Source organism: Phascolarctos cinereus, unplaced genomic scaffold, assembly GCF_003287225.1.
Source record: "Phascolarctos cinereus isolate Bilbo 61053 unplaced genomic scaffold, phaCin_HiC Scaffold_2;HRSCAF=192, whole genome shotgun sequence".
In the NCBI taxonomy this organism is placed as follows: Eukaryota; Metazoa; Chordata; class Mammalia; order Diprotodontia; family Phascolarctidae; genus Phascolarctos; species Phascolarctos cinereus.
The window spans coordinates 256,590,451-256,662,539 of NW_027555625.1; positions in this window are offsets into that span (position 1 = coordinate 256,590,451).

A 72,089-nucleotide genomic window follows, 5' to 3' on the forward strand; every position below is an offset into this window, starting at 1 on the left:
AAGATGAATTGGTCCCAGGCCATGGAAGAGCTCAAAAAGGATTTTCAGAAGCAAGTAAGAGAAGTAGAGGAAAAACTGGGAAGAGAAATGAGAATGATGCAAGAAAATCATTAAAAACAAGTCAATAGCTTGCTAAAGGAGACCCAAAAAAATACTGAAGAAAATAACACCTTAAAAAATAGCCTAACCCAAACGGCAAAAGAGGTCCAAAAAGCCAATGAGGAGAAAGATGCTTTAAAAAGCAAAATTAGCCAAATGGAAAAAGGAAGTCCAAAAGCTTACTGAAGAAAATATTACCTTAAAAATTATAATAGAGCAATTGGAAGCTAGTGACTTTATGAGACATCAAGACACTGTAAAATAAAACCAAAAGAATGAAAAAATAGAAAACAATGTGAAATATCTCATTGGAAAAACAACTCACCTGGAAAATAGATCCAGGAGAGAGAATTTAAAAATTATTGGACTATCTGAAAGCCATCATCAAAAAAAGAGCCTAGACATCATCTTTCAAGAAATTATTAAGGAAAATTGCCCTGATATTTTAGAACCAGAGGGCAAAATAGAAATGGAAAGAATCCGCCAATCTCCTCCTGAAAGAGATCCCCAAACAAAAACTGCTGGGAATATTGGAGTCAAATTCCAGAGTTCCCAGGTCAAGGAGAAAGCAAGCAGTCAGAAAGAAACAATTCAAGTATTGTGGAAACTCAATCAAGATAACACAAGAGTTAACAGCTTCTACTTTAAGGACCACAGGGCTTGGAATATAATATTCTGGAGGGCAAAGGAGATAGGATTACAACCAAGAATCACCTACCCAAAAAAACTGAGTATAAACTTTCAGGGGAAAAAATGGACATTCAGTGACATAGAGGACTTTCAAGCATCCTTGATGAAAAGACCAGAGCTGAATAGAAAATTTGACTTTCAAATACAGGACTTAAGTGGAATATGAAGAGGTAAACAGGAAAGAGAAATCATAAGAGACTTATTAAGGTTGAACTGTTTACATTCCTGCAGGGAAAAAATGATATTTGTAACTCATGAGTCCTTTGTCAGTACTAGGGTAGTGGGAGGGAAAAAAATTATATGTATGTATAGATAGATAGAAGGGACAGCATGAGTTGAAGATGAAAGGGTGATATCTAGAAAATAAAATTAAGGGGTGAGAAAGGACTATACTGGGAGAAGGAGAAAAGGAGAAGTAGAATGGGGTAAATTATTTCACATGAAACAGACAAGAAAAGGCTGTTACAGTGTAGGGGAAATGGGGGAAGATGAGAGGGAATGAGTGAATCTTATTCTCATAGGACTTGGCTTAAGGAGGGAATAACATACACAATGGGGTATGGAAATCTGTTTTACCCTACAGGAAAATGGGGGAGGGGAAGGGGACAAGAGAGCTGGGGGTTGTCAGAGGGAAGGGCAGATTGGGGGATGGGATAATCAAAAGCAAACACTTCTGAGGAGGGACAGGGTCAAAAGAGAAAATAGACTAAATGGGGAGTTGAATAGAATGAAGGGAAATGTACTTAGTTTTTCACAACATTTCTACTACGAAAGTGTTTTGCATGACTACACATCTATAACCTGTATCGAGATGCTCCCTTTTCAATGAGGGTGGGTAGGGAGGGAGGAATGGAGAAAATTTGGAACCCAAAGTTTTAAAAACACATGTCAAAATTTTTTTTAAAAATTACAAAAAAAAGAAAAAGAAATGATGAACAGGCAGATTTCAGAAAATCCTGGAAAGACTTGTACAAACTGATGCAAAGTTAAGTGAACAAACCAGGAGAACATTGTGCACAGCATCAGCAACATTGTTTAATGATCAACTATGAGTGACTCAGCTCTTCTCAGCCACACAATGATCCAAGACATTTACAAAGGACTCACGAAGGAAAATGCTATCCATATCCAGATAAAGAACTGATGATATCTGAATACAGGTCAAGGCATATTTTTTACTTACTTTATTCTTTCTCATGTTTTTTTTTTCCCTTTTGGTCTGCTTCTTCTTTCACAACTATGACTAATATGGAAATACTTTTTACATGATAGCACATGTATAAATTATATCTTACCATTTTCAGAAGAGGAGAGAGAAGGAAGGGAGGGAGGGAGAAGGGAGAAAATTTGGAACTCAAAATCTCATAAAAATGAATGTTAAAAATTTTCTTGATATGTAACTGGGAAAAAATACTATTAAACTTAAAAAAAGAACAAATCACACTCCCCAATCCCAGTTATCACCCACTAATAGAGACACTGAACAACTCTGAACCTTAGAGCTTAAGGACTCACTGTGGCATCCAGAACATTAACTCAGCTTCGAGATCATCCCTTTCAGTCATCAACAAGGGAAGTAATCAGTACTACCTGCTGAACAATTGCCAATGAAGTACAAGCTGGTCCAAAAGCATTATAAACATCAGCACCTCCAGACCACTGATCCTTCTTCCAGCTGGGTCCTCACAGTCATATTCTATGGAAGCAATCCTTTTGGAATTATGACCTAGCAACTTCCTCAATAGAATCTTCTACCCCCACCTCATCAGGAGCCACATTTGCAAAGACCCAGGAAAGAATATTTTTATCCTCAAAGTCCTTGACACCATCAAATAATTCAACATCAGAAACCAATACGGTTTTTATTAATGAATATTACATTAAAGAAGATGCATTACCATCTGATTTATAACTGCACTATAAGGACTATGGTATGGGGCTTTTCCATTTGATCTGCAGCTGAAACCACCTACCTGTATTGTCTCTCCCTTTCAGAAAGTGACTTCCTTGAGAAAAGGACTGTCTTCCTTTTCTATTTGTATTCCCAGACCTTAGTACAGTGTGTTTCATGCAGTATTTAATACATTTTCTTTAACTGTTTCATTCATTCATTTATATACGTGTTCCACTTCCATGTTCATGAACTCCAAAATTTCATTATGTGAGCGTAATCTTTTATCATTATATCTTTCCCTATGCCTTACAACCCCTAATCCTGTACTTCATCTTCACTATGACCTCAAAGTCATCCAGTCCTCAATATTTGGACAGGTCATTGCCCCTACATTGGCTACACTCTCCTCTATTTTCAACCTCAATCCATTGATGTATCAGTTCAACTCTACATTTCTCTCTATTCTTGAATCCCCAGCCCCCTCATCCTATGTCTTGCAAAACATCAGCTACTCACCATATGCTTGTTTTGCTACTACCGATGGGCTGAAGAGAGTGAGTCCACTACAAATTTGTTATCTCATTTCAATTTGCCTCTCACTGTAACAATGCAATCATCCTGTTCTTCCCTAATCCATTCTCTCTTCTGTTCACCATAGAAGCTGTTCACAACCTCTTTTCTCCTAAAATTTTCCTACATCAGCTCTTTCTAGAGTCATCTACATGGAGCTCCCTTTTCACCTTTCTCTTTATCTCAGGTCTCTGATATAATAACCCACTAACTTCTCCTTCACTTCAATCTATGATCAAGAGATTTCATCTTCTCTTTGCCAAAGTAAATGCCTCTCCATGCATCCTTAATGCCAATACCAAACCCTCAACTATTATCTCTACCCTCTCTGCAATCTTCAATTTATCTATTTATCTACTGGTTCTTTCCTTAATACACAGAAATGTACCCATGTTTCTCCCATCCTTTTTTTAAAATTCACTGAAACCTATTATCCTCACTAGCCCATTGTCGTACATCTCTATTTCCTTTCTTAGCTAAATTCCTCGAAAAACTCATCCATACTTGGTGCCTCCACTTCTCCACTTAATCTCTTCTAAACTATCTATAATTTGGATTCCAACCATATTTTCTTTTTTTTCCAATTAGACATAGTTAAATTTATTAAGACATTTAACACTACATTTTAGAGTTATGTAGAAAACAGATCTCTCCAAAGAGATCAGTTTGAGGAGAAGCAATTATTTGCTATGAGAATTTGAAATTTTTGCTCTAGGTTTAAGTTGATAGGTAGTTGTCAAAATGTGCAGAAAAGATAAAAAGAAAAACTGAACTGGAAAGGACCTTGCAAGTGGTGACTGACATGCCCTAGAACCCCACCCCTTACTCCAACACACACACTGACTGACTTATTATGACAGCATTCTTTTTTTTTGTCATTATCATTCCCATTTCTGCCTCTCTGCCCCACCATCCTCAGTGAGCCAGACATTTCTGATCCAATCCAGGATCCAAAGTATCGAACCCTGAGTCATACATTTCCTGGGTCCCTCTATTGGAAACTAAATTGCTGGGATCTCTCTAGTTCCATGCCTGCAGTCAGTCTAAATAGAAGAAGGATGCTTTCCTTCCCTGTGTGTTTTTGTTCCTACCTTGCATCTGGGGGCAAAGATAGAGGTATTAACATTCAGTCAGTAACCAGGGATGGCTCTGCCCTCTCCTTTCCTGCAAGTGATAGGTATAGTCAGCCCTTGGAATACAGAGCTTTTCTCCTCTTCACACACTGCAGTAAATAACATGGCAACTTTTTCTTCTTTGGAGCAATTTTAGTTATTCAGTTGGGTCCAATTACACATTTCTTTATACAACATCTCAATATAGGTCATTGAAAATATAGTAAAGTATTATATATACAAAGCATACAAGGATATACTGCACCAGTAGTCAAGGCCAGTACTTGAATTCCTCACTTACCAGAGTGGCTTCCTAAGGAGGTGATTTTTTTCTGATTATCAAAGTTCATAGACATATTTGTAGAGATGGGCATCAGAACTCATATTGGGCATCCTGTTTTTCAATTTTATGGCAGAATTTTTCACTTCAAGGGTCTAACTAAATGTGTCAATAAGATACTTGGGACACTTGATAAAAGTATTGATCTTCTCTAGCCAATCTAAGTGTATACAGGGTATTAAAATTAAAAGATCCTTCTTGGGGCCAAGAAGTTAATTCTGTCCAAATACGTGAACAAAGATTTTTAAATTGCATCTTGGGCAATTTGTACTCCTTGGAAGAAATTTTTTCCCTCCTCTCTGTCAATGCAAGATGAAAAGCACACTAGAATTAGACAATGAAAACCTGGGTTTAAGTCCTAGTTATATTTCATATTGATTGCGTAGCCATGGATAAGTTAGTAGGTATGTTGTGCCTCAGTTTTCTCATTTGTAAAATGGAGATAACAGTACTTATACTACCTGCCTCATAGGACTACTTAAAGAATGTGCTCTGTAAAGCTTAAAAGTTAATTATATAACCTCTCTTTGCTTCTGTGTTTCTGTATGATGCTTAATGATCACTCAAAAGCAGCAACAGTAATGCTATTGTTAAAGATTCAGCATCTGCAAGTGCCAGGATCACACTCACGAGTGAATCTTAGGTTCTGCTGTGTCAAATATAGTAGGCCCCAACCCAGGCAAGTAACCAACAAGGCAAATTGAAGGAAGGGAACAGACACAAAGGTTATAAACACATTCTCAGTTGTCTCTTTTCCTGATTGACAAGGTTTGTTTCACAATTGTGCAAAAGGAGTCCAGAACGGGAAGTAGATTCATCTAATGAAATCAGTTACTTTGCAATCTCCCTGACATTGCTTCTCTTAAACTTTGTGTATAATCCAAATACAGGCAGATATTTAAGAGTCTTCCATTGATAAATATGTCCAAATAAATATTCAAAATCATAGAGACTATTATCTTTGAGTTGGACTATTGTAACAAAGATAGAGTTGTTGGAAACCCAAGAATCTCCTGTTCTAGGATTAGGCCTTCAGGAATCCTTTCCACAAAAACAAGTTATTTCTGTTGGCTGGGGAGGGAGTCATCTTGGGAGAGAAGTGGAAAAGATGGAGAGGGGGAAAAGTACATAACAGAGAGTCCCCCCAGATCTTGGAAATTTATGTAGGGGTGAAGATTAGAAAAGGCCATCTATAAGGAATTCACTAGTATAGGTGAATGGACTCCCCCTGGTCCCAGATTATGCTCATGACTTGATCTTTTTACACTGATTGTGATTTTTCTGGAGCCTACTAGAGATTATTTTTTCTGGTAGTTGAAGCCAACAAATACGTTCTTTATAGTGAAAAGATCTTGGATGATAAACAAAAAGCTTAATTCTAGAATAGGAGGGGCCATCACACCAGGACATGTCCTTGTCCTCTATTCTTTTGTATATCTCTGGTTAGGCTACTGCTCCGCCCAAAAATGTTCAGGGTCTTCCTTTTGCCTGCTCAATAAAATTCAAACTTCTTTGTCATTCAAGGCCTCCCACAATGTGGTGTGATGACATTAAGTAATATTTCTGTCACAAAACTACTTATGCTCACTCAAGCCTGATGATCTAGATCCATATGTGTGTGTTTTCCCCTGTTCCTGCCCCCTGGCCCTGGATATCCTTTTTTCCTATAGGGAAACAACCTTGAGAAAAGAAATATGCTATCCAATTAAATAAATCTTTATTAAGTTGTACCATGTACAAGGTACTTTTCTAAGGAGGTGAAAATAAAAAGATCAAAATTCAACAGTCCTTACCCTCATGGAGCTTAAATTCTACTATAATGAATAGCTGTACAAAGATAAGGTAATAATAATAACTTAAGCTTGAATAGATGAATGAGAGAGATAAAGAGTTAGCTTTAGGCAGTATATTGTTCTACTAAGTCAAATCCTTCTTTATAGTCACCAAACAATAGCTATTCAAAAGATAATGACAATGATTTTTTTTAATACCAAAATTTCTATAATGCAGCTAAGGCGATCCTCAAAATAAAAAAAAAAGCATTTGTCCCTGAAAATATTTATTAACAAAAATTTTAAAAGAGAAATTTAACAAACAGAATAATAATTTAAAAAGCTCAACAAATAAATGCAAAATAAGCACAAAAGCAGACATTTTAAAATTAGAAGAAAAATTGATAAACTGGAAAATAATACCATTTTTTTAAATGTAAGGGCTGGTTCTTTGAAAACTCTAACAAACTGATAATCCTTTAGCTAAACTTATCAAAGACAAAAAGAAAAAATCAAATTACCAAAACAAAAAGAAATACATATGAGGCATAATAGTAAAAATAGAAAACAAAAATATTTGTAAGAACAGACACAGGGCAGCTATGTGGTGCAACTGATAGAGCACTGGCCCTGGAGTCAGGAGGACCTGAGTTCAAATCCGGCCTCAGACACATAACACTTACTGGCTGCGTGACTCTGGGCAAGTCACTTAACCCCAATTGCCTCACCAGAAAAAAAAATAGACTATATACAATTATATAGTGTCAAAAATGAGACCTTAAAGGACATGAAGATATGTATTAACATCTTAAATTATAACATTAACAAAATATAAAGCACTGTTATTTAAAAGATATACCTTTACTTCAAGGAGAAGTTTTTATTTTAAGCTCAGAAAATGAAATTGAACTAGTTATTAAGGAGATAGTAAAACTGAGGAGAAAACCAAACACTTGGTCCAAACAGATTTGCAAGTGAGTTCTATCAAATATTTAACGATAAATTAATATCCATGCTACACAAAGTATTTCCCCAAATAAAGAAAGCATGCTATCAAACTCCTTTAATGTGACAAATGTAGTCCCTCTATCTAAACTAATGATTACACAGGAAAAAAAAATTAACTATAGACATAATGAATATTGATTAAAAATATTAAATAAAATCATATCAAAGAAGCTACAGCATTTCTTGACCTACAGAGGCATCAGTTGACACTGTTGACCTTTAACACTGAATGCTCACTCTTCTCTGTTTTTATGACTCAGCTCTCTCTTGGTTTTCTTCCTAACTGTCTAATCTCTCTTCGTTCTCTACTGCCAGATCACCCATATCATAGCTACTAATTGAATGCTTTTCATGGCTCTGATTAGACCCTCTTTTCTTTCTACGCTCTCTAAATTTAAAATTTTATCAGCTCTCACTAATTCAATTGTCATTTCTACATAGATGATTCCAAGGTCTATTTTATTCCATCTTAGTCTCTTTCTTGAAATCCTGCCCCACATAAGCAACAGCCTAATGTATGTATATATATATACATATATATATACACATATATATATACATATATATATATACATATATATGTATATATATATGTATATATGTATATATATTTTTTTAATTCAAGTGAATATATAAGTAATTTATTGAACATTTAAACTTCATTAAGAGATGCATGATATGGTAATTCTACTGGGTTTAACCCTACTTATCTTATGATTGCTTGCTGGGGCTTAACAATAGGATGTAGTTCACATTTAACACTAATTAAATACTTTATTAAACAAATACAACATCAAACAAAATACATTGAAATCCTTTCTTAAAAAATTAATCCAGGAAGTGGATCTGAGATGACAGATTAGAGGTAGTCATCCAACTAAACTCTCCCAACATTCCCCTCCAAAAAACTTTAAAATAACACCTCGAATCAAATTTTGGAGAGGCACAGCCAACAAAAGGTCAAGGTGAGACATTTTTCCAGCATAAGAAAACTTAAGAGGTTGGCAGGAGAAGGCTGTGGAACTAGTGTGGGAGCATGTCCAAAGTCTACATATCTGATGGCAGTAACAACAGGCACAGCAGCAGCTGTGGAAGCTCTCAATCCCAAGATGGGAAGGGGATAAGACAACTGGATGGAACAAGATTAAAGGGAGGGGGAACCCTTTGCTGGCATTAGGTAGAGCTGGTGCTGATTGGCAACTGTATTGCCCATACACAGTTCTGGGTTGCAGTTCCACAGCAGAGAGAAACACTGGTGGTTGGTCACAAGGGAACAGGGAACCTGGTCACAGCACCAAAGCAAAGAGGAGCTCTAGTGCTTGAGGTTGCAGGGGATCAGGGGAACTTCCTAGTAAAAGACCTGAGTGCAGACCAGGAAAGCAGTGACCATACATCTCCTGGGATCATACCACCTTGGAAGCACCAAAAACTTGCAGACACCCCAGAACTAGCTCTGAAAACAGCAGCATGAAAAAGCCTGAAGTTTGGGATAATGCCTCCTTAGCCCCAGATGAGTAGAGCCCAACTTTAACATAAAGTTCAAGTAAAGAAATAGGTTGGGAAATGAGCAGACAACAACAACAACAACAACAACAACAACAACAAAAAGAATTTGAGTATAAAAAGCTGCTCTAGTGGCAGGAAAGATCAAGACATGAACGGAGAAGACAAAAATGTGAAAACAGCTACAAAAAAAGCCTCAAAGAAAAAATACTAATTAAACCCAAAGTCTTCAAGAATTCCTGGAAGATGAGAAAGAAAGGGAGAGAGAGAGAGAGAGAGAGAGAGAGAGAGAGAGAGAGAGAGAGAGAGAGAGAGAGAGAGAGAGAGAGAAGTAGAGGAAAAATTGGGAAAAGAAATGAGAATGATTAAAGAAAATTATAGAAAATTAACAGCTTGGTAAAAGAGGCACAAAAAAATACTAAAGAAAATAATACCTTAAAAAACAGAATTGGCTAAATGGAAAAGAAGATACTATGATCTGGCACTGTGCTAAGTACTTTACAATTATTATTTAATTTGATCCTCACAACAATGCTGGGAGGTAGGTGCTACTATTTTTCTCAAATTACAGTTGAGGAAACTGAGGCAAACAGTGATTAAGTGATTTACCAAAGATCACATAGCTAGTAAGTGTCTGAGGCCAGATTTGAACTCAGATCCTCGTGACTCTAGACTCAGCTCTCTATCCACAGTGCCATCTGGCTGCCTAATAATTACCAAATACTGTTTAAAGAAAAATGACAAGGAATTGGAGAGATGTTTACTGCTTATAGCTGGATGATGTCAATATAATAAAAAATTTATAACATGACAAAATTAATTTATAGATTTGGTCTATGCCAATCAATTTACCAAAGTGGTACTTTTTAGAGCTAAAAAATTAATCACAAAATAAATTTAGAAGAATGAAGGTCTGGAATCTAAAAGGAAATAATGTAAAAAAAGAAAAGAAAAGAAAAGAAAAGAAAAGAAAAGAAAAGAAAAGAAAAGAAAAAAGGAAAGGAAAAGGAAAGAAAAGAAAAGAAAAGAAAAGAAAAGAAAAGAAAAGAAAAGAAAAAGTAGTGGAATGAAAGAGCAATAAGTTTGTGACCTTAAATTTTAGTATAATGTAATCACTATAAAATTTATTTTATTATAATTTTAAAATAGTAAAGTAGATGAATGGAATAAACTAAAGAAGAACCAGACACAATCCAGCTTAATAACCCAGTATTTAATAAGCTTGATGATATAAATTAAGTGGGGAGAAAAACTCTCCATTTTGTAAGAATTTCTAGGAAACCTATAAATCAGTAGAAATTTGATTTAGACCAACATCATACAAAATATAAACACCATAAGTTCAAAACTGATACATGAACAAAATATTAAACATCATAACTTTTTTTAAAGTAGAAGACAACAAAATCATGCACCTTTCACATGGACAGGATGCATCAGATAGAGGAATTCACAGAAGATAAAATAGATCCTTTTGAGTATATAATCTTGAAAAAATATATATGTATGTATGTATGTATACACTAAATACTTTCAATAATCACTTTTTATAGTAGCAAAGAGCTGGAACAAAATAGATGCCCATTAACTGGAGAATAACTAAATGAATTATTGTACATGAATGTAATGTGATAATACTGTGCTGTAAGAAATGAGAAATGTGAATAATTCTGTAAAACACAGGAAGTTATATAAATGATCAAAGTGAAAAAAAAACCAGAGAAGCATTATATGATGGTTTCAATCAATTTAAATTGAGAGGCAACTATTTTGTAATTATATAGCTGAAGATTGATCCTGAAGAAGAGTTTAGAAATGTACCTCCTTCCATTGCTTGAAGTACTGGGCACCTATGGTTGTGGAATATTGCATATACTATCAGACTCCGTTGAGGAATTGATTGGTTTTGTTAAGCTGCTTTTAGTTTCTTTTTTTTTCTTTATTTCAAAGGATGGCTTGATGGTTGGAGAAAAGAGAGAGATAGGCTCAGAAATGAAGGTGATATGAAAAGAAATTATATGCAATTTTTAAAATTATCTCCTTTATCCCCTCCTGATTAAATAAGAATTTAATGCTTCTTTCCTTAACCAGATTTTTTCATGTTTTGTTCATTGTTCCTAGGAAGGAATATAATTTACTTTCTTATACCTAGCTTCCAAAGCACATTTAAACAATAGACTATCCATTTCCATGGACTGAGGCCATCCCACCAAGACATTAGGAGTTCCTCTTCAGACCAATCTTTAGTAGTTCACTCTTATCCCACATATTAGTAAGAGGATCCTAGCATTAAGAGCTTCTGCATAGTGTATCTAAAACTTGTCTCAGAGTTTCCCTCTACTAAGTTTGAGGCCAATGCCTTTGACTATGATTTGATACTAGTATTCTTGGACTCCTTTAGTGCTAATCGGGGTAAACATGAAATCTACAAACATGTGATAGACCAATGCCTAAATGGGCACCCAATTTATGGACTTATGTCTTTTCTTCTAAGTTGCGATTCTTAGCCTGGATTGATTTCATAGGGTCCATTAACTTGGACGGGAAAAAATTGAGGAGGATAAGCAAAGACCACAGAGAAGGAGCAAACAGTACAACCCAATCTCCATTCCTCACCTCTTCCACACTCACACATAGACAACCACTCAAAGATTTAAGAAGGATGACAGACAGAATAGTGATTGGGAACTCTAAGAAAAAAGCCACAGTGGATCATCTTTCCAGTCCAAGACCATAAATTCAATCCATGGACAAGTTACCAGAAGAGGAACTGTAAACTAGAAGTGAGCTAGAATATTTGACTTTGCCCCCAGTCTCCACGCTATTATGGTACTAGCGATACCTAGGACAAAAACCTAGAGAAGGATGATGATGAAGAGGAAAAGGAGGAGGATTTTATAAGGAAAAAGTATTTACATTCTAATGAGGAGGCAGGGTCTCCCTCAGGATCCTAATGTCATCAGGGATCATGGAAGGAATAAAATAATACAGAAACCTGAGAATGGTTTTCCTATGTTTTGAAGATCTTAGAAGAAAGGAAAGTGAAGGAAAAAGGAGAAAATCATATTTTTATTTTCAATAATCTCTAACTGAAATTTAGCATTCTTTTCAATTATTTTTAACATTATTCTGAGAAGAAGACCATAAGTTTCCCCAGGTTTCCAAAGGGGTTTATGACTCAAAACAGAAATCCCTGCTCTAAGGGATTGTGCCTCTTTTAAAAACAGACCAACCCCAGGACCCAACAAATTCAGGCATCTAAAAGGGGCTGGTGCAATAGCTTGGCTTTTGCTTTAAGTATTCAGGTAAAAACCATTGCTGGCCCTGGGAAATCTTGACCCCATCCTTTATATCTACCAACTGTTGGTTACAGTCATTTTACCAAAAACTATTTCTACTTAGACACACTGTTACGTAAAACTAGCAATAACAATTTTTGATTGAAATCATGTAATTATAAAACTGTTTCAAAGATGGAATTCCTATTTCCTAGTACTCATCATGTCACCAAGGAAAGCAAGCTAACCAAAAGAGCAATCACATATATGGGCATATATGAAGCCTAGCATTCCAGGAGTAGTTACATACATGCACAAACATATGCCCTACTTCTCTCTCTCTCTCTCTCTCTCTCTCTCTCTCTCTCTCTCTCTCTCTCTCTCTCTCTCTTTCACACACACACACACACACACACACACACACACACACACACACAACAGTCTTGCAGTAGGGAGCCTGTCACAGATAGAGGACCTTACCAAAGATAAGAATGAAATAAAACTTCAAATGCACAATAATTTTAAACAGTTAACAAGTAAACAAAAGCATTACATGAGCAATCTATATATGTATGTATATATGCTATCAAATATGAAAATCTTTTGTCCTTATTTAACATCTCCTATGCAGAGTTTATTACTCTTGAAATGATGTTATATATTTCTTATCAGATCTCACACTTGATTTATAGTCATTCATCTGGTCTATAGTTCTCTATGTTCTAACACAATGGGGTATGAATCCAAGTACAAAAGGCTCAGGAAAAGTTGTTGGGACATTAATCAAGTTATGTAGAGGTTGAAGGAACAGGCCAGTCTTTTGCCATTTTCCAGTTCAAATCCCTTGAAATTCTAGCACAATTTCCCATGCCTTTTTCAAGTTCTTCCAGGTAACAGATGTAGCAAAATTCAGCTCAGCCTCTTTGACCACTCCATTGGTACTATTTTTACATAAGGCTACTTTTCACTAGGATACTTTTTTTTCTTTTGCAAGGAAGAGCACTTATTCATGTACTGTCACCCAACAGCTTTACTTTATTTACTACAGTAAAGTGCATTGACCTAGAGAGGCTTTTGTCACTGTTCACATCTTCTACAACCGTTCTTTCTTTGACTAGCAGCCTATGAATCAATCTTTCTTTACATAATACTGTTAGGATATTCTCTCCCCCATTTTTAGAAATGGTGATTACCTGAAAATAAGGACCCTAAGCAGTCTCAGTGTTGACAAATTGACAATGGAAGCTCTTTATACACTCCAATACTTTTATCTGACCTTGTGATTTTGAGAGTAAAGGGAACTTCTCAGTGAATTGCCCCTCCCTCTCCCAATGTGCCTTCTCTGAAATTTATTGTTTTAGAAATTTGCATGGAACACCAAGAGGTAAAGTGACTTGACCAGAATTTCATAGCCAGTATGCGTCAGAGGCTGGACTTGAGAATCAATCTATCAATATACATTTATTAAGTGCCTACTATTTGCCAGGCACTGTGCTTAGCCAGCTCTATATCCATTATACCATACAAGGTCAAAAGGAGAACAAATTAGACTTTGCATTAACCAAACATGTTTCTCCACATCACTTCCCTGCCATTGTCTAACTTCAATAAACCATTACAGCCAGGATTGAAAAAAGTTTTCTTGCTTGGTGGAGAAGCCTGGGTGGGGTAACCTACATAATTGAGGCTTCAGTCACTAATATACTATGGAGACATCAACATATTGCCTTCTCCTGGGTATACCTCTGCTGACTGAGATGCTGATGTTCTCTGCTTCCATCAGCTATAATGAAGCTTTTCCATATAGAATCTACCAATTTCTTAGCTTTTATGCTCAGGTGATATATTTGGCCCTTTTGTGAAATAGGTCACAGCCAGCCATTCTAGGCAGCTAGTTAAAGAAGCTGCTTACATTTTAAGTCTATCTTTTGAATTGCCCTTTTCCCTTCTCCAAAGAAGTAGGGCACTCAGACTCTTTCAACACCAACTCTTACATGAGCCACGGACAAAAATTTCTTTCAAATGCCTGGGTTAGTATAATGCTCTTCGAAATTAACATTACAAAATTATATTGAAACTGGATGCAACCAGAGGGACAAAATTGCTTTTAACTCCCATAACGTCCATGGTTATGCAAAATAAATCATAAGCAAGACCAATAGGTCTAAATGGACCTAAGGAAGTTGTTGACCAAAACTGATGAAAATGCACATGTTTAAGCAATTAATTAAAAATTATATATAGGAATAACTGATTTCAGGAACTGAACACAGTGATAAAGATCAATGATAAGTAGCAGCATCATACAATGGAAAGAGCAATGGACACACACAACCTGATTTCAAATCTTGGCTCAAACACTGCTAACTATGTGACTAAAAAGTCTTTACTTAAGCTCTCTGGGTTTTAGTTTTTCTTACATAAAGGAGGCATTGTAATATTGATGCTACTTACCTCATAGGGCTATATAAATGGCTTTGTAAATGTTGAAATTATGGGGGCAGTAAGGTAGCATGGTGCCTGACCTGGAGACATGAAGACTCTATTGCCTGAGTTCAAATCTAGCTTCAGACGCTTCCTAACTGTGTGACCCTGGGCAAGTTACTTAACCCTTTTTGCCTCAGCTCCCTATTTATAGAATGAGCTGGAGAAGGCAATGGCAGACCACTCCAATATCTTTGCCAAGAGAACTCATATGGGGTCACAAAGAATCAAACACTACTGAACAAAACTAACCTTACAATTATCTCTATAACTGTCTTTGTTTTTCATAGATCATTTAAACTTTTACTCAAGGACCAAAGATTCTGCATCTCCCGGTTTTAGAATCAATTCAAGAGTGAAAGCCAAGCCTACCCTACTCTGGGCCTTGAGGATATGCAGCTGCTTCCTTCAGTACAAGAGCCTCCAAACTAAATAACAACTAAAAAAAGCAAATAAAAAGGGTAAAGGGGAAAGAGAGACTAGAAGGTTACAAATATAATTTACATTTCTCAGTTGTCTTATTCATGATTGATTTGGCTCACGTCATGGTTGTGTGGGTAATGCGGACAGAGATAAAATTCATCAGGAGGCAGATGCTTCTAAGTCTCCCTGACTGCCGTTTCCCTTAAGTCAAACATGAAAACAGATAAATGAAAGAGATCCTCATTTTGTGACACTTGCATTCTTGATGAAGATTGAAGAATAAGAGAGATTATTTTGTGTTGTAGGATTTTAAAAAGTGGAATCGTCGGAAACGCAAGGATATCCTGCTCCATGGTGAAGCCACTTGTTTGTGTTCCAATCATATTTTCATTAAAAATATCCAAATTCCTAAGTGACTCTGAGAGTGAGAAGAGACAGACAAGAGAAGGAAACAATGATGACTTTCATTGACAGATTAATCTGGGGTTCATGGTACTAAGAGGCAGTAGCAAATGAATTCAGTAGGATAAGAGGAAGGTGTTCTGCAACCTCTTATTATGCCATTAATGTTGATTTTATATGAACAGGAACTTCACTAGGACCTGATGATAGCTCTCTAAATGCTCCAGCCAGGTTGGAGCCACAATACTCCACGGTGCTTGTCCCTGCAATAACTCCTATGTTCCTTTTGCATGGATCTCATAAGATCACTCATAAGAATCTTCAGTGACCCCCATTACTTAATGAATAAAATTAGAAATTCTTTACTTGTCATTTAAAGTCTTACATAATTGAACAACACCCTATCTCCTTACTGTCACTGCCTCACTGATACTCACTAATGCCTTTAGATATGGGTTGACTTTAATGTTATATTTCTATACCACCCTTAAATCTCAACCCCAACCGTTCTCTTTTCCTTTGTACAAACAGCAGGAGCTCAGAATTTTGCCATCTTATTCAATTAAAAATCATTTATTGGGCATCCACTATATGGCAAGACACTGTGTTAGTGGAGGGAGGGTAAAAAGGCAAAAATTAAATAATTCCTATCTTTAAGGAGTTTATATTCTCCTGAGATAAGCAACATATAAACAGATAAGCAAATACAAGATAATATCAGGAAGGAAGTTAATAACAACTGAGGGAGTTCAGAACAAACTTCATGAAGAAGGTGGCACCTGAATTGAGGTTTGGTGGTAGATGAGGCTTTTAGAAGGCAATGATGAGGAGAATTCATTCCTGTCATCGGTGATTGCCTTGGTGAATGTCCAGACAAAGGAGATGGAATGCAGAGATCATCAGTCTAGCATTCCAGATGAAAATACCCATTACAGGGTTGTAAATTTCTTCATAATGAAGACCCTGCTTTATCCATGGCTCTTGTCCCATAGTGCCTCCAGCCCAGATCCTGGTGCCATGGTCTTTTAGTATCTGTCACTTGACAGACTGCTGCTATTACACAGAGGGCTCAGTAACGTGACAAAACAACCTGAGGCTAGACAGAGAACCGATTCCAGGAACTTGGCATATCATTACAATGGCAGTTGTTCTTGGGAATTCTCATTTCAGAAATGTAAAATCTTTGACTTCAAAAGACACATGACCTCTGGTGTCCTTGGGAAACATGACTAGTAGATAAACGTTGGCTGAACAAGTTGGGGATCAGGAAGAAGGACTGTAATGTCACATCAGCAGTAGCTCCACCTCAAAATGGTGCATAAGAGCAGCTGACTTGAAAGCCAAATACATTCATCAGCATTTCACTCCCTTAGTTTTTTCTAAAACCAAGATGAAGCTTCTGCTGCTGAGTGTTGGACTGCCCTTGCTCTGTGTCCTCTAGGCCTACCACGGCAATGCTGAGGAGACTGAATAAAATGTAAATGAGTGAGAGTGATCAGAAGCAAACAAAGTGGGGTGGGCTGGGATCATTTTCAGGGTAATGGGTAAGAAAAACAAAACTGCTCTCTGCAGAATCAAGAATAGACAGACTTTGGGGCAAGATGGAAAGGGCATATATGTTTGTCTCTTCTCACTGAAAACTGTCCTTCCCAAGGATTGTGCTAAGATAGTTACATGGAAATATTTAAAGCCAGCTCAACATCTGAAATGCCTATGTGCGTATTTCTGTGTGTATGTGTGTGTGTGTGTGTGTGTGTGTGTTTATGCAGGTGGCTCTGGTAGGGATAAGGATTGTATTTGTGATTTTATGGGTATAGAGAATTCCTCAGTGAGAAAATTCTATCTTCTAAAGTAGGTCTGCTCCTTAAATGCAACTTAGAGATTTAGGGAGTTGATTAGAGCACAGAGAGTTTAAGTGATCTGCCCAGGAACACACAGCCATCACCTTTCAGAGCTAGACTTGATCGTAGGTGTTCCTGGCTTTGATATCAAATCTATACATCATGCTGGCTTGCATGTGTATACTCTTTTTTAAGTGCATATGCACTTTAAAAATGACCAGAATGTGAAATAGAGCTATCTATGTTCTTTTAGAAAGTAAACCAATAAAACACCTTTCTTTTCTGCTGTCTGTAGAATTCAAGTGGTAAGTCTAAGGCTTTACAGCACCATATCTCTGGAATCATATGCTATTTGGAGACATCCATACTTGGAAGAAATATTTTATACACAGTCAAAAAGGAGAAGTATCTATAGAGTAGAGTTTATGAACAGAATAGGAGTTTAGCTCAGGGTCAAAGGTGTTGATGGAAGGGTCTTTCTCAGATATTCAACTACCTAAAAGTCTCAAGTCTTTCCCCCAATTTTCATGGTAACATAAAATTCGACCATTGTATAATGATGGCTTCCACAGATTCTGGATCAAATGTTGTCAGTCTTTCTGTGAAGAAGCATAACTATTTCATATTTGTTGCATATAACTCCAATCATAGGAAGAATGCTTTGATCATCTGCTTATTTGGTATGTATTCTATGCCCCTTTACCCAACCCAGCATCCTTTTCTTATTCCATGAGAAGTAATGAGTAATAAAAAAAACAGAATAAAGGTATCCTTAGCAGTGTTTATTACTGTGTCTGACTGAAGTGTGTATTGCCTCAAATCAAGGAAACTATTTCCAAGGACAGAAAATTGGCCTGCCTGAGATGATTTCAACATGGTGTGAAGACAGCCACGTCCCCATGGATCACATATACCTATTAGGAATCTTCTGGGATGCCTGAAGAAGAGCAGAGAGCAGAGAGACAGGCTATCAGGAACCTTCTTTTTTATTTGTTTTTTTTTTACCCTAAATTTGCTAGGCAATGGGGTTAAGTGACTTGCCCAGGGTCACACAGCTAGTAAGTGTTATGTGTCTGAGGCTGGATTTGAACTCAGATCCTCCTGAATCCAGAGCCAGTGCTCTATCCACTGTGCTGCCTAGCTGCCTCCAGGAACCTTCCTTTTTAACACAAGGTAAATTCATTCATACATTCAATAAACATTTTTGTGTTCCTGCTATGTGCATAATATTGTGCTATAAAATTCAGATAGGAAAAATGGTCAGGGATTGGAAGGTGCAGGTTCAGTTAATGTGTGGCCTCACTAAAACACCTACTCATTCTCAACATTAACAACAATAAGAATTTATTAAATGCCTACTATATGCCAGGCACTGTGATAAGAATTAGGTAACACCATTATTTACTGAGTCAGTCTCTCTCTCCTAATTAATTTCTCATGGGCCAAAGTTATGTTGAGCATTCCACTTTTTCACTAGGCTTCCAAGTCCCTCCTAAGCCATTCTGTAATTGTATCAAATAACCAGCTCCTCATCATTATCCCACAAGATTCAGCATCACAAATTTGTTGGAATTCCATCACAAAAAGGATTCTAAAAGGCCAATCAACACAGATAATAAAAATTTTTCTTCACTTTCCATCTCTCCTCCAACTTACAAGGGGATTCCATTTCTGACTCTCCTATGCTACTCAAATCAGATCTTTTCCTCTAAATGCCCAATAAATGATGAATCTTGTGTACTAAATGTCTAAAGTCTAATTGAGAAGTTATGAGAACAACAGGAAGAGGGGCAAAGTCTGCCTGAGAGAAATTCATTAAGTGACCCCAATTGATTTTTTTAAAAGAAATTTTAATTTTTATTGATATCTTTTGTTCTCATATTACCTTCATTTTTAAAACATCCTTGCCCACCCATCCTTTTTAACAAAGGAAAAAAGAAGAGGGAAAAAAGCAGTTTAGCTAAACTCACTAACATATCATCCTATTATGATGTTGTTTGCATTACTCCATGCCCATAGTCCACCACCTCTACTAAGAAGAGAAAGGGGATTATATGTTTTGTCTCTTCTTTGTGGCTACATTTGGTACTTTAATTGATAGTTTATGAAATTATGAAAAAGGAGCAAGCAAGCATGCATGCATGGTTCTTTGGATACTCACTGGGAAAGACCGCAACAGGCAGCAGGAAATGGGGCAGCAATCACACTTTGATAAGCACAGCATACGTAAGGGCAAACCTCAAAGGAAATACAAAGACAAGCAAAGAAAAGTGGAGATTCAGAAGGCTGGGAGTTTGAGGTCTCATTTTTATAGTTGGGGTTTAATGGGGGGGGGCACAGACTAACTCCTGTCTTTGCCACCTTGGAATTATTTTATTAACTTATCCAAATCGTCTCGGTATTATTGGTAAAAATTCAAAGTAATCATCTCAAAGTTTTCAGCACCTTTGTGATTTTCTGCTGGACTAGAGCTATAGAGGTCTGGATTTTGTCTGGAATGTACATATCATGGGACCAAAACTGTGACAAGTGGCCCTAGATAGCTTCCCCTGATTCAACATGTATTACCAAGATGTGAATTTTAGTTAATATGTGATACAGTTTGTAAATTCTGATTCTTGGATCTTTGGAATGGTTTGTACATGACTTCCAGGATCCCCTTTGCAATCTTATTTCCTGCTAAAACTTACTAGAAGGGAAAGGGGTGGTTGGCGGAACTATAACAAGGCATAATTTTAACATAGTACTTACACAATATTCAGCTTCAGAGGGTGTGTGTGTGTGAGAGAGAGAGAAACAGAGAGAGAGACAGAGAGAGGGAGAGAGAGAGAGAAAGAGAGAGTGAGTGAGTGTTTTTCATTCTTTCCCTTTACAATATTGTGGTCATTATGTATATTATTTTCTTTATCCTCCTTACCACACTCATCATCACTTTGTATATTTTTGACATTTCTCTGCATTCATATTCAGAATTATTTGTAATACAATAACCCCCCATTATTCCTGTGCCATAATTTATTTAGCTATTTCCCAATATGTGGACATTTATTTTCATTCCAGTTTTTTATTACTATAAAAAGTTCTATTTGAACTATTGGGATATAATACATGTAGAATTTTTCTTTCTTCTACCTTCTTGGGATATGTGTACAGGAGTAGAACTCAGAAGACTTAAAAAATTTCATGATTTTTTTTTGTTTATATGCCACCTTTATTTCCCAATATGTCTCTTTCCCATTCTAACCTTTCTAGGGAATTCTTGTAACAAAGAATAAAAAAAAGGGAGGAAAAGCAGTCCAGCAAAACTATTTAACACATCAACCAACTCTAATATACTACCAGTGTTTGAAACCTATAGTCCCCTATCTCTGAAAAGAAAGGAAAGAAATGCATTTTCATATACTGGTAATTATTAGCCACCACTTTCTTTTGTAAGACTTTACAGGTAAGTATATGTACTAATCCAGCAAACCCATTAGCAGTCATCTGTCTGTATTTTATCCACTCATGAAACAAAGGAAAAAAACTTCAAAAATCAACAAATATATTAAGACCAAATAAGAGCAAAAGGCAAATCATGAAAATTAGAAGAGAAATATATAAATTGGAAATCAAAAAGAATACAGAACTGAAAAAAAAATTATAAGATTGTTTTTTGAAATAACTAATATGATGGATAAAACTTTAGCCAATGTGATTAAAAAAAAGAGGGGAAAATCAAGTTGACAAAATAAAAAATGAAGCAAAATCATAATGGAAAAATAATAAGAATTATCATAACCTCCTGGATACAGTTATATGACAACAAATGTGCCAATAGAAAAGAAATGAAAATATCCAAATCCAAAAAACCTAAAATACCTATAGGCAGTGTCTGAGGCTAGAGTTGAACTCAGGGCTTCCTGGCTCCAGACATAGCAGTTTATCTACCAGACCATTTAGCTTTGTCTAATATTAATCCTTAAATAGGGGAAGATGAAGCAAAGAAAAAGAAATAGATATAGATATATGTACATAGAGTCAAAACTCAGGCCTGAGAGTCAAACGTTAAAGAGTCAAAATGTTGTTTATCTAAATTCTTCAGTAAAACTTAGGATGGTGAATAAAAATTCAGAACTAGAAGTCAAAATCTGAAAATCACAGTCAAGGATTCAAAATTTAGGTTTCAGAGTCAAATTTCAGGATTCAAAGTTCAGGATTGGGCATCTAAATGAGAGAGTCAATATTTAGGACAAGGTGTCTCAATCAGAATAAAACCATTCATTTTTAAGAATGAAAATTAAAGAGTCAAAATTCAGCACAGAGTCAAAAGTGGGACAATATTCAGGACTGAGAGTCAAGTATTGAAGAGTCAAAATCTTTCTGTCTAAATTCGACAGTCAAATTTAAAATGGTGAGTTAAAAAATCAGGAGTCAAAATTTAAGATTGGAAGTCAAAATCTGAGTATTAAAATCAAAGAGTCCAAATTCAGGATTGAGAGTAAAAGTTCAGAACTCAAAGTTCCAGATAGAGAGTCCAAATCAGAGAGTCAACATTCATCACAGAGAGTCAAAATCCAAGAGACAATATTCAAGCCAAAGAGTCAAAATTAGAGAGTCAAAATTTAGGACTGGGAGTCAAATGTTAGAGTTAATATTCAGGACCAAGGCTCAAACATTTAAGAGTTAAAATGTTTCTATCTAAATTTAGAATGACAAGTCAAAATTCAGGAATATAAGACAAAATATGAGAATCAAAATTGGGGAGTCAAAATTAAAAAGAATATAAAATTCAGGAGTCAAAGTTCCAGAATGGTTGACCAAATCAGAGGCAATATTCATAATAGGGAGTGAAAATCCAAAAGTCAACATCCAGGTCCAAGACTCAAAACTAGGGAGTCAAAATTCAGGACTAGGAATAAAAATGGGAGTCAATATTCAGGAGCGAGGGCCAAATGTTTAAGAGTCAAAATATTTCTGTCTAAATTTGGCAGGCAAATTCAGAATGGTGTATCAAAATTCTGGAATCAAAATAATGGAGTCAAAATTGAGGTGTCCAAATGAAGGATGTGTAGTATAATTCAAAAGTAATTATCGAAGAGTCAAAATTCTGGACAGGGAGGGAAATTGCTGGAGTTACAATGCTTGAAGTCAAAATTCAGGACTTGCTGAGAGAATGAGGAAGGGAGAGGGAATGACTTGGCAAAAAAGTTACAATGACACAGTGACATTGCTGTGGTGACAGTTACAAGGAGACAAAGTAAGGCTGACATTATGGCCATTGTTACAACAACAAAGAAACACAGTGAGAGGGACAAAGGGATTCAGTGGTAGTGACAAGGTGACAGAGAGAGTGACATTGTGACATAGCAAAAGTGACAAAGAGACATAATGACAGTGGCAAAGTGAAATAGGGCAGGGACATCATGACAGTGACAATGATCATGGTGACAATGACAAAGTGACATGGTTACAGTGACAAAATGACATGGGGATGGTGTCACAGGGCCATGGGGATGGTGACAAGGTGGCACTGACACACACACTTTGGATAGTGCATATGGACTTTTAAACCTTGTGATGATACCATCCATCAACAAGTCCTTGAGATGTTCTCTGAGGTGATTCATCCCATACAAAGGAATCTTACTAGATCTTTCCTAGAATTGTTGCAAGTTAGTGAGTTAGATCTTCCAAGTTGTTTCTTGGGTACATCCTACATCCCTTTCCATGTAGTGAAAACATGCCTGTCCTTTTGAGGAGCTTCTATCTCAACTGATGCTTATATTCCTTTGGAACAGGGAAATCCTTAAAGACTAATTTATCTGCATCCAATTCAGACTTTGATGAACTAGTGCTCTTATGCTATTCACTGTCATCACTTAATTCTTTCCTCTTGAACATCTTTGCCAAGCTGCATGGATAGCCAAAGCACATGGATATTGAGTTCCAGTTTGGTTTTTTGTAGTATTTTGCTAGTATTCTGCTACAGTGAAATGGTTTCCAATTAGAACTTCATTACACTGGCACATATTGAGTGTAAGCAAACCAGGACCAGAATTTCCATTGCTTTGTTGATAACAAGAATTTATTCAAGAAATTTTGAGCAGCTAAGTCATGCAGTGGATAGAGTGCTGGGCCTGAAGTTAGGAAGACTCATCTTCCTGAGTTCAAAGCTGGTCTTAGACACTTATTAGCTGTGTGACCCAGGGCAAGTCACTTAACCTTGTTTGTCTCACTTTTTCTTTTAATCTGTAAAATAAGCTAGAGAAGGAAGTGGCTAACCACTCCAGTATCTTTGCCTAGAAAACCTCAAATGGGGTTACAGAGAGTTGGACAGGGATGAAATGACTGAACGACAACAACAACAATTCAGGAAATTCCAAAGTAACTTCAATGTATTCCAAATATAGGTAGTTTTTCTCTTAGTCTCCCAAGACTAACTTACTAGAGCCTACAGGTATTTTCTTAAAATGCTTCTGGTACAATGAAAGGAACATGACAATCACTTACGCTCCACTGTCCAAGACAGCAATGCAGTCCATATTCTCAATTTTCACAAAAACTTCTAAATGCAGCCTTATGAGTCAAACTAAAAATGACCCATTAGAAACTGCATATGACATTTTAACCATTGCTTGACCTCATTTCCTGGCCCTTTCTCCTCTTCCCAGAGAAGATTCTCATCTTCTGCACCTCCAATTTTACTTTCTCCTCTTGAATTCATGTGACCTGTATGTGGAAAGCTTCTCCACAATTGCAATAAAAATGACTTCACTTTTCTCTTTTTTACACCCCAATGTCATTATATATGTCACTCATGGACTATCTTTCCTTATTGCAGTCATTTGACAATGAAACTGTTGCTATCTGTATTACTCTTTTTCAAAAATGTATAGGTTTTTCATTTAGGCTCTATATTTCTAGTCAAGTCATTAAGCCTTTATTAAGGACCTTTTAAGTTTCTGGCACTGTGCTAAGTTCTGAAGATACTTGGACATCTACCTGACAAGATCATTGGCCCTGGAATACATGCTTAGTAAAGATATTTCTGGGTCAAAAGGCATGGTTGCTTTAGTCACTTTCTTAGCATAACTCCAAATTGCATTTCATAATGATTGGACCAATTCATAACTCAACCAATAGTATATTAGTGGATCTGTTACTTTACAAGCTATTCAACATTGAGTCTTCTGATATTTTGTCATTTTTTTCCAATTTCCCAAATGTGAGATAATATTTAGAGGTTTTTAGACTGCATGTCTCTTATTACTGGAGGTTTATTCTTTTGGGTTTTTTTGGAGACAATCAGGATGAAGTGACTCTCATACAGGGTCACACAGCTAGTCAGTATCTGAGTCTGGATCTGAAAATCGGGTCCTTCTTACTCCAAGGCCAATGCTCTATCCAAGAAGCCACCCACATACCCCTATTACTAGTGTTTTAGTGCTATCATTTATATCAGCATTAGATAGCATTCTTCATTGGCACCATCAAAAAATGGCCATTAGTATTAATGTGGTAGAATAATAGGTAGTGTTTCTCTCAATGAAGTTAACTTACAGGTAAAATCTGAAAATAATTCAATTGTGAAAAAAAAAAAACACAGAAAAATGTGCTAGTAGGACTTCCGGCCAAGATGACTACCTGAATAAAATGAGAATCTGCTTCCATATATCTACTACATTAAAAACTTGAAATTCATACCAGATCAAATGATAGTCAAGAAATGCAATGAGAAACTACACTAAGCTATTTCCTCCATGGTAGAACTGTACAAAAAGTCAGTTAGCATCTTATGGACAAAGTGAAAGGGGGAGGCCCAGCAAAGATAGACCTCAAACAGGCAAACAAGTCAGTAACCTCTTCCCAATCTTAACTGGAGAAAGGCTAGAGACTATTGAGATACTAATGCCTCATAAGGTTAAAAAATAGGGGTAGTTAGAGAGCAGAGCCAAGATGCTGGAGTGAAAGCAGCAACTTGCTTCAGCTCTCCCCCAAACCCCTTCAAATACCTGTAAAGAATGGCTGTAAACAAATTCTAAGGCAGCAGAACCCACAAAAAGATAGAGTGAAACAAATTTCCAGCCCAAGACAACCTAGATGATTGATCAGAAAGGTATATAGCGCCGGGCTGAAAGCAGAGAACAGCACGGCATGGGCCCACAGGACACAGCGAACTGGGAGCAGGCCTCAGAAGACTGAATCGCGGGCAGCTATGGAGGTTTCAAGACTCCTCAATCCAAGAACGCCAAATTCAACTTAGAAGGTCAGTGGGAAAAGTCTGTTTCTGGGGTGTTGAGAGAGGAAGGCAGGGTCTCAGTTCCAGTTCCCCAAGAATGTGGCCCTGCAGTGAGCTACTCCCCGAGCTTCCAGCCCATACACTGAGGGGGAATCGAGTGGCTGATCACAGGGAGATTGCAGGGATCTCTCTGCTGGTGCTGAGGCAGGAATCTCTTGTTTTGCCTGTGCTTGGATCTGAGTCACAGTTCTGGACGGGGGTACTGGTGTGAGGAAGAGCGCTGGCATGGTGGAGCTTGTAGTGGCTGTGGACAGGAAAACTCACTCACAGTTACAGGACAGAGAGGAATACTTGTGGTCACAGTCCAGGAAAGGAGTAAACACCTCACCCTTGATCATAAAAACACCTTGCAAGAACTGAAAATTTACAGGTCCCTAGAAGTATCTCTGAAAACAGCTATGTAAACCCCTGAAGCTTGGGACAGTACATTCTCCACATTGGAAGCAGACTCTTAACTTAACAAAGAGCTTAAAACTCAAATAATTGGCCAGGATCATGAGCAAGCAGTGCAAAAAGAGTTAGACTATAGTATCTTACTTTGGTGACAAAGAAGATCAAAATATACAACCAGAAGAAGACAACAAAGTCAGAGCTCCTACATCCAAAGCCTCCAAGAAAAATATGAATCAATCCCAGGCCTTGGAAGAGCTCAAAAGGGATTTTGAGAAGCAAGTAAGAGAAGCAGAGGAAAAACTGGGAAGAGAAATGAGAGTGATGCAAGAAAATCATGAAAAACAAGCCAACAGCTTCCTAAAGTAGAACCAAAAAATGCTGAAGAAAATAAAATCTTAAAAAATAGCCTAACCCAAATGGTAAAAGAGGTCCAAAAAGCCAAAGAGGAGAAGAATGCCCTAAAAAGAAAAATTGGCCAAATGGAAAAGGAAGTCCAAAAGATTACTGAAGAAAATACTTCCTTAAAAATTAGAATAGAGCAATTGGAAGCTAGTGACTTTATGAGAAATCAAGACACTGTAAAACAAATCCAAAAGAATGAAAAATAGAAACAATGTGAAATATCTCATTGGAAAAACAACTGACCTGGAAAATAGATCCAGGAGAGAGAATTTAAAAATTATTGGACTATCTGAAAGCCATGATCAAAAAAAGAGCCTAGACATCATCTTTCAAGAAATTATCAAGGAAAACTGCCCTGATATATTAGAACCAGAGGGCAAAATAGAAATTGAAAGAATCCACAGATCTCCTCCTGAAAGAGATCCCCAAAGGAAAACTCCTAGGAATATTGTAGCCAAATTCCAGAGTTCCCAGGTCAAGGAGAAAATATTACAAGCTGCCAGAAAGAAACAATTCAAGTACTGTGGAAACACAATCAGGATAACACAAGATTTAGCAGCTTCTACATTAAAGGACGCAGGGCATGGAATATAATATTCCAGGGCAAAGGAGATAGGATTACAACCAAGAATCACCTACCCAGCAAAACTGAGTATAATCCTTCAGGGGAAAAAATGGTCATTCAGTGAAATAGAGGACTTTCAAGCATTCTTGATGAAAAGACCAGAGCTGAATAGAAAATTTGACTTTCAAATACAAGACTCAAGTGGAACATGAAGAGGTAAACAGGAAAGAGAAATCATAAGAGACTTATTAAGGTTGAACTGTTTACATTCCTGCATGGAAAGATGATATTTATAACTCATGAGACCTTTGTCAGTATTAGGGTAGTTGGAGGAAAAAAATTATATGTATGTAGTAGATAGATAGATAGATAGATAGATAGATAGAGAGAGAGGGCACAGGGTGAGTTGAAGATTAAGAGGTCAAATCTGGAGAATAAAATTAAGGGATGAGAGAGGATTATACTAGGAGAAGAAGAAAGGGAGAGGTAGAAGGTAAATTATCTCACAAAAAAAAAGAAAAAAAAGCTCTTACAGTGGAGGGGAAATGGGAAGGTGAGAGGGAATGAGTGAATCTTATTCTCATAGGATTTGGCTTAAAGGGAATAACATACACATTCAATTGGGTAAGGAAATCTGTCTTACCCTATGGGAAAATAGGGGGAGAAGGGGACAAGAGAGCAGGGGGATGATAGAGAGGAGGGCAGATTGGGAAAGGGGGTAATCAGAAGCAAATACTTCTGAGGAGGGACAGGGTCAAAAGAAAGAATAGAATAAATGGGAGGGCAGGATAGGATTAAGGGAAATAGAGTTAGTTTTTCACAACATGTCTATGGAAGTGTTTTGCATAACTGCACAAGTATAACCTATACTGAGTTGCTTGCCTTTTCAATGAGGGTGGGTGGGGAGGGAGGAAGGGAGAAGATTTGAAACCTAAAATTTTAAAAATACATGTTTAAAAAAAATGCTTTCACATGCTACTGGGAAATAAGAAATACAGGAAATGGGGTATAGAAGTCTATCCTGCCCTACAGGAAAATAGAAGGGGAAGGGGATAAGAGAAGGGGGAGAGATAGAAGAGAGGACAGACTAGGGGAAGGGATATTCAGAATGCATGCCATTTTGGGGTGGAGGGAGGGGTGAGATGGGGTGAAAATTTGGAACTCAAAATCTTGTGGAAGTAAATATTGAAAACTGAAAATAAATGAGTTTATATTAAAAAAATTTAAAAATAGAGGTAGTTAGTGATTGAACTGGTTTTATTATTGCTGTTAGAGGTTATCTCCTCATTCAGAGCAGACATACAAAGTATTATATACAAAAATTAGTTCTCTATTATTCAAAATAAAGTAATAGGATCAGCCTGCATTTCTGTCATTATGAAATTGGGACTGCAATAGTGAAACCACTTTTTTCTAAAGGTGTTTCAAAAGGTCAGAAAGATTTACTCTAAAACTAAGTGAGACATTGCTATATGAGTATAAAGAAATGTCAAGTCTGGGTCTAAAAACTCCAGAATGATTCCTCATAAGGGAATCATTTTTGAAACAAAAAATTTCTCAGCCCTGTTTAAACATCAACAAAGGTCAAAAAATAATTTAGAATAACTCATTTATAATTTATAATTCCACATTAGTCTATGTGCAGAAGAGGCAGGTCCATGGTCTTACAAGCACAAAACTTTCCCTTTCAAAAAGGAAACAACAAAAGATGAAACGAAATTTATAATATCCTACCATTCCCTTTATAAGGCCATTCCTTCAACATTTATAGTAACCTATATCTATTTGGAACTGACTGTAACATCTGAAAGTGCTGTCTGTTGGCATTACTTGCATAGTGGATTAAAAAACTCAATGCCATAAAAGCATTTACCTAAATTCAAAATGAGACTAAGTTGAAATTATAGTCTCAAGAGTTTCCACATCAAACAATAAATTTAATTGCTTACAATTGTAGCCAAATGTATGGCTTTTGCTGTGTTGACATTAAATTTGTTTTTCACTCTTAGCTCCAATATTTTATGGCTATGTGGCAATATACAATTCCTTTTGCCATTTCAAACCTCAATTTGCTTGTCCATAAAATGAAGACAATAAAACTTATATCTGTTATTATCAATTTATTGTAATTATACAATTAAAATGTGTAATATCTATAATATCTATTATAAAGCTATGTAAGGAAAATGCTTACATGTAACATCTTAAATTTGAATTGCTGTTACTAATTAGTTTCTCTTTGCTCTTTTGAGCATCTCTATAATAATCCTAGCTCCTCAGCAATCATTCAAAAGCAACACACCAGCTCAAGGGTCAAAGATTTTGCACTTCTATGAATTCAGATTTTTTCAGGAATGCCTCCTAGGCCCAGCTTACTCTAGGCTCTGGAAATTTGAAACTGTTCCCTCCAAAATAGGAATACCCCACCCCCAAAACTAGCCAAGTAGTTAACAAAACAGATTTTTTAAAAGGTTTAAAGAAAATTCTGAAATGTTACACATAGAATTTCAATTTCTCAATTGTCTCTTTCCCAATTGACTTGGCTCACATCAAAATTAGGTGTTTGGGCAGGAGAGAAAAATTGTTCCATGATTAGCCACTTTCAAATCTTACTGACATTTGCTTCCCTTAATTACTGGAGATAATACAGTATAATAGAGAAGACAGCAAGATAGACTATGTGAAAGAAATTCTTGGGGCAGCTAGGTAGAGCAGTAGATAGAACAGCAGCCCTGGATTCAGGAGGACCTGAGTTCAAATCCTGCCTCAGACACAACACTCACTAGCTGTGTGACTCTGGGCAAGTCACTTAACCCCAAATGCCTCACCAAAAAGAAAGAAATTCTTATTTTAGGGTACCTAAAATAATTTCTAGTGAAAGTCAAGAAGTTTAAAAAACTTTGGTGGTAGAATAAGAAGAAGGAAATGTCATTGGAAACCCAAGAATCTCCTGTTCCAGGATCTCTATAGTAAACATAACCATTTTCCACTGTCTAGAAACAGCAACATTGGATAGATGAAATAAATAAGATAGAGAGAAGGAGAAGCAGATTCCAAAAGGTCTTCCTGACCCAGTGGAGTTAAGCAGTGATCTTGAAGATAAGGGGCCAATAGCAAAAGAATTTAGTAGCATAAGAAAGTTATCTCTCCTGGTCTCTGATTTTGTTTCTGATACTAATCTTCTTCCATTAACTGAGACTTCACTTGGACCTGTTAGAACTTTTTCTGGCTGTTCCAGTCCAGTGATTTCTATTTTTTTTTCTGTATAGTTCTGATAGGTAACTCCTGGTCTCTCAAATCTTAAAGGCCTGCTATTTCCTCCTAAATAATTTTCATTGTCCTTTTCTTGATATTCAAAGTCACACATAATCTAGCAACAGTTTTCAAAATTCCTAGATTGGACCCATTCATACACATATAAATGCCTCTAGTGTTACCTGCAGGCTATAGGTTAAACTACATTTGGAGAATTCACAATGAGGTAAGAATGGAAATTTACATTCCTAGAGTTAGTGTCAGGAAAATCCTACAAATAACCAAAAGACCTTGGGAAGCTCAAACTCTCCTTTGGTTAGTCATCTGAGGAATGTAAAACAAATCTTCCCTTAAGCCTATCATTCCACAAATCAGGTTCTAGCCTAGTGAGTTTGATATTAACAGGAAATAATCTGCCAAATATCTATGAGAAGTGGCATTAAAATGTAATAAAAGAAAAACGAAAAATTCCCATCACAACACTTTCTGTTTCTTACATCATCATATCACTATATCGTGGACTACATCTCATATATCCTTTCCCTCTTCCACCCTCCCACTCCCAAAAAGCCATCCCATATAATAAATAGTATTTTTAAGGAAGAAGTAAAAAGTCACAACAATTGCTCAATACTTTGAAAAAGTCCAAAAACATATTAAATGTGTAATGCCTATGAACCTCCCACCTCCACAAAAGGGTATAATGGAAATGTTTTTCATATCTTTTCATTTGAGTCTCACTTGATCTTTTAATTTTGTTGCATTTACTTGTTATTCTTTAGTTTTTCATTGTTCTTTTCATTTACATTATTGTAGTTACTGCACATATTGTTTTCTTGGTTCTGCTTACTTCACTTGGCATCAGTTCCAATAGATCTTTCCATACTTCTCTATATTTATCATACACATCATTTCTTATGGCATAGTAGTATTGTGTTACATTAATGTACCAAAATTTATTTTGCCATTCATCAGTTGATGGGCATCTACTTTGTTTCCAATACTTAGCTATCACATAAAGTGTTACTATGAATAATTTGGAGCAGATAGGGACTTTTTTTTTCTTATTGATGGCTTTCTTATGCTATAAACCCAATAACAAAGTCTCTGGTTCAAAGGATATGGATATTTTATTCATTTTATTTCCACAATTCGCAACTGCTTTTCAAAATGATCGTATCACTTCACAGCTCCACCAACAATATATTAGTGTGTCTATCTTTCCATATCCTCTCCAACACTGTTACCATTTTTTGTCATTTTTGCCCATTTGTAAAGTATAAGTAAAACCTCAGGGTTGTTCTGATTTGCAGCTATCTTATTATTAGTTATTTCGAGCATTTTTTCATGTGGTTGTCAGCACTTTGTAGTTCTTATTTTGAGAACTCTTCATGTCCTTTGACCATTTATCTATTGGAGAATCTCAAACTATTAGTATAATTACAGAAGTGATTTATGGATTCTTTTGATTAGTATTTTGTTTTCGTTGTTGTCTCTATTCCAAAGTTCTAGACAGGTGTGTCAGTGTGTTGTGTGTATTATTTCTTCTGTGGTATTCAGATTTTCTGAGACACTTGTGATGTTTAGGTTAGCTCTATGCATTTTACCTCTCTTTGGCTTATATAGAATTCACATTTTTTTAACTTTGGTGCCTTTTGTTTCTCTTCTAACAAATTTTACTCGACTTTAGTAATTTTCCATTATATCCATCAATCTGTTATATTTATCAACTTCTGTTATATCTATCAATCACTCTTCTCCTTCTTGAGAGAGATTTTAGGCATAGATACAATTTTTCCTATTTTGCTAATTGTATTTTTCTTTTTAAAAATGTTGATAACTTTTCCTTACATAATCTAAATTCCCCCTGCCTCTCTAGCCTTAACATTCTCCCATACCATAGAATTTTCCCATATAATAAAGAGTATTTTTGTAAGTTTTCTTTTTTTTATATCACTATAATTTCCCCCTCAGTATCCCTCCTCCTGCCCCTCTCAAATATTCATCCCTCATAACAAATGGCATTTTTAAAGACAAAAAGACACAATAAAAAAGGAAAAATCAGCATAAAGGATAAATACACCAAATTCTGAAAGTATGTGCAAGGTGGACCTCTTATCACTGCAAAAAGAGTAGGGTATGGTCTCCTTCCCATATCTCTTTTTTGAGCTATGCTTGTTCTTTATTACTTTGCAACACTCATTTTTATTTTTCTATGTTGTTGTAGCCATTGTACATATTACTTTTTCAACTCTGTTTACTTCACTCTGAATCAGTCCATGTAAATTCTTCCATTATTCACTGTATTAATTTTGCTGTTTGTTACAGCATAATCACATTCAACAATAATACAACACAGCAATGGGGTGTTTGGGCTGTTAGAGGAAGAATAGCACCTCTGTTGTGAGGGCTTGCTGAGCCCTTTTCAAGGCTGCTCATTTACCTTTGGTGTCCACCTGTCACCCAGCTTTCACATGATTCTCTCACAGTAGCATATGCAGTGGCTACACTCTGGTAGAACTATCTCAGCAGACAGGCTAAACCAGTTTGAGGGGAATCAACAGGCCTCAAACCCATTGGTGAGTTAGGGGGATATCTACTCCAAACATGCAAAGACTCTCATGATGGAATGAGCAGATGAGAACAATTTGTTCCAACAGACATAAAGAGGGCTGAAGCAGGTACTGTGGAGTGCTTAGAGCTTGGTCAGACACTAAAGATGCCAAGGTCATCCTGTGATCTTGGGCCATCATCAATTATCTACTGGATTTTATGACTCCAGAAGTCTACAACATTTCTCAAGTTTTTAATTTTCTTAAAAAGTATCTTTGCTAATTCTCTAGGCTTTTCTAAATGAGCCATCACATAATGGATAATTTTATCAACTCTTTGCTGATCTATACACTTTTTTTTTTACTTTTATCTTACTGCTACTGTTTACTTTGCCAGGAACTGTGCTAAGAGCTTTATAGTTATTATCTGATTTGACCCTCACAACTTTGGGGGAGTAGATACTATTTTTATCCCCATTTTACAGATGAGGAAACTGAGGCAAATGGATATTAAATAACTTGCCCAGGGTCACATAGCTAGTAGATGCTCGGGGCTGGATTTGAGCTCAGGTTTTCCTGATTCCAAGCCTGGCACTGCAGCACCTAGGTACTAATCTAGAACTATATCTACTGCCTTTAATATTGTTAGTGTGGTGGGTGTGACTTTCAGGTTCAATCTAACTTCTGATCTCTGTTTCATTTTAGAGGGAAGCAGAACTTTAAGTTTTATATCCAAGGCTTAAGCTTTCCTTCCCACCAAATGAACCCACATAGCACTTAGCCAAGATACCCATGTATCCAAATAGGTAGCAAAACAGAAATCAGAGAAAGTATATATATAGTACATATGTGTGTGTGTGTGTGTGTGTGTGTGTGTGTGTGTGTGTGTGTGTGTATGTGTGTGTGAGCCAATATGGAGTGAAAGTGCTTTCTCATTGGGAGTGAGATAATTCAACTCAACCAAGAGAGGGAGTCCTAGATCTGACCAAAGGGGAAGTTCCCCCAGCTTCTTGTGTAGCAAGCTTGGAATAGGTACAAGATGGAAAATGTCAACTCCTCTTGTACTGTCTTCTTTCCAAAGTCTTTTTCCTTCAGTAACCTGAAATGGGGTTGGCATCTTCCATCTTATCTCTGAAAACTGCAAGCTGAAAGCACCCAAAGTCCAAAGAGACTCAGTGACTCAAAGAAAATTTGAAGAAGACATGAGACTAAAGAGATCTTCTCTCTTCTGCTTTCACCAGGTTCAACCCACACCCCACTTAGGACAGAGCCTTCACCTCTGCCACAATGAAAAGAAAGTCCCATACCAATGACTTCAGGGACAGGGGTTACATATAATTATATTGATTGTTTTCCTAAAGTTCAACTTGCATCCCTGGCATAATTCCAACTTGGTAATTATGAGTGATCCTTGGTTGAATTACCATAGTCTGTTTGATAGGGCTGTATTTAAGTGTTTTAAATCTATATTAATGATATTGGTCTACAGTTCTCCTGTAATTAAACCTTCATTGGCTTAGGTCATGGGACTATGTTTATCTCATGAAAAGGAGTTTAATAAGACTCTTTCTCAATTTTTGAGAAGAATTTTGAGTCTCTCCTCATTTTCTAGACTATTTGAGATGCTTTTATTTTTATGTGTTCATTATATACATTACACCAAAGAGCAAAATCTATTTAGAGTAGATACAATCTTGTTGCTAAAGTTATTCCTTCTCAAATTTTTAGAATAATTCATGTGGTGTTTGCATTAATTGTGCTTTAAAAGTATGATAGAATTCTCCCATATATCCCCCAGGATAAGGAGGGGTTTTTTTGGTTGTTATTATTCTTTAGTAGTTCCTTTATAGCTACTTAGATTTTGTGCTCTGAGACCTGGACTATTTAATATCTCCTTCTAGTTTTCTATTAGTTTGGGTAGTTTATATTTTTGAAGATATTCTATTTCTTTTTGCAGTCTCAGTTTTGTTAGCTTATAACTCTGCAAAGTAGGTTCTGCAATTTCTTTTTGTTTCTTCTGGTTCTGTTGTGATTTCACTTTGTTCATTTGTTAGTTTGCTTCTATTTTCTGCCTTCTTTTTAATCAGATTCCCTAAAAGTTGTTCAAGTTGTTTAGTCTTTCCAAAGAAGCAGATTTTTTAATAATTTCTATAATCTTTTGCTTTATAATTTATATATTTCTCCTCCAATTTGAAAGATTTAATATTTGTCCTTATTTGGGGTTTATTTGTCAAGTTTCTAATTTTTAAGGATTATATTCAGTTTATTAATTTTTTTATTTTGTAAATATAGGTTTTTAGAGATAGAACTGTTTACCTAAAGATGGTGTTACCTTTAGTCCAGAAACTTTAATTGGGGTTTTTTACCACTATTGTTACATTTAAGATAATTATTAATTGTTTCTATAATTTCAATTTTGGCTAACTCACTAATTAGGATTTTTTAGTTTGTTCTTTAATATATTTTATTTCATTAAATATTTCCTAACTACATGTAAAAATTCTTAACATTCAGTTTTTTATTTTGAATTAGAAATTCTTTCTCTTCTGCTTACCTCTCCCCCACCCTTTGAAAGGTAAATGATAAAGAAAATGTGTAAAAGAAAATGTGCAAAAAAAAAAAAAGAAAGAAAAACAAAAAAGTTAAAAAGGGATGCTTCAGTCTGCAACTCAGAGTTCTCTCTCTGGAGGTGGATGGTATTTTTCATCATGGGTGTTTTGGAATTGTCGTGGATTGTTGTCTTGATCAGAGTACCTGAGTCTTTCACAGTTGATCATCCTTACAATATTCTCATTACTGTGTACAATGTTCTGGTTCTGCTTATTTCACTTTATATCAGTTAATATGTCTTCTCAGGTTTTTCTGAAACCATTCTACTTGTCATTTCTTATAGCACAATATTATCGCAATCTTATCTCACAACTCATTCAGCCATTCCTCAATTGATGGGTATCCCCTTAATTTCCAATTCTTTGCCAGCATTAAAAGAGCAGCTATAAATATTTTGTACATATATGTCCTTTTCCTTTTTCTTTGATTTCTTGCATAGTTTTATAGCCCTTTGGAGATAATTCCAAATTGTTCTCCAGAATGGCTGGACCAGTTCACTACTCCACCAATAGTTTATTTAATATACATATTTGTCACATGGGCTTTTTTTAAATTGGGGTGTACTAGATACAGTGGCACACTTCTATAATCCCTTCTGCTAGGGAAGATTGAGGGTGGTAGATCACTTGAGTTAGGGAGTTCTTAGCTGTGCTAAGGTCTAAAGCCAGTTGGGAGTCTACACTAAATGTGACAGTAATATGGGTAGCCCCCTAAAGCAGAGGGACATCAGGCTGTCTAAGGGGAGGCAAACAAGCCCAGGTTCACAATTCTACCAACAATGCATTAGTGTTCCAATTTTCCCACATCTTCTCCAACATTTATAATTTTCTTGTTTTGACATGTTAGCCAATCTAATAGGTGTGATGTGGTACCTCAGAGTTGTTTTGATTTGCATTTCTCTAATCAAGAGTGATTTAGAGCATTTTTTCATATGACTATAGATAGCTTTAATTTCTTCAACTGAAAATTGCCTGAAGTTGAACCCTTCTTGAGAAGTTTACAGTATTCAATTCCTATTAAGACAGAGATTTTTTTAAAAAGCATGTAAATTACTTTGACTTAAAATGATTTCTCATTATTCATGGAGTCAGCTCATTTACTGCTTGTTGAATTGTAGCAGATGAAAAAGAAAGATATTGTTCACAGAATACTCATAATTTCTACTTCCCAAGTTTTAGCAGGGGAAAAAATGCTTCTTAATAATTTGTCCACTATCAGAATAAACTTGCTTTATATAACAGTTTACCTGTCAAACCTATGTAGAAGAGAAGAATTCATAACCAAACAAGAGATAGAAAGCATTACAAAATGGAAAATAGATCATTTTGATTATATCAAATTAAAAAGCTTTTGCACAAACAAAACCAATGCAACAAAGATTAGAAGGAAAGCATAAAACTGGGAAACAATCTTTACAGCAAGTGTCTCTGATACAGGCCTCATTTCTCAAATATATAGAGAGAAGTAAGTCAAATTTATAAGAATGCAAGCCATTCTCCAACTGAAAAATGGTCAAAGAATATTAATAGGCAGTTTTCAGATGAAGATATCAAAGCTATCTATAGGGATATGAAGAAGTGTTCTAAATCACATTTGATCAGAGAAATGCAAATTAAAGCAACTCTGAGGTACTACCTCACACCTATCAGTGGCCAATATGACAAAAAAAAAAGGAAAATGATAAATGTTGGAGAGAATGTGGGAAAATTAGGACACTAATGCCCTGTTGGTGGAGTTGTGAACTGATCCAACCAATCTGGAGAGTAATTTGGAACTGTGCCCAAAAAGCAATTAAACTGTGTGTACCTTTTGATCCAGCAATACAACTACTATATCTATATCCCAAAGAGATCACAAAAATTGGAAAAGGAATCACATGTACAAAAATAATTATAGCAGCTCTTTTTGTTGTGGCCAGGAATTGGAAATTGAGGGGATGCCCATCAATTGAGGAATGGCTGGACAAGTTGTGGTATAGGAATGCATGGAATACTATTGTTCCATAAGAAATGATGAGTGGGAAGACTTCAGAAAAACCTGAAAAGACTTATATGAATTGATGCTGAGTGAAGTGAGCAGAACCAGAAGAACATTGTACACAGCAACATTGTGTGATGATTAACTCTGAATGACTTATTTCTCAGCAACACCATGATCCAAGATAGTTACTAAGGACTCATGATGGAAAATGCTATCTACATCCAGATAAAGAACTGATGTACCCTGAATGCAGATTGAAGCACACTTTTTTCACTTTTTTTCATGTTTCTTTTACCTTTTGGTCTGTTTCTTCTTTCACAACTGTTATGAGTATGGAAAATGTTTTACATAATTGCACATATATAACCTATATCAAATTGCTTACAATTTTAGAAGGAGGGAGGAGAGGAAAGGAGAAAACTTTGGAACTCAAAATCTTGTAAAAATGAATGTTAAAATTTGTCTTTACATATAATAGGGAAAAATAAAATACTATTACATTTTTAAATTTGCTTTATATGTGTTTTCTGATAGTTTAAGACCAAAACTTTATAACTACTTCAACCACACTATCTCTTCTATATCAGTGTAATTTACTTTTTAACTTCCTTATATCTTGATTTTTTTCCCTACACTTATCATATCTCTTCCCTCTTCAATTAACATATGTTCCTGATTACATGGAATAATTACCTATTATGCTACTGTCAGATTGTATTCTACCCTCTATCCAACATTCTTTTGTTTCCCTTAAGTATTTCTGTCAAGTTACATTTTCATTACTTTTAAAATTTCCTCATTTAATTCATTTTAGCTTCTTAATTACTTTTTGAAACATCTCTTTGGAGTCCTTTTTTACCTGAACCATGTATTTCACAGATTAGCTAACTGCCTATAAATGATTTCTATTCATTTAACCTCAACTGGTGAAATATTTTAGAATACAAAATGAAGGAATTTGAGAAACTATAAGAATGGCTGATCAAGCAAATCCCTGCACATCTCACATTTTCTGTTTGTATCCATTTTAAGAATATTTCAAATATGCTCATACAACATTTGACCATCATAAAGTAGATGAAGAAATATATCCCTTTTACCATGGACAATGTTCATTTTTGAAAAGGAATTATATCAACAAAACCTCACTAGCACAAGATCCACTGAGAGAAAAATATTTTAAAAATAAGATTATTTCTTCACAGAGCTATTTTAAGTCCTACATATTAAAAATATTCAAAGTAATTATCAAAATAAGGTATAATTATAAAATATTGTTTTATTACTAAATCAATTTATCTTATCTAATATATTGTTGGAAGTAAATTCTGATAAAGCCCCATGCATAAGCAAATTACATGATTGTGTTGGCACCTTGGTTTTTTTTATTTTAGCCAGAAAATTAGTTCCTATTTTGTATAATTAAAAGAGCTAAGAATTTTTCTTAAGACCTTTTTTTAAAATGGTTCTTTTTATTTTTTTATTGCATTTATTTCTGAACATATTCATCCATTCCACTCTTACCCAATAATCTATTTCTTGTAAAAAAAAAATCTAAGAAGGAACATAAATCAGTTGGGCAAAACTGAGTAATATGTACACTAAGTCTGACAGTATATAGAATATTCCTCATCCATAGACTATTTTTTTGCAATAGAGGGAATTATATTTTCTCAACTTGCTATAGGCCCAAGTTCGATTATTATGATTATAACAGCATTCAGTTTTGCTTACTTGTCTTTTTTGTTTCTTTTTTTCATATATTTTGTTTTCCTCTTTCTGCTTACTGCGTTTTGCCTTTTTTCCTATGTCTCTATTCCAGAATTCTTCATATATACAATTTCTTATGGCTCAATGATATTCCATTATCCTGATGTATCATAATTTATTTAGCCATTTTCTAACTGATGGATTTAACCTATACCTAATTTTTTCTATGTCTTTGAAATTTTTATTATTTATATTTTCTTACATGAGACCTTTGATTTATGTAGATAATCTCTCCTCTCACTGTTTTTATGATATTAGTCTCTATTTGTTCCCTTTCTACCTATATGACAATTATTTTTCTGCCTCTTTGTTTCATCATCACCTTTATCCCATCTTATTATTGGGAGTTGTATCCTAAATCTATGTCCTGAGCTCTCTTTTCTTCTCCCTGCACTCACACCCAGTGACATCATCAACTCCTATGGATTCAAACTCTTTTAGCTTTCCCTTATAACTCACTCTTCTTATCAAATTTGTTTCTGTCAAGGGCACCACCATCATTTCAGTTTCTTAGGTTCAAAAACTTAGTCATCCTCAATTCCTCTTCATCATCTCCCTCCATATACAATCATTGCCAAGTCTTTTTGATTCCACCTTCATAATATCTCCTGTATGTATCCTTTTTTTCCCACTACTCATGGTCATCATGTTAATCCTCTTTCACCTGGATGATTTCTAGCCTCCAAATTGGTTTTTCTACCTCCAAGTTCTCCTTTCTCTAACCCATCCTAAATAAGGATTCCAAAATGATATTTCTAAAGCATAGATCCAGAGAATGTTCAGCTTGTAATCCACTAAACCCCTCCACCCCAGACCTTTTTTAGTGGAATTTATGATTAGCCATACCTTTCCCAATCACTGCTAGTGATATTCACTATTGTACCCAAGTGTATGAATTTGTATTTATCCCTAAAACATTTTATTTTATTCTATTATTTTATTTATTTATTTTATTCTATTTTGTTTATTCCATTCAGTTTAACCAGGATGGTTAGCAAATGTCTCTGGGGAGGTTATAAACCTAAGAAACTGGAAGGAATGGTGATACCTTCCATGGATATAGGGTAGTTTGGTGCAGGCATTGGTTTGAAAGAAAAGATAATGAGCTCTATTTGGAACATATAGAGGTTGAGGGGCCTATTGTATATCTAATTTGAAATAATAAACATTTGGAGATGTGGGACTGGAGCTGAGGAGAGAGATTAGGATTAGATATGTTGATTTGTAAATCATTTGCATAGAGATGATAATTAGACATATAAGGTGATGATGTCACCATGTCATTGAGTAAAAAGAGAAAAACAAAGAAAGCCCTTGAAAAGGCCCTGGGAAGATTCCAGAGGGGGAGCAAGGATAACAGAGTAGAGGAAGCACTACAGTGGAGCTCTCCTAACATTTCCCTCCAAGAAACTTTAAAATTATACCTCTAATCAAATTGTGTAGTGGCAGAACCAATACAAGTTCAGGTTGAGATATTCTTCCAGTCCAAGACAATTTAGGAGGTCAGAAAGAAAAATCTATGACACTGGGGTACAGGCTAGACTAAGCCCACATGGATACAAGACCAGTCATGGGACTTAGTGGTGACAACAGCAGCAATAGTAGTTTTATGAGCTCTCAAGCCAGAGACAATAAGGGGACTATGAGAATGGTAAGAAAGAGATAGTAAAAAAGAGTTCATAGATTAACCCCTGTGCTAGCACTGGGGCACAGGACTAGATGCTGTTCAACAACTCTGTTGTCTATACCTACACCCAGGTTAGAGTTCAGGGGTGGAAATGAGCACTTTGGGTCATAGGGGAGCAGAGGCCCTAAGGAGAACTGTTGGCTTTGATCCTAAGGTAGTACGGGCCCAGGAAAAGAGGATTATTTCTGGTCCCAAGGGAGTATGGGTCCCTGAAGACTAAAATTGCTTCTGATACCAAGGGAGCAGGATGGCTTAAGGTTGCAAGAAATCAGGGATCTTTCCTTGGGTAAGGACCACAGTGCAGACCAGGAGAACAGTGACTACATATCTCCCCAAATAACGCCACCTTGGAAGCACCTAAAACTTTCTAACCCCCAGAAACAGGTCTGAAAACATCAGAGCAAAATAAGTCTGAAACTTGGAACAGTGACCCACCCATCCCTCAAACACCATGAGGAGGTATTTTTTTTTTCAAATCTAATATATTTATTTTATAGATAATAAAACTGAGAGGTCAAATGATTTGCCCACAGTTAATAAGTATCTGAGGTGGGATGTCAATTCAGGCTTTTTTGACTCCAAATTAGTGACTCATCCACTGTGCCACATTGATTTTAGCTCACTTTAAGGTCAGAATGATACAATGGTGTGACAATACTGGGAAGAAAAGGTTATACAAACTTAAGCTATGTTAATAGAAATATAGTATTAAGAATAAGGGAATAGTACCACTGTATTCTGTACTTGTCAGAAATCTGGAGTACCATGTTTAGGCATGACACATTTTAAGAGGAATAATGATAAACTGGAGTACATACACAGAACAAGAATGGGAAGGTGTAGGAATCATCAAAGAAAGAAATGTTTAGCTTGGAAAAGTGATTTGTAGAGTGCAACATGAAAGCTTGTTTAAAATATCTCAAGAATATCAGAATGTAAAAGAGGGATTACAGTTATTCTGTGTAGCTTCAGAGAGGAAAAACTAGGCAGAAATGGCATAAGTTAGAGTAGCAGATTTTGGCTCAATGTAAGGAAGAATGTCCTAACAGGCTATTTTGTGGCCCAAACACCATCTTTAAAGTACGTCAAGCCCATAACTTTTTAGTCATCAATTGCTCTTTTTCCCTCTGTCTATAAGTCCAGGTTATAACATATCCTACTTGTTATTCTTTTGCAATATTCCTCTGATTCCTCTCCATTATTCATCGTAATTCAGTCACTTCTGAAGACTAGATTACTGAAAGGCCACCCTAAACTAAGAAATGAAAATTCTCAAGACCATGGGCCACTTCCCTTCTAACCAATTTTTATCGGTCCCTCTTCTTGGGAAGACTTAGTCATCCAACAAGCATTTATTGATCACCAAGTCTACTGCATTAGGGCAAGAAAAGAGATGAAAAGCAAGGCCTAGTTTCAAGGAAGGATTAATTTTAACATAAAGTTCAAAATCAAGAAGAGCCTAGAAAAATGAGAAAACAAGAAAAAGAACCTAATCATAAAATAGTGACAAGGAAGATCAAGACACAAACTCAGAAGAGGATTATGATGTCAAAACAACTAGCAGCAGAGCCTCAAAGGAAAATATGAATTGGATTCAAGCCCAAGAAGAGCTGCTAAAGAGCTAAAATTATTTTCAAAATCAAATTAAAATAGTAGGAGAAAAATTGGGTAAAGAAATAAGAGCAATGAAAGAAAATTAGGAAAAAACAATTAACAGCTTAGGAAAAGAGGGAGAAATAATACTGAAGAAAATAACACCACTCACACAAATCATTGGCATTTCTATATATTACTAACAAAGCCCAGCAGCAAAAGATAGAAAGAGAAATTCCATTTAAAATTACTGTACATACTATAAAATATTTGGGAGTCTACCTGCCAAACAAAACCAGGAACTATATGAATACAATTACAAAACACTTATCACACAAATAAAGTCAGATCTAAATAACTGGAAAAATATCAGTTACTCATGGGTAGGCCAAGCTAATATAATAGAAATGACAATTCTATCTAAATTGATTTACTTATTCAGTCATACCAATCAAACTACCAAAAAATTATTTTATAGAGCTAGAAAAAAGAATAATAAAATTCATCTGGAAGAACAAATGATCCAGAATATCAAGGGAACTAATGAAAAGAAGTGCAAGGGAAGGTTGCCTAGCTATACCAGATCTTAAATTTTATTATTAAGTTGCAATCATCAAAAGTGCTTGGTACTGGCTAAGAAATAGAGTCATGGATCAATGGAATATGTTAGGTATGCAAGACATAACAGTCAATGACTATACTAATCTACTATTTGATAAATCCAAAGATTTCAGCTTCTGGGATAAAAAAAATCACTATTTAACAAAAACTGCTGGGAAAACTGGAAAATAGTATGGCAGAAAATGGGCATACACCAACATCTTATACTCTATACCAAGATAAAGGCAAAATGGGTACAGAATTTAAATATAAAGAATGATACTAGGAGAGCAAAGAATAGTTTACCTTTCAGATCTGTTGAGAAGGGAAGAATTTATGACCAAACAAAAGATAGAGAACATTATGAAATGCAAAATGGATAATTTTGATTACATTAAATTGAAAAGTTTTAGCACAGAGTCAATACATCCAAGGTCAGGAGGGAAGCAGAAAACTGGGAAAGAATTTTTACAACCAGTGTCTCTGATAAAAGCCTCATTGCTAAACTATATAGAGAACACAGTCAAACTTATAAGAATACAAGCCATTCTCCAATTAATAAATGGTCAAAAGATATGAACAGGCAGCTCTCAGACAAAGAAATTAAAGCCATCTATAGTCATATGAAAAAATGTTCTAAATCACTATTGATTAGAGAAATGCAAATCAAAACAACTCTGAGGTACCACATCACACCTATCAGAATGGCTAACATGACAAAACAGGACAATGATAAATGTTGGAGAAGATGTGGAAAAATTGGAACACTAATGCATTACTGGTGGAGTTGTGAACTGATCCAACCATTCTGGAGAACAATTTGGAACTATGTCCAAAGAGCTATAAAATTGTGCATACCCTGGGGCAGCTAGGTGGTGCAGTGGATAGAGCATCGGCCCTGAAGTCAGGAGTGCCTCAGTTCAAATCTGGCCTCAGACCAAACACTTGATACTTACTAGCTGTGTGACCCTGGGCAAGTCACTTAACCCCAACTGCCTAAAAAAAAATCGTGCATACCCTTTGACCCAGCAATACCACTTGGAGGTCTGTATCCCAGAGATAAAAAAATGGGAAAAGGACTAACATGTACAAAAATATTTATAGCAGCTCTTTTTGTGGTGGCAAATAATTGGAAATTGAGGGGATGCCCATAAATTAGGGAATGGATGAACAAGTTATGGTATATGAATGTAATGGAACACTACTGTGCTATAAGAAATGATAAGCAAGCAGACTTCAGAAAAACCTGGAAAGACTTACATGAACTGATGTTGAGTGAAATGAGCAGAACCAGAAGAACATTTTACAGAGTAACAGCCACACTTTGTGATGACTTACTTTGATAGACTTGGCTCTTCTCAGCAATGCACGGATCTAAAACAACTCCAGAAGACTCATTATGGAAAATGCTATCCACATCCAGAGAAAGAACTATGGAGTCTGAAAGCAGATGGAAGCATACTATTTGCTATCCTTTCCCTTTGTTGTTTTGCTTTATTGCTTCATTCTGATGGTTCCTCCCATTAGCTCTAATTGTTCTTTCCATCATGACTAATGGGAAAATATGCTTAATATGAATGTATAAGTAGAGCCTATATCAGATTGCATGCTGTTTTGAGGGGAGAAGAAGAAGGAAGGGGGAAAAAATTTAAAATTCATAATCTTGTGGAAGTGAATGCTGAAAACTAAAAATGAATTAATTAATTTTTTTAAATTTAAAAATAAAAGAATACTTCAAAAAACAGAATTGGCCAAATGGAAGTACAAAAGATCATTTTAGAAAATAATTCCTTAAAAAGTAGAGTTGAGCAATTAGAAGCTAATGCCTCCATGAGACATCAAGAAACAACAAAACAGTGAAAAGTGAAAAAAAAAATAGAAGAAAATATAAAATATCTCAATGGAAAAACAAGAGATCTAGAAAATAGATCAAGGAGAGATAACGTAAAAATTATTGGACTACCTGAAAGTCATGGTCAAGGAAAGTGCCTAGATATCATATTTCAAGTAATTATCAAAGAAAACTGCCTCAATGTTCTACAACTAGAGGGAAAATAGAAATTGAAAGAATCCACTGATTGCCACCTGAAAGAGATTCCAAAATGGAAACTCCTGGGAATATTATAGCCAAATTTCAGATCAAAGAGTAAATACTTCAAGTACCCAGAAAGAAAACATTCAAATATAATGGAGCCACAGTCAGAATAACACAAGATTTAATAACTACTATATTAAAGAGCAGAGCACTTGGAATATGATGTTCCCAAAGGCAAAGGGGCTAGAATTACAACCAAGAATAACCTGCTCAGCAAAACTGAGAATAAACTTTCTGGGGGGAAATGGATATTTAATGAAATAGAGGACTCAAGTATTCCTGATGAAAAGACCAGACCTGAATAGAAAATTTGATGTTCAAACAAAAGACTCAAGAGAGGCATAAAAAGATAAACATGAAAGAGAACTCATGAGGGATTCAATAAGGTTAAACTGTTTACATTCCTATATAGGAAGAGGACATATGCAACTCCTAAGAACTTTATCATTATTAGAGCAATTAGAAGGAGTCTACATAGATAAAGGGCACAGGAATGAGTCAATTATGTTGAGATGATCTCAAAAAAAAAAGATGGGTGAGAAAGAAGGATGTTCTGGGGAAAGAGGAAAGGGAGAATAAGAATGTGGAAAATTATCTCACATAAAAGAGGCAGGTCAGTTGGGTCAGGCAAAGCTTGAACCTTATTCTCATCTAAATTGATTCAAAGAGGAAATTGGAGATAGAAATTTATCTTACCCAACAGGGAAGTAGAAGGGAAAGGGAATAAGAGAAAGGGGAGACTGATAAAAGGAAGGGTGGATAAAGGAAGGCAAGTGGTCAAAAGCAAAACAGACTTTAGAGGAGGAACAGGATAAAAAAAGAGAGAAGGATAAAACAAAAGATGGATGGAGGTAAATGCACAGTTAGTAATCATAACTATGAATGTGAATGGGATGAACTCACCCATCAAACAGAACTGGGGAGCAGAATGGATGAGAAATCAGAATCTGACAACGTATTGTTGCAGAGTTAACACAGCAAGAGTTAAAATGAGGGGCTGGAGCAGAATCCATTATGTTTCAGCTGAAGTAAAAAAGGCAGGGGTAGCAATCATGATCTCAGATAAAACAAAAACAAAATACACCTAATTAAAAGAGATAAGCAGGTAAATTACATCTTGTTAAAAGTTATTATAGACAATGATAAACATAAATGTATCAAATGGCACAGCATTCAAATTCTTAAAGGAAAAGTTAAATGAATTATAGAAAGAAATAGAAAGTAAAACTATGTGAGTGGAAGACCTAAACTTTCCCCTCTCAAAGCTAGATAAATCTAATCATAAAATAAGAAAGAACCTAAGGAGATAAATAGAATTTTAGAAAAGTTAGATATGATATAACTCCAGAGAAAATTGAATGGGAATAGAAAGAAGTGTACTTTTTTCTCAGGTGTATATTTCATCCTCAAGCAATAGTGATTTAGAGTATTTTTTGATGTTATTATTGATACCTTTGATTTTTTCTTCTGAGAATTGCTAGTTCATATCCTTTGATTATTTACCAACTGGGGAATAAGCTCATTTTTAAAAAATAAATTTGGCTCAGTTCACTACATATATGAGGAATGGGACCTCTATCAAAGAAATTTTCTGTAAAAATTTTTCTCAGATTTTTCTAAAATTTGATATATTTATATTTGTATGTATATATAATGAAATAAATAAAAATATATTTGAAAGAAAGAAAGTTCACCAAAAGAAAAAGAAATACCAAGTCTTGCAGATGATAGAGAAGATATTGTTCTATGGCAGGAATTTTCCTATGTTCCTGATGGGGGAGTTCATTATTAATCATTTCTCTCTCCAAGAACATTTTTTCCCATTTGCCTTAAAATCTCCATTGTCCAAAGTCCTCCAACTCTTCAAGATGTCAGTTCTCACCTTTCTACTGTCATATTCCCTTTCTATTGAAGCAGGATGAGTCATCTATCTAAGCAATAAGTCCTTGCGTATTACACTTAGTATAAGGTGTCTATAACCCTTTATAGATACTTCCTTTCTCCCATAGGAACATTTGTCATTGGTATTTCCTGCCACCACTGAAACAACCTCACCCCTTTTCCCCCTCTTTTCAGTTTCTCCCTTTGCCTTCTCCCCCTACTTACTTATCACCTCTCTTCTTCCTGAGAGACTATGAAAGTTATTTTTCCTTCATTGTTAGCCTTTGACTTGATTGAGGTACTTTACATAATCTCCACTCTCTTTTTCCTCATCACCCCCTTTTTATGTGCCTCCCACAATTCTATAATTTATTCCCACAAAAAGCATTGACCTATAGGCTGGGTGTTGTGAAGTTCAGTCCATAATGTTATAGGCTTATTTCTGTACTAGAAGATATGGACATTTAGTAAGTGTTCAGACAGTGCAAAGTCAAGATGAAAAAAAAATTAATCTACTTGTATTATTTCTCTGTGTCAGAGAATTCATTTGTACTTATATCCTCTGATACCCTATTTTATTCACTGTGCTATCAACTGCTGATTCCCTACTCCTAATTTTCTAAGTTCCTGCAGTTTCCTCATTCTTAGCTGTGCTACTGCCATCTGCTGGTTCCACTTTTCCCCAAAGAAGAGTGTTCCCAGTTCTTTTGGTCCTTCTAAGCCATGGTTTGGGGGTTCTTAGAGCATCATCCCATGGCCCCACCCAGAAAAGTAATGAAAACGAAGTAAAAAAAAAAGTTAGGCTGCCCATCTTTTGAACTGTTTTGCTTCTTGCCTTAGTGACAACTCTCTTTAGCCAATCTGCTATTTGATTGTGTGAGAAAATTTTGGTCAACATCCATCATTCCCCAGGCTGCTAACACTAACTTCACGCAAAATATAATCTTCTCTTCCTCTCTCTCTCTCTCTCTCTCTCTCTCTCTCTCTCTCTCTCTCTCTCTCTCTCTCTCTCTCTCACACACACACACACACACACACACACACACACACCCCTCCACTAACCACCATCTCTTAAATGATACTCCAGGCTCAAGGTATGCTTTTGGTTGAGTATCTATTGAAAATGTTAGTTCAGGAGTCCCTAAGTGGTGTTTGTCTATTACCAAGACAAGTCAGAGGAGATTATTCACTCAAAGCAAAAACAATTTTATTAAATAGATTAGCAAGGTAAACAACAAAGAAAATCCCCACATATCCAAAAGGGAATACTTCCAGTTTCACATTCCAACAGAAAATTAGAACACATAACCAGAGAACTTGCATAGGTATCATAGAAAAAACACATGTAGCCAGGAAGCAGTATAAGAAATCAATAGGCATAAAGAAGATGCATAGCCAGGGAAACTCATGCTCATAGGTTAGTCTATTAACTTTAAATTAAGAGATCTGCCTCCAAAGAAATTACTGATGACATTGACTGCCAAGCTGGTAAGGTCATTTTTTCCCAATCAACAGTAGCTCAGCTGAGAATTAGGAAACTGCAGAAATTTAGTGGAAAATCAGGAGCAGGGAATCATCAGTTGACAGCACAGTGAATAAAATAGTGTTCCAGATGACATCAAGTAAAATTTACTGATGTCATCTGGAACACGACTTTATTCACTGTGCTATCAACTGCTGATTCTCTGCTCCTGATTTTCGCTAACTTTCTGCAGTTTCCTGATTTTCAGCAGAGCTACTATCATTGGCTGGTTCTCTACTTCCCCATAAAAAAAGTGTTTATGGTTCTTTTGGTTCATCTAAGCCACGGTTTAGGGGTTCTTTGAGCATCATCTCATTGCCCCACCCAGAAAACTAGCTAAAACAAAGTGAAAAAATAAACCCTAAATCTGCCTGTCTTTTGAATTGTTTTAATTCTGCCTCTGTGACAACTCCCTTTAGCCAACCTGTTATTTCTATGAGAAAATCCTTGTCAACATCCATCTTTCCTCAGGCTACTAGCATTAACTCCATGCAAATTATATCACTTGGCAAGGCAAAAGAAGCAGGATAGAAGTAATGAAACTTGTCTTTGATTTCTGTAAACAGCAACCACACTTATCTCCTTACATATATGTATTTAAACACATCAGTTATCAAAATTGCATATTTCACAATTCTGGATCACTGCTTCATAACTATAGTTTTGGGGACACAAAGGGTGATAAAATAATTACAAGAGGCTGGATGGCACAATGGAAAGAACATTGTATTCAGGCTCAGAAAACCTGGTTTCAACTCCTGGCTTCAACATTGTACATCAGTGGGTAATGCACTAAACCTTTCTGATCAATTAGTTAATTGATCAACAAGCATTTATTAAGTGCCGATGATGTGCCAAACATTATGCCAAGGGTTGAGGATACCATACAAAGAGAAGCAAAATAAGTCCCTGACTTGAAGGAGCTCTCATTCTAACGGGGAGGAGAAATGAAAATTATGAAGCACATAGATGATCTATAACATAAATGGAAGATAATCTCAGAGAAGATATCAGAAGGTACCAAAAAAGGGAAAACATAGGATTTGAAGGGAAACTTTTTCTATATTTTTAATTTATTATTTATTTCCAACATTTTTTGTTTTTAATTTTTGAATTCCAAATTCTCTCGCTCCCTAGCATCTTCTCCCCTGACTACTCCTCCCCTGAGAAGGAAAGAAATATGACATCAATTATAAATGTGAAATCATGCAGAGCATATTTCCATATTTGTCATATTTCTAAAAAAAAAGGAAGAAAAAGAAGGAAAGTAAGAAAATTGTACTTTAATTTTCACTCAGAGTTCATTAGAGACTATGGCCACAGGAGAACAGGGACTCCAGTCACAGTTCTGGGGGGAGGGGGAATAATGCATGTGGTCACTCATAAACCAGAGCACTAGCCAAGAGAGTAGTAAACACACCTGTCCTTAGACCATACCACCTACGAAGAACTTTAAACTTACAGACATTCACAACTAGCTCTGAAAATAGTTATGTAAAAAAACCTAAAGCTTGGGACAGTGTTTCCTTTATTCCAGGAGCAGAGCCCAACTTTAACATATAAAGTTAAAAATCAAGAAATAGGCTGGAAAAATGAGCAAACAACAAAAAAAGAACATGACCTACTCCATCAAGCTTTCCTTCCACCCCTCAGTTGTTTACTGCTCTCTACCTCCTCAAATTGCCTTCTGTTTAACTTATCCACTTACATATCATATCCTCCAGCAAAAGGTAAATTACTTGATAGCATCAACTGTTAAATTTTGGTCTGGTTGGTCCTAGCATCTATCTTGTGCTTTAGACATCAGTAGACACTTAATAAACATTTACTCCAATTTTTTCTTGGAGCTTCTATTTGGGAATTTCCTTGAATGATGCAGATTGAAGTCTAGCCATACTCGTCCTTCCTATGCAACTTCATATCCTCCCATAAACTTATAACAGGGGGTCCTCCCAATGTGCTGGTAACCTTTGATTTCTCCTGATATTTTGAGATTATCAGGGAAGTATTCTGCCCACTCATCTTCCATTATGCTATATGACTAGTTTATCTACTCTTTCTAACATAATTTTTGTATGACAACCCATGAAACAAAGAAAAATGCAAATGTATTAAAGTGAATTGGCTAGCACATTTCTGAGACCTCTCATTTCTACAAATTAAAAACAGAGTGACTAGGGTGAGGACAGTGAGGGGTGGCCTAAAAACAAGACTCAGAGCTCACGGCTTAGGTGAAAATGAGCAGGTCAATGACTTTAATAAGAAATATGTTGGCGCATGTTTGAAAGACCTTGAATGGAAGGAAAAGAAATTAAAACTTTAATCCTTAGGGAAGTCATTGAAGATTTTTAAACCTGACTGAAAAATAACATAGGAGGGGCAGCTAGGTGGTGCAGTGGATGGATCAGTGGCCCAGAAGTCAGGAGGACCTGAGTTCGAACCTGACCTCTTGATTTGACACTTACTAGCTGTGTGACCCTGGGCAAGTCATTTAGCCCCAATTGCCAAGGAAAGGAAAGGAAAGGAAAGGAAAGGAAAGGAAAGGAAAGGAAAGGAAAGGAAAGGAAAGGAAAGGAAAGGAAAGGAAAGGAAAGGAAAGGAAAGGAAAGGAAAGGAAAGGAAAGGAAAGGAAAGGAAAGGAAAGGAAAGGAAAGGAAAGGAAAGGAAAGGAAAGGAAAGGAAAGGAAAGGAAAGGAAAGGAAAGGAAAGGAAAGGAAAGGAAAGGAAAGGAAAGGAAAGGAAAGGAAAGGAAAGGAAAGGAACATAGGAATCACCTGAAGGACAATCATTCAGCAATATGATACCCTCCACCTGCTGGAGGCAGTAAGAGAAAGCTTTAGCAGGTCCAAGTGAAGTTCCGGTTTATGGAGGAAGACCAACACCAGTAGGGAAAGGGAAAAGGGAACAAGCACTTGTTAAGCACCTACTATGTGCCAGACACTCTGTAAAGGGCTTTATAAACATTAGCATGATCATGATGGGAGATCAGCAACATAGACTATTGAGTTCTATTGCTGCTCCCTCCTTTTCTAGATATCTTTAGAAACTGTTGATATGGATCCTTCTGCAGATTGTAGGAATAAAATAAAATTTTAAAAGTGAAATGTTTCCAGAATACAAACTGAATAACCAATCCTGTAGCAGGAGATTCTTGCTTTTCCAACAACCCTACCTTTGTTAGAACCATCCTATTCTAACATAAAGTATTGTCTGTCATTCTTGATTAGGACACATCTCACAAAGTGAGAAATCTCGTAAATAAGTACTGTATTTCCTATTTTTATATTTGGCTGATCCACAGTGATTATGAGAAGCAGTGTCAGGGAGATTTTCAATTCACTGGAGGCTGATACCTCATTATCATACAGATGACACAATTGTGAAAGAATGGGAGTCAGCTGACAATTTGAGATTTTGTTCATAAACTTCCATAATTTTCTCCCTCGACTACTTCCTTTGGCTTAGTTGTGGCTGGTTTGTCTTAAAGGAAACAGGCACAGATTCCCTAGAACTACATTTTATGAATGATACTGATTTGCTGGAGAAAGTCAGGGAATTTGCATTAAGCCAAACCTAGTGCTAAGTAGTCATAACCAGGGCTCAGCAATAGATGTTTTGACACTAATATAATGCTTTGAGGCTTTGGTGGGAATTGGCTTCAAGTGTTTTTAGCCCCCTCCTGAAATACTTTAAAGGCCCCTACTCAGCCTCATTCCATAGTAACTAGATTTCTTGAATGGCAGGTATGAAGAAACAACTGCCCTTAGCACTTAGTAAACAAGAATAATCAGTTTACAGTGGGAAGCTACACAATATCCTGGCTGGGAGTGGGGCGTGGGATTGGGAGAGGGGAGGAAGACAAGGAATCATCTACAACAATGACCTCTTTGTCTCTCCCCATGGGGTGTGTATATACAGCCCTGTCTCCCATGGGTGTAGGTGTCTTTTTGCCTGCTTTCTCTAGGTTTGCAGTGACTATCCTGGGTACAAAATTCCTAATTATAGTTCTGGTCCTTAGCCCTGCTGTCTACCACCATGCTCTGTTGGCTCCATACTTGTCTTTATCGTATACTTCTCTCAACCAGTTCCCAGGTCTGCCAACACTGAGTGAGTAAATTAAGGGGAGGAATAAAACAAAATAATTTAGAATTAGAAGGTGCCTCCCATTTGTACTTTCATCATCTCAAATGTAGGCTGAAAGACAGAAGAGGACAAAAATGAAGAAATCTGAGCAAATATAGCCATCCCATAAATTTTTAAAAGGAAAATGTTATTAACCTGACCCAAACTAGGATATCATTTTATTGTTTGTTTTTTTTTCTTCCCAACTGTCCATCACTGAACTGGATGATCACTTGTCAGGTATATTATAGTGACTATTCCTCTCATGTGTGATTTGGACCAGCTCGTGTCTAAGATCTGTTCCAATAATTAAATTCTATGATTCTGTGATTCTGTAACTCTTCTCCCCATCCTCCAGACTTCCACACAAAAAAAAATTTCCAGAAGAGTGTAAGTAATCATTTGTCAGGGCTATTGCAGAAGAGATTTCCACCTAAATGGATGGAAGATTTAACCAAATAATTTTCCAAGGTAGATTCATTTTCTTGTCCTCTGCCCCACTTGCTACTGTACCCTCCAGACCATGGAACCTTACTCTACTGTTGATCTCTCTAGAGCAAAAGCTATGGTCTAAATGACTTCACCCTTTGCTCTGGGATTCTTACTCTGATGCTTCTGGTCTCCTTATTGGTGAGGACCTCTGACGTCTCCTCATATTCAGCCAGCCTTGGGCATACTGGAGAGGCTAGGTGGCACAGTGGATAAAGCACTCATCTTTGTGAGTTCAAATCAAGCTTCAGACACTTAGTAGCTGTGTGACCCTGGGCAAGTCACTTAACCCTGTTTGCCTCAGTTTCCTCATCTGCAAAATGAACTGGAAAAGGAAATGACAAATCACTTCAGTATCTTTGCCAAGAAAACTCCAAACAGGGTCATGACCAGAACAACTGAACAACAGGCATACTTCACATTCTGCTCCAGCTATTTTTTTGCCATTTGGCCTGTAGTCACACTGACTCCCTTATGACTCTATTCACCATGACTATGACTTCCCAAACCAAAACCTTTCCTAGCCATCACTGCCCTATATAGACTGCCTCCCCTATTTAAAATTTAAGCTTCAAAGAGGTAATATCTTGCTTTTATATTGGCATATCCTGTGTTTGATACATAGTAATCACAATAAATGTATTTTTGAGGCAATCAGGGTTAAATAACTTCCCCAAGGTCAAATAGCTACTAAGTGTCTGAGGTTGGATTCGAACTCAGGTCTTCCTGACTCCACAACAGGTGCTCTATTCACTGTACCACCTACCTACCCCAATAAATGTATTTGAATTCATTCATTTATTCACAGGATTGGGTTTCAGAAAAATTGGGTTCATGTCCTGAATCCAGCACTTAGTAATTGTTTGACCACACATAAGACACTTAAACTTTCTAAGCTTCAGCTTGTTGTTATTACTATTATTTGGTCATGTCCATGAGCCTATGGTCTTGTCCTTGGGATGTTCTTGACAAAGATACCGTAGTGATTTGCCCTTTCCTTCTCCAATATGTCCCTATGTTACAGATGAAGAACAGAGGCAATTACGGGTTGAGTGACTTGCCCAAGGTCACAGAGCTAGTATCTGAGGTTAGATTTAAACTCAGATCTTCCTGACTCTAGGACTAGTACTCCATCTACTCTACCACCTAGATGTCCCCAGCTCATCTATAAAATGGAGGTAATAGCACATTTGCAAGAAAAGTGTGTTGCAAACCTAAAATACAAGGTTAAAAAACTTATTTCCATCTTTCTGAGTCTCTTTTTAAAACTCTTAACTGACCAATAACATTAAATGACTGCAGCAAATAAATGGGTAAATTTCTAAATCTCCAAGAAACTTACCAGGCACAGTAAAATGAAAGGAAATCAGGGAGTCTCCAAAAATGATTTCTCTATTTTCTCTTTCCTGGTTCAGTAGGTCAACTTCACAGGGGTGTCTGTGTGTCTGTGTATCTGTGTGTGTGTGCTGGGTTGGGTCTAGGGGAGGGTATACTTGAACAGTGGCCAGTCACTTTGAAATCTCTTTGACAATGTTCCTTATAATCAATGAACAATACAACTTTTAAGGTAAAAAAAAGATAGACATATATTAAAGAGATTCTCACTTAAAGACACATGTCCTTCTGTAGGTTTAAGAAAAACAGAAGCTATTTTGTATTAGAATTGAACTATTACAACAAAGGTTGAGTTGTGAAAAATCCAAGAAACTCTTTGTCAAGGATTAGTTCCTCTGTTTATGCTCCTAGATACTTTCACTAAAAACAACTTATTTCCACTGGTTTGGGAGGGAATCTCACTGGGAGTGAGAAAGGAGAGGGGATAGAGGGAAGAACAAATTCCAAGGGTTCTTTCCAGTGTGTGAAAGCTTAAGGCTAGAGAAAGAAATAGTAGCAAAGCATTCAGTTATTAAGGAGATGGTCTCTCTTAACCCCAAATATGTTAATCATGTTGGTCTTTTTACTATAATCAGTGGAACATAAAGTTGGTCAGCCAGTACTTTATCCTCTCTACTCCCTCCTCCCTTCTGGAAGGGACCAGTGCTGAGTTCTCCCTGACTAACTCCTCTCACAGGGTTGGCAAAGGGTATAACCTCTCTGATCACTATCCTGTCTTCCTTGCTCCCTCCCTGTCCCCCATTCTCTCTCAAGTAGGAGGCAGATGATTTAATTAGTCACACTGTTATAATAATTAGCTAACTTTTTTGCCTAAGGGTAATACACTGACTCTCAAGTCCACATGAATTTGTTTTCTGCTATTTTATGGAATTTATGTTATCTAATCTCCACTGTGCCTTTACTATCACAAAATAATCATTATATACCTGCCTAAATGATTCACTATCCCACTCACCACAGAGTATTTTCCAAACCTTTTTATCTTCCCTCATCTCCCACAGGTCTCCCTCACACTATCTTCTTAACTTGCCTCATACTTCAATGAAAGGCCTTTCCCAGAGAATGCCCTCTTTTCCTCCGTTCCTCGTGTCACATCACTCAAATGTCCTCTGTCACTATCTCCTCCTTAACTCTGATCTCACATGAAAAAGGGGCTCTTCTTGTGAAGGCAAACCCCTCCACATGCACAAATGATCCCACTTCATCCCATCTTCTTCAGCAAATTGGCCAGTCGTCAGAGTTACCTTGAGAGTAAACTCTTGTTCAAAAATTCAGATATTATGAGTACTATATGTGTTTTCTCTATCTGTCAATGGACATCAATGAGTTCTTTACATTTTCTGTTTGCTATTCAAATGCATTTGTTACCTTGAGTATAGAAGTTGGGGATTCCCTTTACCTTTATTTATGGAAACCTAGATGCAAGCTGTAATTGGAAACCTTCCAAGACTAAACCTTGATTGTTGAGGGCTTGCACTGATGGGTTTGAGGATTTAGGTCACGCCAGGTTGTTCCTGTCCATTATCTAAGAGCCACCTAGGTCAGAACGTAGGCTCTCCGACCTCTCCCAGGCACTGTCTTTCCCTTGAGAAGATGAAGGATTTTCAACAAACCTTGAAAGATAATTGGGAAGCAAGGAGATGACTCTGGGGGGGACTCTCCTCAGTTACTGTTACCATGAGAAAAATTATTGTTGATACTTGGCTTTTTCCACTCTGGGTTCTGTTCCCACAAACGGGGGAATAAAAACCCCAGCCCTCAGATCAATAAATGGAACTGGTTCTGAATCTGTTACCCACCTGGCCCGCGTATCTCTTTATCTCTCTCATACTCATTGGAAAATAAACACTGTCAGGGACACAGGTGCCCACAACACTTGATCAGGAGCCAGAGGCCCAAAAGAATTAGGAACTTTATTGGGCCTCCTAGGTTTAACATAGTCCATGTGGGCTCAGAGTCTTAGGGGATCCTGACAAACAGGCTACACACAGAATCTAACTGGGTTCTTTCCACCATGTTCTCCCAAATTCATTTATTCATATGTAGAGGCACTAGGAGCCAGAATCCCACACACTATCTCTTAGGTATCACATAGATTTTGAGTTCAATCCATGCAAACACTACTGTGAATCAGGAATTTGGAACCATCTGTCCTGAGTGCCCTATTCTTCCTATGTCAAAAATGGCTGATTGACATAATTCTGGGAACCCAGACATGTTCCTATAGCCCTATTCTTCCTATGTCAAAAATGGCTGATTGACATAATTCTGGGAACCCAGACATGTTCCTACACCCTATGCCTCAGTGCACTCTATAGCCCCAAGAAGTTTTTATTCACTGGAAACTGTCAAACTTTGAAAATTAATTACCAAAGAGTCACAGAGGTTATGTACCAACTGTCAACTCTGAACAAAGAGCCACAGAGGTCATAGTAAATGCTTTATAACAACTATTAACTCTGAAAAATAAAATAAAACTAAAAAGCTCACAGAGGTTATAGGCAAAAAGCCTTCTTTATTCCATTAGAGGACGGAAACCAGACATGCATGCTGAGGTCTGCTTTAGGACCAAGTAGACCTAACGAGGTGAGGTTAAGCCTTGGTACATATGGTCATGACTAGAAAAAGAACCAGGCAGCGAGGTGTAGCCATAGCAATGAGGGGTAATAGCAATAATGGGGCAGGTTTGCCTAGTGAAAAAAAATGTCTATTCACAGCAGGGCTTCATGACTGGAAAGTGGTTCTTGTGGGTGCTTATCTGAACTCAGATACAACCTGGGACTGGCTTATTCTGGGATTTAACTGCAGAGTAGAGTTCACCTAGAGAGTGAGCACAAAGGATCGTTAGCTCAGGGCACAGCTTGCTTTCTGGGCCTTAGTCTGGAAAACGAAGTATCTCCTAGTAATAAGAAAAGAGAGGAATAAAAAGAAAAGTGGTCTTGGAGTTGAGATCTTGACAAAACATATGGACAAAAAAGAACTATTCCCTGCTCTGAAGGAGCTTATATTCTATCTATATAAATATATAAATAGCAAATTCAAAATAAATACACAACACCTCCCAAAAGATACTGCCTTGGAGAATTGGTTGGGTGGGTGAGGGGGAGTAGATTTCTGGCCGTCAGTGCCCAGAGTTCCCCAAGTTTCTGAGACTTGCAGCCTTGGGAAAATACCTTTGCTGAGAAGCAACCATTAGACAGAGAGATGGAAAAGAAGGAGCACTGTAAGCAAGGAATGTCTATATAATGAAACTAGAAAGGTTGATTAGGGCTAGGTTGTGAAGGGCTCTAAAAACCAAAAAGAGCAGTTTATATTTTATCCCAGAGGCAATAAGAAGCTTACTTAGTAGGGGAGTGACATTAAATCATACTTTAGGAAAATCATTTGATTTGATCATTCGAGCACTTAAGTGGAGGATGTATCAGAGAGGGAAGAGTCCTGAAGTAGGAAGCTCAATGAGAAGGCCTCTGGGATTCAGACATGACTGAAACAACTAAACATCAACAGCAGAGTCACTTCTGTCAGGGGGAATCAAGTCCAGTTCCACTGTGGAGGGAGGCCTTGAAGACAGAAATGAGTGAGGTAGAGCTTAAGCAAAGGACATGCCAGGAGAAGGAAACAGTGAACTATAGGGAAAATGTGACTCACAACTCTAATGTCCTTGAATCTCTATTCATATTTCAAAACAGATGTAGTTTCCATCAGTTATGGACTGGCTAGAGATTTCTCCCCAATACCAACACCAATCCTATTCCCCACCCCCAACTCCACCAAGGGAAGATAATGAGATAATGTTTAAAAAGCAATTTGCAAATTTTGAAATGCTATATAAATGCTAGTTATTATTACTAACAAAAATAATAACAATTATAATCCAGTGGTATTTCTTTTAAAATATATTTCATAAAATATATATGTGAAAACTGCAAAATTCATAATAGTAGCTATAAGGAATTATTCAAGGAGAAGCATAATCAATGTATATGCTACAACTAATGACAGACTCCCAAGGCTAGTCAGAGAAATTTCTCATGACTGCTGTAAGTAAACTACATATTGGAAAGCGCACACTTGTATATGAACAATGTGATGTACAAGAAAAGATGTGAATTTATTATCATAGCACCTGGTTTCATTTCCCAGATCTATAATTGATCATCTCTGTGACCTTGAACAAGTCACTTAAAATCTCTGCAGCCTTAGTTTCATAGGGCCTCAAAGGAGAGGATGGATTAGAAGATTACAATTACCCTTGCAGTTCTAAAGCTATGGTCCTATGAAAGTCACAGAATTACAGACTTTCAGAGTTGGAAGTTCTTCAGTGGTTTCTAGTTAAACCCATTCCTGAAAAAAAAGTGTCCTTTCATTCAACACAGGCAATAAGTAGCCATCCAGCCTTTGCTTGAGGCCTTGTGGGCAGACCACTCACTCCCAATCCATTCCTCTAATTATTAGTATATTCTCCCTGATTGAAATCCTAAATTTGGTTCTTTGTAACTTTCATCCTTTGCTTCTAATCCTGTCTTCTAGGGTCAAACTGAACAAATCAAATCCCTGCTCAAGTCATAACCCTTTAAATACATGAAACAGCTATAATGTCCCTCCCTTTGTCCTTTTTCTAAACTAAACATAACAGTTCCATCAACTCATCTCACATACCATAAACCCAAGAATCTTCATCATCCTTATTGTCCTCTGAATTCTCTTTAGTTTATTACTGTTTAACATGTAGCCCTGTTACTTGTTTCTAAGACAGGATTCCCTGCAACCCAGCCAGGTAACCAACTACAAAAATTAAAGGGTCAGAGGAAGAAGAGGCATGAAGTTTATAAACAAATTCAATTTCACAATTATTTCTTTCCCAGTTGACTTGGCCCACTTCCCATTTGTGTGTCTATGTTGGGGAGTGGAGTCAGCCACTATCAAATCTACTTGTTGCTCTTCACTGTAATCACTGTGCATAATCCAAACCTAATGGAAGTAAAGACAGCCATTGGTTAAAGGGAATCTCACACTGGAATCCTTGTGCCCTACTGTCAGTTCAAGCATGATAGAGGATATTTTGTGTTAGAGGAGGACAGTTGGAACAGGGCAGGGTTGTGGGAAACCTAAGAATCTTCTGCTGCAAGATTAGTTCTTTTGTTTTCCATAATCTTTTCACAGAAATACCACTGGTTATCAATGGTACCACATTGAGAGGAAACAGTAGAGGATTTTGCAAGAAGTAAGGCTAAGTTCCCAGAGTTCCCTCCAGGTTTGGGGGTTTTAAGGATATGTCATGAAGAGAAGGGAGCAGCAACAAAGAATTCAGTAAATAATGAGGATGGTCTCTGAAAAGATGAACAAAATGGATTTTTTTTTACATTGAATGGATGAATAAACCTAAAAACTGTTTGGGTTTTTTGGAGAAGGGCAAGAAAATAGATAGTAATTAACTAGTCTTGTTAAAAATAAAGAAGAAAACTAAATTTCCAAAATCAAAAATGAAAAAGGAAACCTCACAACAGATGGAGAAAAATAAAAGAAATTATTAGAAAATATTTTGCATAATTCTGTTCCAACAAAACTAACATCTAAATGAAATGAATAATTATTAGCTCCTTGAGATCAGGAACTATGTTTTGCTTTTTTCATACTCCTAGAACAATGCCTGTGCATAGTAGATTCTTAATAAAGCTTGATGCTATTATTTATAAAAAGTATGAAATGCCCAGATTAACAAAAGAAATATAGAATTTAAATAGCCCAGCTTCAGAAAAAGAAATGGAACAAGCAACAAATAAACTCTCCCCCTACTCACTCTCAAGAGAAACAAAAAGTCAGGACCAGATAGATTAACAAGTGAATTATATCAAATATTCAAAGAAAAATTCACTCCAATATTACTTAAATTCTTTGTAAAAATAGAAGGGAGGGGAATCCTACAGATTCTTTCTATGATACAAATATGGTTTTAATACCTAAACAAGAGAAAGACAAAATAGAAAAATAAAACTATAGGCCAATATTCTTAATGAATATTGATGCAAAAATTTTAAATAAAATCTTAGCAAAGAGATTACAGCAACACACTAAAAAAGATTACATATTATGACCAGGTGGGATTTATACCAAAGTTGGTTAAATTTTGGGGAAATAGATCACACTAATAAACAAAAACAATAAAAACTACACAATTACACAAAAAGAAACAGAAATTTACTTAAATCAAGATCCAATATTATATATAATTGAGATACAGACCTCTTCAATATCAGGGATAAGTTATGGATGTCTAGTATCAGCTCTGTATTTAGCATAGTACTAGAAATGCTAGCAATAACAATGAGTTAAGGAAAAGAAATTAAAGAAATAGGAACAGAAAAGGTGGAAGCAAAATTATAGCTTTTTGCATATATATATGTGTATATATATATATGTATATATAAAAATGCTTTACTCAGAGAATCCTAGAGTCTACTAAAAATTAACTGCAATGATTAGTGAATTCAGCAAAGTAGCAGGATATGAAATAAACCCACACAAAACATCAACCTTGCTACATGTTGCCAATAAAAACCTACCAAAAATAGAGAAGAAATAAAACCTATTCCAAATAGCCACAAAACGTATGAATTATTTGAGGAGCCACTACAAAGATAGGAATTATATCAATTCAACTACAAAACACTTTATAGAAATAATGACATATCTAAATAAGCATATAGATATTAATCACTTATTGTTGACCATGCCAACATTAAAAAGTGACAATATTACCCAAATTAACTTACTTATTCAGTGCAAGACCAGTCAAATTAACAAAGGTTCACTTTTTCACACTAAGAAACTAGTAAAATTCTTCTGGAGGAACAAAAGATCAAGAATCTAAAGGGGGAAAAGTTGGAAGGAATAGAGCCTAACAGTATCAAATTTCAAACTATACTGCAAAGCAGTAATCATTAAAACTATTTGATAATGGCTAAAAATATAAAAGTCAATCAATGGAACAGATTAGGTAAAAGATATGCAGAAATGAAAGAACATAGTGGCATAATGTTCAATAAAGCCAATGACCCCACCTACTAGGATAGAGTCACTTGTTGGCATAAACTACTGAGAAAATTGGAAAACAGACTAGTAGAAAATAGGTTTAGACTAAAATCACACACTGTATACCACAATTAACACCACATGGATACACAAGATTAAAAGTCATATTGTAAACAAATTAAAGGTTCAAAGAATGAAATGTTTCTTGCAATTATAAATAAAGATAGAGTTCATGACAAAACTAGGAATAAAGAAGATCACAGATGATAAATGGACAATTTTTGATTGCATAAGATTGAAAAGGTTTTACACAAATTTAATGCGATTTAAACTTGGAGGGGGTGTGTCTTCACAGCAGTTTTGTTGCCAGAGATCTCATTTTCAAGATATATAAGAAATTGATTCAAGTAGAAAAGAATGACAATCATTGCCAATAAAAAAAAATGGTTAAAGGATATGAACAGGCAGTTCTCAAAGGTAAAAATCCAAATGAATAACACCCATATTTAAAAAAATATTTAAAACATTATTAATTTAAGAAATGAAAATTAAAACAACTCTATCCATGAGGTGGACAAAGATGAAAAAAAGTAAAGGTAAAATTACTGAAGGGGCTGTAAGAAGACAGACATTTTTGTGGAGCTGTGAATTGATCCAGTCATTCTAGAAATTAATTTGGAATTATGTCCCAAAAGTCACCATACTATGCACATCCATTGACCTAATGACACAAAATTCATCCCCCTAAGAGATTAAAAACAAAAAGAAAGTACCCATATATTTTTTTTAATTACAGAAGCTATTTCAATAGTAAAAACCTGAAAATAAATGTTCATCCATTAGGGAGTGGCTGAACAAATAATGGTACAGAAATGAAGGAAATGGTAAAAGGGATGGCTTCAGAGAAACCTGAGAAAATTTGTATAAATTGATACAGAAAAAAGTGAGCAAAACCAGAAGAACAATCTATACAGGAGCATCAATGTTATAAAGAAAAAAGAACTTTGAGACACTTAAGAATGCTGAAAAAATATAATGACTTACCTCTATCTCAGAGGACTGATACTGAAGCATGCTTGCTGCCTGCCTTTTGACAGAGAAGTGGTGGACTGCAGAATGAGGCATATTTTTGACATAGCATATATTGGATTTTTTTTTAATGTACTGTGCTTATTTGTTACAAAGATTGTACTTTCCTTTTGTATTTGGAGGGGAAAGGGGAACTGATAGTCAGGTGTCCAAAATGATGAAGAAAATTAATTTAAAAGGTTCTTTGAAGCATAGTAAAAATGCTGAAAGGGAATGAAGGTCAGAGGGAAACACAGACAAACAGGGCAGATTTGAAAGTAAAATGTTTAATTTATTATGTACGGGTGTGTTTTTTTTTAAGCAGGCTAAACAAAATAAAGACATGGTTTCACATATATGTAATCTTTTTTTCTCTTTTATTTTGTATATGCAAATGTTCTCTCTCTCTTTTTTTGTGTTCATTAATTTGTACTTTTTTTCAAAGATTTCCAAAAAAGGATGATCTCTAGCTTGTTGGTGTTGGCCTTCTTAAGTTAACTAGAGATTTGACAGGGGCCCAGTAGAGAGTATTCTGGCTGCCACAGGGACCATCACACTGCTATTTCATTGTCTCTAACACAATTTTTTTGTTCTTTATACATCAATCTAATCAAGTCACTCCTACTCAAAAATTTTCAGTAGCTCCCTACTTTGTTCTAAGTAAAACTCCTTTGCCTGGAATTCAAGGCTTTCCACAATTAAACACCACCCAGTCTCTTATTACTGAAACTGATCCATTCACACCTACTCAAGCTCTGACCAATACCAACCCACTCACCCTGGACATTCCATCATCTCGTGTAGAAATAGGAGGAAGGGTAAAAATAGGTTAATGAATAAAATTGAACAAAAAAAAAATATTGTACCTGCTAATATACAAGGGACTGTGCCAGTTTAAAAGAACTAAAACAATACAAATCATGATAAAGTAGCTTACTATGCCCTGGGAGACAGAATATGTATAGAAGTTAAGTTATACCAAGTAATTTGAAAAAGGGAAGTGTCCAAACAACTGGGAGAATGAAAGAAAGTCTCTGAAAAGAGGCAACTTCTGAGCCAAGCCTAGAAAGAAGATAAAGTAGACATGAGGAGAGACTATACAACATCAAGAAGGTCTGAGTGAATGTTAGATTCAGGTAATTAGCAAACTAGCCTGGCTAGAATGTATAGTTGAAGATGGAGAATAATCTGAAATAAGTCTAGACTGATAGTCTGGAGTTAGATTCTGGAAAGCTTTAGGCCAGACTCTTGACATTAGAGTTAATCAATTCAACTAAATATTGCCCTCTGTCCATGAATGATAGGCTCACAGATATGTAAAGTAACTCATTGATAGTTTAATTTGTATAGCATGACCACAATATAATCCTCCAACTTTTTAATTTTTCTTTATTTCTTTATGAGCATTTTATAATTACATCCATATAAGTATTTTGTGTATTTTGGTAAGTTGACCTTGCCCAAATAATTTATCCATTTTGTGGTTATTTTGAATGAGATTTCTCTTTCAATAAATTAATCAATAAACATTTATTAAGTACCTACTATGCCCCAGGCACTGTGCTAGGTTCTAGGAATACAAAAAGAGTCAAAAAGACAGTCCAAGAAGCTTACATCCTTTTAGATATCACTAGAAATGCTGTTGATTAAGGGGGCGGGAGGGAAGTATTTTGTAGCCAGCAAATTTACTGACATTATTGTCTCAATATCTATGATAGAAAAATAGAAATTTAAAAAACAGGATTTTTCTAAGTAAACCATTGTCATCAACAAATAAGGATAGCTTTAACTCCTCTTTGCCTGTCTTTACACCTTTAATTTCTTTATCTTGTCCTATTGCTATTACTAATATTTCTAGAACATGGAAGAGAAAATAGACATCCTAATTTACTCCTCTATTTGCTAAGAAAACTTCTAGTGTATTCCCATTGCATATGATGCTTACTTTTGGTTTTAGATAAATAATTTTAGCAATAATTTCAAAGATCTTTCTATGCCTATACTTTATATTATTTTTGTCATAAGTGAGCATTATACTTTTTAAGCCTTTTTCTGGAGATAATCACTTAGTTTAGGATATTTTTATTTTTAATATGATTAATTATATTATCTAATATAATTATATTATATATTTTAACATGATTAATTATATTAATTAACTATATATGATTGTAATATGATTAATTATATTAATAATATAATTAATTATGTATTGGTTAATTATATATAGATGTTGAACTATCCTTGTATCCATGGCAAAATTCTATTTCCTTTTCTGAAATTGAATTATTTTAGATCACTATTGGTCTTTTATTAGTTTGAGTATTTCATAATTCTGAGGATATTCTTTTATGTTCTCAGTTTTGCTCTTATAACTGTGAAGGTTCTGTTCTTTTTACTTCTAGTTTTGTTGTGACTTCATTTTGTGCATTTGCAATTTTTTTATTTAATGTTCTGTCTTTTTAATCAGATGAGCAAAATGTTTATCAACATTCTAGTCTTTTCAAAGAACCAGATTTTAGGAACTTTAAAAAATTATTTCTGTAGTTTCTTTGGTTTCCAGCTTGCCTATTTCCCTAATTGTCAATATCTCATTATTTTGCTTATTTTAGGTTTATTTGTTGTCTTTTTAATTTCTCAAAATACATATTCAGATCATAAAACTCCTTCTTTTCTATTTTGTTTATGTATGTTTTAGGAACACAATTTTCCCCTGAGGCCTACATTTGCTACATCCCAGAAATTTTGATATGTTGTTTTATCTTTATCTTTTTTATTTATGTAATAATTATTTCTATGATTTGTTCTTTGAGCCATTCATTATTTAGGATCCCTTTGTTAAGTCTCCTTTTGTGAATGTCTTATGTTTGTACTCCTTGAAATGATTAGTATTTTTATTGTTTTATGATCTATAAAGGATGTGTTTATCCTTTTGCATTTGTTTCTGCTCTAACACATGATGAGTTTTTGTAAAATTTCCACGTGGTGCTGAAAAATACACACATTCTTTCATAGGCCTATTTAAAAGATGCCATAAGTCTTTTAGCTCTACTTCCCCAGCAATTTCTTCAGTTCTATACATTTCCCGTTAAATTTGTCCACAACTGAGAAAGCAGGATTAAAGTCTGATGTTATTAGTATTATTATGTTTTCTTGTAATTCAGTTAATTTTGCCTTTATTGATTTTAAGGAATTTGAATCATATAATTTTAATAATAATGTTGTTTTGCTTCTATGATTCTTTCAGTATAATGCAGTTTCCTTATTTATCCCATTTTGTGAATTTTTGCTTTTATTTTGTGTAATCACATGACTGTTAATTCCTCTTCTTGTTGAGAGACTACAGGTTACCTACCCTTTGTTGGCCATTGATTTGATTAGGATATATGGCACATTTCATCGCGTCTTCTACTATGCCTTTCCCTTTTGATGTGCCTACCCATTCTGTAGTTTAGTCTTACAAAATACTTGATTTTCCTGAAGGGCATATGAGGCCTAGTGCATGGTATTTCAGGCCTGTTGTTCTACCATAACTTCTCCTACTTCTTTAAATTCCACATCACCATTATCCCTTTGTGTATTTTTAGGAAGAAATCTCTTAATGTTTCCTCTTTTGTTATTTTTTTTTGACCCCATAGGGTTGTACCTGATTGTTTGTTTGTTTGTTTTTCCTTTTAGTAGTATCTACAGATGGGCAGCTAGGTGACACAGTGGATAGTGTGCTGGGCCCTGCAGTCAGGAGGACTTGACTTTAAATCTAGCATCAGACACTTACTAGCTGTGTGACCTGCATGAGTTACTTAACCCTGTTTGCCTTGGTTTCCTATCTGTAAAATGAACTGGAGAAGGAAATGACAGAACACTCCAGTATCTTTGCCAAGAAAACAACAAATAGAGTCAGGAAGAGTCAGACAGAACCAATCAACTAAACAACAACAAAAAAACTACTTAGAGGTGAAGTAAATTATTTTGTTACTTGTGCTTTCCTTTCTAGTTGAATTTCTTCACCTTCATTGTGTTTCTGTCCTTTGAGATATTTGCAAGTCAAATGAAGTTTAAAGAATGGATTGGAGAGGAGAGAGATTTTAGAAAGAATGAAACAGGGGACCCCATTGCAACAGTCCAAGTGATAAGGAATGGATGAGAGACTAAGCTAAGGTGGCAGCTGTGGGAGCAATGAGAATGCACAAATGGAGTGAGCCAAACTGTGCTCACCCTAGTACTTTGTCTCCTTGTTTTCTTAAACCTGTCTTCTATTTCCATGTTCATATACAGACTGCTAGGGGCCCAAGTTCCCAGACTCTTTCAACCTAAACTGACTCAGTACTTGTGGTCCCTTATCCTGTCATACACACTCTTGTCATCAGCAGCAACTCCTGAACTGGTCCAATAAAAGCAGTCCTCTCCCCATCTCATTCACAGACTCACTGCTCCTATTCCACAATTAGTACCTGTTCCCTACAGGTGCACCTTTAAGAACACCATTCTAACTTACATGAACTGATGCAAAGTGAAATGAGCAGAACCAGGAGAGTGTTGTACACAGGAACAGCAATAATTTATGATGATCTACAATGAATGACTGAGCTATTCTCAGAAATAGTGATCTAGCACAATTCTGTAGGACTTATAGTGAAAGGTGCTATCCATCTCCTTAGAAAGAACTGGTAGAGCCTGAATGCAGATCAAAGATACGTTTTCTTTACTTTCTTTTTTTTTGTCTTTTTCTTTCACAGAATGACTTATTTGGAAATGAGTTTTGCATGACTACATATGTGTAACCTATGTCAAATTGTTTATCTTCTCAATGGGGAGGGAAAGAATTTGGAACTAAAAAATTTGAAAAAAAAAGAATGTTAATGTTTTTACATGTAATTGAGAAAAATAAAATATTAAATAAAATTTTAAAAAATAAAACCATCCTAAAAGAAATCTTTTTATTCTATGAGATACAACCTGAGAGTTACTAATACCTGAGGGCAGTCACATACCTCTCTTACCTTAAGTACACAGTAACTTCCCCTGGCCAGCATCATCAATGTCTAGTAATTGCTCCCCTCTATGTCTGCTGTGCTCCACCCAAACTAATCACTGTTCCCAAGAGAATTCTTTAAACAACTTATTATGTATTACTGGGTACCAGACTAGGAGCCCCATGAGGTCAGGGATCAAGCCTTATCTGAATATATTTGGCTCAGTATCTAACATGAAGTAGACACTTAATAAATGTTAATTGAATCAAATTGTCCTATCATGAGACAAAGTTCACCCAAGAGGATGACTTTGCTTCCTTTGGCTTTGGCACTGTTCCTGGAGAATCTGTGTACTTTAGATTTTTAGTAAGTGCTTGTTAACTAACTGACTAGCACAGGAATAGTTGAAATAATATTTGGACTCTCTTATCTTACTTTAGATCTATCAGTTATTCCAGGAAGCTAGCTCATCATAATAATGTCTACTGTTTTTAGAAATTTACATTTCAGAAATATATAATTTTTAGAGTAAGAAAACACATCAGTCAAGGTTCTTGAGATGCTTATCTCACAGACTATAGTTGGCACGAGATTCTCAATACAAAGTATCTTGGGGGGTATTTGAAGGAGACTCCAGAGTGCCACATCATCAGGAACCACCACTCTAAGATGAAGTATAAAAGCAGATGAACTGAGAACCCAGAACATTCATCAGAACCATTCTCCATAGTCCCAGCTGCTACTGACGTGAGGCAAATGAAAATTCTGCTGCTAATCATGGGGCTGGCCCTGGTCAGAGGCATCCAGGCCCACCATGGCCACTGTGAGGAGCACCAGCAAAATGTAAATGAACAAGAGTGGGTTCAAGATGGGTGAAGTGGGGCTGGGGAGAGGTTTGGGAGTAAAAAGCAAGGAAAGCAGAGCATCCGTCTGTAGAGGAGGGAAAGATGGAAAGGAGAGGGGCATTTGTATCTTCTAACTCAAAGCTAACTTTTTGAATACTTATAATGAATGTGAGTGGTTGAAGTCACTTGAAAGTCTGAAATTATATAAAAGTGGATTGTGGTATTTCTGTCCAAGCAACCTTTGTATAGGAGATAGAAATTGGACCCATGGTTTCATTTGCATGGGGAGTTTCTAGATGAGGAGAGTCCCCCTACCAGTGCAGGTCAATACCTTCTGTGCAAAGATAAAAGGGACATGTGATTTGTGTCTTTTAATTCAAAACTGTTCTTTTGAATACTTGTGGAGCATATGAATGCCTGAATTTATTTCATAGTCCAAAATGATGTGAAGGTGGATATGGGAGGTGGGGAAGCCTCTCTAAAAATAATCAGTATGAGAAATGCTACAGATTCTCTTTTCTCACAGTCTAAATCAATTGGACATTTTCTGTGTCTGTAAAATGATGACAAGATAACTTCTATAGGCCCCTTAGCTCAAGAATTTCATGACTCACTGTGGCTATTCTTTAATGTGATTCATCTTAACCTACCTGACTTCAAGTGAAACCAATTGAAAAGGAGCCCATAAATGCCAAGAATGTCCCCTGGTAGAACTATCACCCTAAAAGGTAGGGTTGCCGGGTGTTTGCCCTAAGAGCTGCCATTCACACCCATTGTGCCAGCAGAATGCAAATGGTAGCTTTGGTGTTTAGTTCCGTACAGACTCTGGGACTGGACACTATGTAGGTTTTGTCATGGCCTAGGGAGAATTCTCAGAGCCAGTCAGAGAAAAGAGGAAGAGAATTCCTTCGACAGATAAAAGAAGAATCAAAGTTCAAGTCTTTGATTAGTGAAATGGGACTGTAACAAGCTGTTAAAATCCTACTATACAGGGGCAGCTAGGTGGTGCAGTGGATAGAGCACTGACCCTGAAGTCAGGAAGACCTGAGTTCAAATCCAACCTCCAACCAAACACTTGACACTTACTAGCTGTGTGACCCTGGGCAAGTTACTTAACCCCAATTGCCTAAAAGCAAAAAAAAAAAAAAATCCCCTATACATGCTCTTGTGGCAGTGACAATCTCCATCCTGACTTTACCCATGTTATTGAAGTAGAATCATGTTTAGGAGGAAGAAATAGAGTAAGATTTTTGGAAATCTCATTCAGTCTTCACAATAACTTCTTTAAATATAAAGTAGAAATTTTACTTCCCCATCTGAGAGATGAGCAAACGGAGGCACTGAAATAATGTACCTTGTCCATCAACACCTAGCTAATAAGTTTGACAGATCTAAAACACTTGATTAATAGTCTAGAGTGGCTTCTAGTGTACCAAAAATGATCATGTATGCATCAGGAAAGATGAGAGTAGGAATACCTTTTACTTTGAAGGTTTTGGTTTCTTCATCTATAAAGTGAGAGGGTTGAAATGTTCAATATCCCCTCTCCACAGCTTTCAGGATCCTGGCACACTATTGCAGTAGCTTCAAATGACACATCAAAGATCGAGAAGGGAGCTCCCTTTAGAATCTCTCTACACTGAATCATAGCAAATGGTAACAAGCTATATGGAGAATATATGGGAAGGTAAGTGATACCTGTGTTAGCTGGAAGAAGGAAGTGATAAATAGCTGGGTTACAGATCTGGACTGTATCCACCACACTCTAACACAGGCATGCTGGGTTTCCATTGCTCTAGGAATAAGTTTCTGATTAGGCTCTCCAGCTATGTGCTTGCTATTATTAAGATGACCAATAAAGGGAAACCTTGAAAAGGAAAAATCTTTAAAGGCAATATGAGTTGCATGTGTGATAAAAAACCAAAACAAAATGAAGCCCTGAGGTTTTATCACAATAATATTATAACAATTATTATAATTAATGTGATATATTAATATGATAATGTACTATAGTGTAATATAGTTAATAATGTGATAATTAAGAAATAATAACATTATATCTTATATAAAGCCTCAGGGATTTATTTTGTTTTAGTTTTTAATCATGATTCATGGAGAATGGAGAGCCATTGTTTTCTTTCTTCCCCGACCATCCTTGACTCACTTCTCAGCCACTAGTCATCAGTTGGAAACAAGATGAGTTCTGAGAGATATCTCTGCTAAAGGAACAGAGACAAGAATTAGACAGAGGGGATAGAAGTGTCAGACTCTGAAAATAAATGACCAAAGAGCCACAGAAGTTATTACACCAACTGTCAACTCTGAAAAATAAAATAAAACCAAAAAGCTCACAGAGGTTATAAGCAAAGAGCATTCTTTATTCTGTTGGAGAAGAGAAACTAAACACACGTGCCAAGTTCTCCTCCAGGGGGAGAACCAAGGCAGCAAGGCTAAGATTTCATATATGTAGTTGTGACTAGACAAAGAGCCCCATGGTGAGGGATAACAATGAGGCGAGTTGGCCTAGCGAAAAAAAGTCTATTCATAACATGGCTTCATGACTGGAATGTGGTTCCTACAGGTGCTTCTCCAAGCTCAAGAACCACGTGGGGCTGGCTTGAGCCAATCCTCTGATTAAGCTGTAGCACATCATCCAGAGGGTGATCACAAAGGATTGTTGTTATGTCAAACTCAAGGCACAGCTGGCTTGCTGGGCCTTAGCTCTGGAAAACAGGGTGTCTTCTAATAGTAAAAAGAGAGGAGTAGAAAGAGAGGGTTGCTCTTGGCATTGGGATCCTGACAGAGGGCATACATCATACTTAGACCCTGGCAATCATGTCAATGACTTAATTTTTTTTTTAATTTTAGGCAATTGGGATTAAATGACTTGCCCAGGGTCACACAGCTAGTAAGTATCAAGTGTTTGGTCTAAGGCTGGATTTGAACTCAGGTTTTCCTGACTCTATCCACTGTGCCACTTAGCTGCCCCTCAAGGACTTAATCTTCATTCAATAGATCCTGAAAGACTTTGCTCACCTCAGAAAGGGAGCTGTAAAAAAAAATAGCCCTCCCAGATTCTTAACTCTGAGCAATTATGTCTAGTAGAAAAAAAAAACTAAACCTGATTTCTTGTCTTTATTTTTTCATTAACTGACTGTGACTCTGGACCAATTATTACAACTATGTCTCTGTTAAAGCAGTAAAATAGGAACAAATGAATCTTCTCTATTCACCTCCCTGGAATGATTTGGAGATAACATGAGATAAAAGTAGTAACAGCTAGCAATATTCTAGTGATTTAATGTTAAAAGAGTGCTTTTTCCCCAATAACCCTTTAAGACGTAGAGCATAAGTATTACTATTCCCACTTTATACATTAGAACAATGAAAGTAATACCTAATTATCATACCCAAATATGCTCAAAGTCATATGGTTAGGAAGTGACAATTCTATGACTTGAAATAGGTCTTTTGAATCCAATTCTGCTGCTTTTCTCATGAGTCAAGTCCTTTTCAAAAGTCTCCATTCTCTTCTTGCCAAATAACTGAAGAAAGAGATGTCC